This window comes from Choloepus didactylus, chromosome 19 (genome assembly GCF_015220235.1).
Source record: "Choloepus didactylus isolate mChoDid1 chromosome 19, mChoDid1.pri, whole genome shotgun sequence".
NCBI lineage: Eukaryota > Metazoa > Chordata > Mammalia > Pilosa > Megalonychidae > Choloepus > Choloepus didactylus.
In genome coordinates, this window is record NC_051325.1 from 23,698,721 (window position 1) to 23,770,809 (window position 72,089).

Genomic DNA, 72,089 nt, shown 5'->3' on the forward strand with positions numbered 1-72,089 from the left:
AGACGAAACACCTCAGTGATCCTGGGCACCCCGGGTCCAAGAGGGCTCCTGCACTGGCCCTGGGAAAGGACAGCTGATGTTTTTTCAGCTTGGGGCGTGGCGGGGAGGGTGGGGGTAGGTGAGGCAAGGAGGGCGGGGCAGAGGGACGGAGGGCGGGGCGCGCAGACTGCAGCCCGCCTCACCGCCCAGCCTCAGCCATCCAAGCTTTAATTATGCTACTCTCATCTTGCGGAATGCCTTTGAAGACAGCAGAGGGGAGAGACGCTTTCAACTTCCAAAGAGCAAAACCGTTTTAATGCAGAGCCAGGGCTTGCTCACCAATATAAAATTGTAGCGCCTTCTTTTCCTGAAGAATTGTCAAGGTCTCTCTTTCAAAGAAATGTCAGGCTGAGGCGTAAGTCTGGATGTTCACTCTTTTATTGCAGTGCAGTCTGGCTATTTTAGATAAAATTATTTTCTAAATACTTGCCTGAAATACTAATTTATAACCAATTAGAGGTCTCTGTGTTAGGCCGTTATCACTTTAAAAAGCTCTTTGGATTCTTAGTTTCCATTCATTTGATTATATTTTGGATGTTTTCCTAACTTCTAGTTCTCCAATGGGACCAACTACTCTTTTCATCTAATGCTCTTTTTGAAGGGGTTAAATTTCTCTTTTCTATGCTTGCTTTGAAAAGAAAGGAAGGTTTGAAAGTTACCAGCCAATAATATCACCTACTCTAGAAATAGAAATACACATTTCATAAAACCTTGCACATACTTCAGGTAGAGGTAAACTATTGTACTTTAACTGGAACCCCAATTGACATATGGAGTTGATCATCAAAAAATTAAATGGGCACTAGCCAAAGCTTTCCATAAATTTGGCATGGAAATTAACACAGATGATTTGTTACTCCAGGATTTCTCCTTCCCAATAGTACTAAGTCACATATCAATTTCATGTGTTAGGAAGTGAGCCCTTCTAGCTTTTATCTACCACACAATAGGCAAACTGTGACACAGCTATCATGACTTGTTGACATAGCAATGGTAAGACAGCCTTCTTCTGAAATCTACTCTTTCCAATTGTAACCAAGAGTTTTGTGTTGTCATATACATGTGCTCACAACAGGCCCATAATTAAGGATGCTCTGGAAGAAATTTCTAAAAAAGAAATAAAAGAAAAAAATAGAAAACCAAAACACTGTTTTGAAGCAACTATGCAAAATAAAGCCATCAAAAAAAGGCAGCTAGGAACTTTGTTCAAAACATCAAGATGGAGAGACTGGTTTAGAAGTCATTCAGGTTATGAACATAAGATTAGAGACTTAGTCATCTCTTTTCACATATACAAGAAGAGAGGATAAATATTCAATAGATTTCACAGTAGCTCTCCTATCGGCCTTCATCCTGGGGACAAGAAAGCCCAAGCTTAAGGAAATTGCAGCTAATCTTTTACATGTGTTTATTTTATATCTGTCATCTTATTCAAAATACAAATTACAACCAGTGAAAAGTAAAAGCAACTGGAAAAAAAAAGTAACAGATTCTTCTCTCAAAGTTATGTCTTGATTTTTAAGACTGGAAAAGGCAATCTTTAGTAATTGATCCCAAACTTTAAGTTGCTCCAGACTTACCTGGAGGGTTTATTAAAACCCAGATTGCTTGGTACAGCTCTAGATTTTCTGATTTAGTAGGTTTGCATTTCTCACACATTCCCAAATGATGCTGGTGCTTCTTTCTGGTCCAGGGGCCACATTTCGAAAACCACTGTAGTAGCGATTAATGACACCTGTTTCCCTAACACTAATTCCTCCATCCCTACCTCTACCCTTACTCTTTTCCTATCAGAAATGGTAATTGCCCTTCTTTCTAAAAATTATCAGGCAATAACAGCCGGAAGTTTGAGACAGAAGAATGAACTACCTTGGCCTCTGGAGACAGGCTGTAGATCTGTGAAAAGGTAACCTGCCAATCTCTGCACCCTCAAATGATGTAAACCATGCAAAAGAGATTGAAAGTCCCGCCGCAGTGGAATTCTGAACGACGCTGAGAAAATTATGAAAGTGGATGGGAATCATCTGGGGAACACACAGATGAAATTCTGGGTGGCTCTGTGCCAGAAAAAATAACCCCTTACAATTAAAAACAAGTTAAATCAAACTGTCTGGGCTTAATTGAGCCCACTCTGAAGGTTTCTCTTCAACAAACATAGTGCTTTCAGCAGGTGAGAATGAAATTGTCCAGTCCCTTGAAACTAATTTAAACCCCCACCTCTTCGGCCCTTTAAGCAAAAGGGTCCAAGGCTTTCTCTGAGAGGCACTAGGCAGAAGGATGTTGCAACATGAAGAGGCCAATTCCAAGGGATGCCGAATGCCACCCAATTCAGACACAAGGAAATACCTACTTGTAACTGAGCAATATCAGATATTTTTTTTTTTTGGGGGGGCAGGTAATTGTAAGGGCTGGTTCCACAGAGATGCTGCAGAATCATCGACACAGGTGATGGCAAAAAACAGACAAAAATACAAAAAACCCAGTGCTGACATCCAACTAACACATGCACACAAAACTCTAGTGTTATATCTGAGGACATCAACTTGGGACTATTGGGAAGATGGTTTCCAAGAAAATATCTAAGGCGACCTGAAACATCTATGCAGATAATCAATACCTACCACCACCACTCCCAAGGCCCCTGTTTTCCCTCCATCATATCTCATTACTCTTTCATGCTTTCAAGTCCTCCTTCATTTTAATCCAATTCTACCTGTGCAAAGAAGGGGAGAGAGTCAGAAAGGGCGAAAGTGAGGTGGGAAGAAGGTAAAGCTCAGTGACCGGCTGGGATTAGTCCTGAGCCCAGTGTCCCTTAAGGCCACCACTCACAGCCATACTCCCTGGATTCTGAGCACATGCACAAACTGGCAGGTAAACATTCCAGGCCATAAATAAGCTAACACCATTTTTTGGAGGAAATGGAGGGGGATGAAAGAAAGCTACATGTCTTCAAGAGTCAGAGAAGCAAATAAACAGAACTGGTCCACCAATGCATGCTTTCCCATCAGCTGTCAGAGGTGTGCAGCCCAGGCCTGAACTTGCCTGGCCTTGGGTGGCTCTTGGTGGCTCAGCCAGTGTCCAGAGGATATGTCTATTAGTCACAAACTCAGTCTCCCCCTGTGTCTGAGAAAGAGACATGATTCATCTTGCCAACTGTCAGAACATTACCTCAAATGGGAACGGGGACAGATGAGCAACCTGGTGCCGGAAAAAGAACATTAAACAACCGACGCCACTTCCTGGAATGCGTTCAAGGTTTGGGGTAGGAGAGTCTGTGTGGCAAGAACCCCTGGCCTGGGAGCAGCCCAGCAGAAATTGTCACTGTCAGCACAGGCTTGAAGTCCAACTGTTCAGACGTATGACTTGGCATTGTTAGCTTAGAAGATGTGGAACTTGGTCTCATGAATAAGAATGATATGCTCCTTCACATTATTCTTTTTCCTCCAAAAAGCATCCCATGTTTCAAAAAATTAGTTTTTTGTTTCATAATTTAATCAATTCCACATACTCAATTCAAATATTATACCTAAAAAAAATGTCTATCTATGACCCAGCACATTCCTAAGCATATTCCCAAGAGAACTGCGGGCAGATGTTCACTAGAAGATACTATTAGAGTGTTTGTAGTGGTGTCAGTCATAATAGCCTCAAAGTGGAAATTGCCCAAATGCCCATCAACAGTAAAATGGATAGATTGTGCATAGTCATACAATGAAATATTATGCAGCAATGATAAGGAACTACCATCCAGGCAACAATATGGGAGACTCTCACAAACATACTGTGGAGCAAAAGAAACCAGACACAGAAATGTATATACTGCATGGTTCATTTTATATAGAGACAAAAATAAGCTAAACAAAACTATGTTGTTAGAAGTAAGGAGAGTGGTTGCACTTGGTCAGGGAGCACAATGGCTGGAAGAGAGCAAGCGGAAGAGCTTCTGGAAGGCTGGAAAACGGTTGGAAAAGAGCTCTTTCTTGATCTGGATATTGGTTATATGTGTGTTCAGTTTGTAAAATTCATCAAGTGGTCCACTTACAACATGTTCACTTTTCTTTAAGTTTATTATGCTTCAGTAGAAAGTAAACAGGTGCAAAACAATAAAAATAAAAAATATCCATTAACTTGTTTTTGTTGAGATTGGTAAACTTCAGAATAAGAATGTAGTGGGCAGTATAAACAAGAAATGCTATGAAGGGTTTGCCACATAAACCAGGCTGTTCTGATTGTCTTAACAGCACAAAAGAGCAAAACACTATGTAGCATAATGGATCCCTTCTCTCCATTAATGCCCTTATAAGTGTCTTACACCAGTGAAGATGCATCTGATAAAACAACCTTCACAATGTTATGTATCAGTTTGCCATTGGTAAAAGGAAGAAAGGATTATATGGTATAGAATGACTTTCTCTGAAGATTTCCCAGGGAAAAGAAGGTACATTTCTCATCAGCTCTCTTTCTGCCATCCATAAATCCCACTCCAAATATTAAGACTAATCAGGGGAGCCAGCCAATCAATAGAAAACTCATTTTGCCTAGATAAATCACAAGTGGATCAATCACTGCTTAAGTCTTAGCCAAAGTTGATCAGAAACTTCTCCCAGAGAAGAAAAGCTTTCCTCCCTTAAAAAGGCAGTATCTTCTGATAATAAAACTCCTTGGCTGAAGCTTTGCATTTTGATGTGTTTCTGTAAAGACAGCTCATGCAGTTGCTAAAAGGTCTGTTGGCTCCTCTGATAAGGAGTTCCAGAACCACTGAATTACGTACATTATTCCAAGTCTATATGGGTAAAATCTCCAAATAATTAGGGATACCCTTTTAAGCATCAACATTTTTGCTTTAATCATGTTAAATGGAAATATCTCCAAATCATTTCAATCAATGTACAACTGCTAATATGACCTAGAGATGGTTATTAAGGCATTAAGGACTGCTGAAGTTCAAAGCATACAGATGGTTATTAGAGCCGGGGTAGAAAGCAGGGCAGGTAGAAGAAAGCAACCATACAGTCCTTTAGTCTTCTATTTTAGTTCTCGAGACGAATCAAATAATAAATCTTATTTATGGTGGCCATGTTAGTCAGTACTGTCTTCCAACGTTGCCCAGTTACTCTCCTAACAAACAGAGAATTATAGAGCTACAAGGAACTTAGGAGATTCTTAATTCCTACTGCCTTGTTTTCTAGATAAAGAAATGGGAACAAAGAGGTGGCTGAATGATTTATCTAAGATCACTCAGCAAGAGTGTCAGGGCAAGAATTAGAGCTGAGTCTTGTAGCTCCAAATCAGCCTCAGTTCCACCATTGGACACAGTTTCTCCATAATCCTCTGCTCTAGACACATGGACAAACGGTCCATGGCAGGTGGTCCCCTCAGACTCTACTCTGGGGAAAATGGAGCACAATGCTAGTGGAAATGAACATAGAACCACCACATTGCCAGTCAGCAAACCAATGCACTTCTCAGAAACCCAGATTTCTTCATTTACCGAAAGCAGATGCTTTCAGGAACTCAGCAAATAACTGGTTTTAAAAAATCAAAACAGAGTTGTTGTGTTTTTTTTTTTTTTTTTTACTTCCATTTCCCAGATGAGATTCTGATGTTGCATAAAAATCCAAGTATCTTCAAAGATAGAAAACACATGCAGATAACATTAAAATGGTAGAACCCAGAATATACAGTCAGGGTGAGGGAACCCAGCTAACTATGGTGGCAAGACTTGTTGCTTGTGTTCTCTTGTCTTTCCCTGGTATAGACTTCAACAAGTGACTCAGCTTCCTTACTCATGGGGAATGGCCCATCAGCAAATGACACTGAGACATGGGGGCCTGAAGGAAGGTCCCACACTCGGGAAGATGTGTTGGAGATATTTCATGACAAGATTAAGTGGCTCACCCCTGGCTTTCTCCCCGCGAGTTTATCAAGACTGATGATAAAGCAAATGCAGTGACACAAACGCACAAGTTGTGGGGTGGGGAAGCAGAGAGTGATTTGCTCATGGGTTCTGTTTTATACACTTTAATTAAATTGCTTGTGACCTTAGATTGGGGCAGCTGGAATCTGTGGTTCATTTTTTTAATAGAACAAAAATCCATGTTGGGGACTCTTGCTAAAAATCACACTTGCTGATAAATTATATGTCACACGGTAACAAACACAACAGGTTCCTTTAATGTTCTCATTTCTACCAAGGCAGACAAATTATTGGTACTTAGAAACCTCCCTGTTTTGGGTTTGAACCAAGTTAATTTGATGATTATATTACAGTAAGGGCCCAGAGGCTAACGGCTACAATAAAGTAAAACGATTATTCATAAATTATATTTTTAGTTAGCATTGTTCTCACAAGGCTTATTGTTCAGGAGGAGTCTCCTGACTCATTTCATGTATCACATGAAATTCTTTTAAGTTTCCCAAAGCTTATTTTATCAGTTAGCTATTGCTATTTAACAAACCACCCCAAAGCTCGATGGCTTAAAACAATAACCATTTATTTAGCTTGCAAATCTGCAGGTCGGCAATTTAGGCTGGGTTCAACTGGATGTTTCTCCTTGTCTTGGCTGGGCTCCATCATGTGTCTGTGGTCACCTGCGGGGCATCCAGGTGACTCTGAGACTGGGAGTTGGCCGGCCGTTGGCTGAGGCAATGGGGATGACTGGGTCTTGGGATCACTCTCGTATTCCAGCAGGCTAGCTGAGAGAGAGGCAGAGCAATGTCATGCAAAACTTCTTGAAGCCTAGGAGTTGGAACTGGCATACCACCAATTCCTCCATATTCTACTGGTCAAAACAAATCCCAAGGCCAACCCAGAGTCAAGCGGTAGGAAATAGACTCCACCTTTTTATGGGAAAAACTGCAAAGTCCTATTGCAAAGAGGGTAGATACAAGGGGGCTATTTACTGGGGCCAAAAATGCCATAAATCTTTAACACTTGCATTCTCAGAGAATATATTTCCTTCAAGTAACTATATGCAATTTCTTAAATGGCCTTGGAAAGAAGATGTTGAGCAGAACCACACAGTTCTTGTGACTTTTAATCACTTCCTATCTAGGCTGATTCATAACCATAATCATATTACAGATTAAATTGAAATAAAAAGATGTTTCCTAGAAGCATTACCTGTTTTTTTTTGTTGTTGCTGTTATTATTATTTTTTTTAAGATCGGCCCATCAGACCCTGAAACTACTGGGCATGGGAATGCTGTGTAAATTCAGGTTTGTATTTAAAGCAGTAGAGATTACTTAGTAGCTGCTCAATAAATGTTTGTTGACTTTTTTATGTAAACTGAGCAGCAGACTCCTCTAGCTGAACTCAGCTACCTCTTCATATTCTAGTTTCCACTTTATACTCCTAACATGATAGTCTCCTATTCTAAATGTATATGTAAGTAGCTTAAAATTAGAAGCTAATAGGTTTTATTTATCATTGTATTAAACACCTATGAGCACATTATGCATAAGTAACACGCATTTTTAGTGTGTTTTGCTCTACCAAAGCCTCTTTGTTTTGACGCTAACTTCACGCTCCCCATCCTTCCATCAGGCCTAAATAAGTCTCATCATGGACTGCATATTAGAATCACCTGAGAAGCTTTAAAAAGTATTGCACCCTGGGCCCCACCCCTGACTTTCTGATTGGATTGGTCTGGGGTATGGCTTGGGGATTGGAATTTGTAAGGCTCTCAGGTGAATCCAACGTGCAGTCACAGCCCGGAACCACTGGTTTGGCAGATGCTCACAGCATGGCTTACTTAGGAAAGGCTTTCATGACATCACCACCATCTTCCACCCTCAAACCCACGCCTTGTCCTATTCTAGTATCACTGTTCCCCTTTCCTTCCTGGAAATTCTCAGAGCTGACAGCTGGGAACTTGTATGTATTTGTATCTTTACTTGACTGCCTGTTTCTGAGGGAACACCTGTTTTTGCTCTACGTAACAACACTGGCAAGTACAAAGGTAGCTAACACCTAGTAGGCCTTAAAAATTACTTACCATAAGCATTACTCTAATATACTATAAATACCCAGTTTATCCAATTACAGGGTAAAGGGTAATGATAAAGGGCAGGGGTTCTCAAGCTTTGGCCCAAATCAGAAACACTTGGCAGGCCTGTTAACACACAGCTTGCCAGGCCCTACCCATGAAGTTTCCTATTCCCAGTTCTGGGGTTGGACCCCAAAATTTGCATTTCTAACACATTCCCAATTGATGCTGAAGCTGCTGGCCTGGGGACCATGTCTATAAGCTTTGTCAAGGGGCAGCATAACGGTGACAAAAAGTAATGCCTCTAACACTAGACTGCCTGGTTCAAACACAGGCTCCACTACTTATTAACTGTGTGACAATGGGAAAGGTGCTTCATCTCATAAATGACTCTGTTTCTCCATCTGTAAAATAGACATAATGCCCAAACTTACCTCATGAACTTATTATACAATTTTAATGAGTATTATACAATTTTAAATGTTTAGAAGAGTGCTTGACAGGAAAGAGGTATGACCTAACTTAAATATATTATTATGCTTTTACTTGAGGCATCTTGATAATACCACTGCAACCTGACTTTAAAATTTTAATTCTACATTTGAATAATTAAAGACAAACCACACTTACATACCAAGAATCACCATGGCACCCAGATCTCAAAGAGTGATACATCAGATTGAGAATCATATAATAAACAGCATTACTTGACCATCTAGTCTATACTGGTGCCTTACAAGTGTATGTAATTTAATCTTTCCACTTAAGATGTGAAGAAACCGAGGCTCAGAGGGGTAAAGTGACATTTGAGTGACTGAGCCAGAAAATTCTAGAATTGAGTTATAAAGAATGTCTCTAGAAATAAGCAACCAACCAGAGAGTTAGATGATGTATAATTCAGGACCCTTTTAGTCGCAAGTAATGGGAAACCCAAATAAAATTGGCAAAAGCAAAGAAAAGAATTACGGGGCTCATGTGTCTACCAGTTCTAGGTTATCAAGCTTCAAGTACAGCTAGATCCATAGGCTGAAGCGCTATATTCATTCCAGATTGCATTCTCTCTCGTTCTCTCTCCCTCCCTCTCTTCCTCTGTTTCTGCTCTCTTGGGTTCTCCTCAGTTTGTGTTAGCCTCACTCTCAACCAAGTCCCTCCACTTGGTGACCCCCAGAAGATCTTGGCTAACACCATCTTCCTGGCTAACAATTCCACAGTCATCCTCTCCTCAGCTCAAGCAAAATTTCTGAAATTGAGTCTCACTGAGCCAAGTTGAACCACATGCCTGTCACAAACCAATCGCTAGAGCCAAGGGGACAGAACATGCTGTTCTGTCTGGCCTGGGTCACATGTCCACTAGACCAAAAGGACTGTATATTGATACAGTATCACTCCCCAAAGGGAAACAAAAGAATTGTTAGCAAAGACAGGAAATGGATGCTGATTCAGCAAAAACAGCAGATACCCCAGCTCTGAGTCTACTGTTCCTAACCAATTCTACTCTACTGGAAAGTCACTGGGGCTGGCAGTCAGTCAACCTGGATTTTTCTTTCTCTGTTTTACCAAGTTTTGTTGACCTTGTCAAGCCTCTCAATCTCTTTGGCTTCGTTTTCCTCATCTATTAAATGAAGGAGTTGGCTTGGAATTCTAGACTTTCTCTTAATAGCAAAGTTCAAAGATGTCTATGTGTACATGTCTTGTGGGCCCAACTTGAGTGTAACTATCTGGAAAGAACGAAACTAAAATGGGCCTGGGAATCCTGCAGAAAAGGAAGAAGAAAGACATAAAAGTGCCTTCATCAGGCCAATGATGGCAGCACCAGTGGCACCCTATGCCTATCCAGGACGCGAGTGCAAAGCCTAAAGGAGGGGCACTGAGGTTGCGGAATAAATAAAGGAGAGGAGACCAGGGGAGGGATGGGTCAGTTCCAAAAAAGCTTCCGAGAGTAGGTGATGTTTGAGCTGAGCCTTAAAGGAAGTGTGGGGATTACCACGTGAATGGAGATGGAGAGGCTGTTCTGGCCAAAGGAACAGCACAAGCCCTGAGGCATGGCAGGGTAGAACATAGTCATGGCTTAGATGCCTGTGGGGTAGAGGGGTTGGGGACAGACTTACCTGGGACAGGAGGTTAAGGGCAGACTGTGGATGGCCTATCATGCCATGTTAGGAAGGTGGATGGAGGATGAGAAGGCAGGAGGGAACATGACAGGAAAGCAGGCAAGCAAGGAGGCCATATCAAGTACTGGGCAGAGAGTATCCAATAAAATCCTCGCCACTGTCCTGTTACGGTACTTATTATCCCCATTTCACAAATGAAGAAACTGAGGCTTGAATATTATTGAATAGTACGCCCGACCACTGGTGCAGGGGAAGTGTGTTGATGGAGCCAGAGCTCTTACTCAGATCATCTGATGAATTCAAAGCTAGTATTTCTTCCACTTTGCCTTTGAAATCTCATCTTCCATCCCAGAAGAATCCTGCAAGGACTGAATTTAGCTCTCAAGAAGTAGGAATTTGGATGCAATTGGCTGAAAACATCAGCTCTTTTTTTAGTATCACCCATAGCACTCCCAGTGCTTTTTTACCAGTCAACTAAGGCATTCTTCTCCAATCAGCCCAATAGTAATTATTATCAACTCATAATAATGTGGTGTTTGTGAAATCTGGTTAGAAACTAAGAGAGGAGCCCTTGGCAATTTTGCAAAGTGTCTAGCTGCTTACTGCTGCAAACAAATCACTGAGTGAGGTTTCTGGAAAGAAGAGCAGACAGTCTCAAAGAACAATTATAGTTCCAAATATAGAAATATATTTAAATCAAATAACTTTTGTAATTGGACCAATGAACATAGGCCACCATGTAAGCTTGCCACAAAGCATTATTAGGGGGAATATCATTCCAACTCTTTGTCAGGTTCACAAATGCTCAGATTGCCTAAGAATTAGGAGATTTAAATTCAGACTTAGGAAGTAAGGATGAAAATCCTGTCCTAGCCACAGGCATGTCCCAATTGACTTTCCATTTTGAAAAGCCTAACAGACTCATTACATCTTTTTCCTTTGATTAGAAACCAAAACAAGGAAAAAAAAAAAAAGATAATTTCATTCTCCTTGCATAATTGTTATCTGGTCACCTTCATTTGCACTGCCAGGTTGTGGAAATACACAGGTACAGTTTACCAACACTTTCCATCTTTCCCATTTTAAAAGACACTGTGAAGCCATTCTCTAAATAGAGTGCCCTCCACTTAAATGTTAATTCTGTATGTCTTAAAAGAATTGTATTTTATCACCACAATAAAATTTCATGTCCTAGTTCCAAAGATGTTATTTAGAAATTGCTCTCCAAATCAAAATATTTTATGAAACTGCTGCAAAGTTTGCAATCCAGTAAAAGTATAAGAATCTATAAAGGATTATGTAATCACTATGTCCTGTATACGAAGTGTTGGTTTTGAATTGCTAACAAATATTCAAACTCCCTTGGAAAAAAAAGCAAAAAGAAAAAAAGAAAAACAACAAATTGTGGGGCCAGGAGGATGAGTGGATTGAGTGTCAGCATTTATGTTTAAGCAGCATGGATTGGCTCCAGCCGGTTGTTAACTTAGAATTAAAATGGAACTGGTGGTCTCGCCTTGGCAGACAGAAGGTTATAACAAATCTGTGACCACATACGTACAGACACCACGGTCGCCAGCTAAACCACACACATGTGGCACGCTCAGAGAGCTGGTGAGGCGGTTACCAACCAAACTGGGATCCTTTTGCTTCTCTTTCTAGGAGGCAGGGCAATGCACAACAGTTAAAGGAACACACATCATAGTGAACAGATGAGATCGTCCTCCACACAGAATTTGAAATAACATTAAGAGCTGGAGAAAGGTCATCCCTGGTAGAAAGTGAGCTTTCCCCCTCTCCACCTGTCACTCATCTACCTACTGAAGTGATAGTGAGTTTCCAATAGATAAATAAATAAATAAATAAAGCACTATCTTCCTGGATGTTTACATGAAGACCTCTGCTTCTCTTGAGTGTAATAAGTGAGTCTTTTTCTCACCCTCTGGGTATCTGTTTTTGGAAGTCATGCTCACTGACCACCCCTAAATCAATCAAGATTCAAGACACCACGAATTAAAGCTTCAGAGATGCAAACCACAAATAGACACCAGTGGGTTACTGAGCATCCCCTAGAAGATAGCAGCAGAGGCAAGACGCCCCACTCTGATTAGAAGGCCAAGGTGAGGGGATGGAGACACAATGACCATGGCGGGCTGTCCACTAGGTTATGGCGGGTCCTGACAACTAGTTCTTATATCCACTGATACCTGCAAGCATGAGAAGAAGGTAGTCTCCCAAGTTCTGGAAAAACTTGAATGGGCTATCACATGATACAAAGATGAGGATGAGGGATTTAAGTGGGAAGAGACCTCTTTGTGTTCTTCTGTCATCGGAATTCTGTAGGATTTAAACGGCTTCCTCTGGATCATGCAATGTATCAATTATCTTTTGCTGCATAACAAACCACCCCAAACTTACCACCCCAAAACAACAACCAATTATTACTCACAAGTCAGTGGGTCATCTGGGCAGTCTTCCAGATCGTGGCTGGGCTCCTTCGTGGCGAGTCAGTCGGGGACTGGCTGGTTTAGAATGGCTTCACTCTGTGTCTGACGTTTGGACAGTACTTTGTACACTGCGGCAATGGAAGTGACCAGGCCATGTGTCTCTCATCCTCCAGGAAGTTGGTCTTGATCAGTTCTCAGGTGGTAGTGGTGTTCCAAGAGACAGAGCAGAAACATGCAAATCCCCTTGAAGCCCAAGCTCAGAAATAACACCCTCCATTTTTGCCACATTCTATCAGCTAAAGCAAGTCAAGGCAGCCCAGGTTTCAGGGGCAGGGAAATAGGCTCCAACTCTCATGGGAATTGCTGCAAAGAGATAGAGAAAGGCTCGGGGCCATTTTTACAATTAATCTACCACATCCATCTCATCCGTGGCAATGTTAGCACCAACTATTCCTATCTTGAATTCCCAGACTCTTTCTACTACCCCACGCTAGTGGTGGCTTTAGAGTTATACTCTCTGGCTTAGTTACAAGTTTTGAGCATTTCACTGTTGTATGACTGGGCAAATTACTCAACTGATCTGTTTCCTCACCTGTAAAATGACGTTAATAATAGAGAAGAGCTCACAGGATTATTGTGAGGACTAAAAAATATACATGACACTTTGAAAAAAGTGACTGGCACTTAAAGTGCCCAAATATTGCATCATGATCATCAATATTGGAAAAATTAACTTCTGGTCCAATTCTTTTTCCCTATTCACACACTGTTACAAGGCCCTTTGTGGATATATCAGGCCTGAGCACAGGTCTTTCTCAGCTAGCATCTCTTTCCCTGCACCTTCCCATACCAGTGGAAAACAGGCCAGTCTTCTCCTACCATGACAATTTTCTAGGCAGAAATTTTTGTGCACTTACGTTACCAAGTCAATCTTTAGGGCTCAGGGCTGCCTGCCAGGGGCTTCCCGCCACTTCTCCTAGCCCGAATTCTAAGAGCCTGGGGTTTGCCTTATTAAAATGTGGTACAGACTGGGATTCCTCAGGCCTGGGAGCAATGCTGATCCCAAGACACTGTGGCTTCCACTGGCTCAGGGATCTATCCTGCTTTGCTGCATGAAGGAACTCTGTGAGTGTGTTTATGTCTATGCACACTCTTAAGGGTGAGTGGGTCTTACACACGCACAAACTCACAAAAGGTCATCATTTGGGGGAAAGTATTCTCCATGCATTCTTTTATGCGGAGCAATGATAATCAAGAAGTCAATCCCTATATAGATTTTTCTGGAATAGTTTTACCTTAAAACAAACAAACAAACAAAAATCCTTTAATAGAGTTGGAAGCAGAAGCAATGTTTTATTTGTATTTTGCTCATCTCTACAACAATACAACCATGGCTATGAAAAACCACCTTACTAAGCTATTGTCTGTGTGAATGTGTTTACTGATACAGATCTATATTTATTCTTTTTCTCTTTTCTCTTTAATCAATATTCTTCCTATTTTATTATTTGAGTTCAAAGGGAGCTTAGAAATCATTCTAGACCCTTGCTACTCTATAAGTCTGGTCTGCCGATCAGCAGTATCAGCCTCACCTGAGAGCTCGTTAGACCAACCCCAGATACTACCAATCGGGATCTACAAGCCCTCTGGTTCTGATGCACATTCAAGTTTGAAAAGCACTGGAGTAGGACAGAATGCTACAGAATCACCTGGAGGGCTTTTTAAAACAAACTGCTAGGCCCTACCCTCGGATTCTGGTTCAGTGAGTCTGGGGGGGAGCCCAAGATACTGCATTTCTAACAAGCTCCCAGATAATGCAGATGCTGCTGCCCAGGGACCACGGTTTAAGTAGCAAGGACCAATGCCTTCTTTTCACAGTGGGGTGGGGCAGGGGGCAGAGAGGCCTGGGAGGGTCTGGGTGCTGACTAAATTTCCCAGGATCTTGCCATTATTTAGAAACCAAGACCAGACACACAGGTCTCTGAGTTTCCTTTCCAGAGCACTTTCCAACGTGCAGTACAGCTTCCAACTGGATTCCAAGACTTTTTTCTCCTCTTTCATGACTTTCATATTTTCCTCTTTCCCATATGAACTGCAGCGTTCTTTTCAATATCTAACTGGCAATTCTGTCCCTTTAACCAATTAAAATTAAGTTTCACTTTGCCCACTGATTTTTTAGAAGCTCGGCAGAGGGCTGAAACATGTTGTTCAAATGTTTATTGAATTAAATCCTCTTCTAGATCCAGTCTCTTTTGTAAGCTCCCCTATTTTAGCCTCCCTTAGTCCCTTCTTATTCTGGGCAATCATCGTCTTCCTCAGAATCAGCTCTACTCTCTCTAATTCTATCATCCATCCTCCAGTTTCTTCCTATCTTTTCCTCCTAATATATTTTTGTCTTTTTGCATCAGCCACAGTAACAGCTGTTTTTCCTATATTTTACCTCCAAGCTAATCACCCCCTCTGTGAAAACGAAGTGGTAAGTAGAAAGGGAGGGAAAAAAATAACCTGACTGAGAAAAGTAGTTAAGTCAAGGAAAAGTAAACAATGGTGAGAGCTGAGGGATTAAATCCATTTGGACCTGTACTAACACTGGCACCTGAACCTGAATATGAGGTTCAGAATCAGAGGGACAAAGCCAAACTTGGACAGAGGCACACCTGTGAAGGTGGGTCATGTGTTCAATAATAACTGTTGGGGATTAGTTTAATTGGAAGACACAAAGTATATAAGTTAAAAAAAAGAAAAAAAAAAGAAAAAAAGCATGATTTTCACAACCTTTGATATATGTTGGATGGACTCCAAAACTGACCAGCAAGCTCTAATGGGTTAAGCCAGTGGCCCCGTCCTCCCATAGGGATGTGTGTTGCCACTTGTGAAAATGTGTGAGCTCCCCCAGGAAAATCCTAAATCTAGGGTTGCCATGTTTAGCAAATAAGAATATAGGACGTCCTGTTAAATTTGAATTTCAGATAAAATGAGTATTTTATACTGTAAGAATGTTCCATGCAGTATCTAGGGTACACTTATGCTAAAAAAAAAAATTTATTGTTTATCTGAAATTCAAATTTAACTGGCAGTCTTGTATTTTTTCTGGCACTTCTCCAGAGAATTAAAAGCCATGCAAAATTTTACCCAGGATGTAAAATAGTCAAGTTATAGAGTAAGTGCTTTGAAATAAATATATCTTAATTAACTAGGGTTATATATTAATTAACGAGGGTTGCTGTTCTAGTTTGCTAATGCTGCCAGAATGCAAAACACCAGAATTGGATTGGCTTTTTTAAAAGGGGGTTTATTTGGTTACACAGTTACAGTCTTAAGGCCATAAAGTGTCCATCAACAAAGGGTACCTTCACTGGAGAAAGGCCACTGGCATCCAGAAAACCCCTGTTAGCTGGGAAGGCACGTGGCTGTCGTCTGTTCCTGGTTGCGTTTCAAAATGGCATTCTCCAAAATGTCTGCATCAGCTTCCAACGGCCATCTTCAAAATGTCTTTCTCAGTTCCAGCTCCCTATGAGCGCCTTCTGTCTGAGTTTATATAGTGCTCCAGTAAACTAAACAGGGCCCACGCTGAATGGGCAGGGCCACGCCTCCATGGAAATTATCCAATCAGAGTTATCACCTACAGTTGGGTGGGTCACATCTCCATGGACACTGAACCAATAGGTTCCACCCCTAATACATACACCCCCACAAGAATGCATTAAAGAATATGGCTTTTTCTAGGGGACATAAATATACAAACCAGCACAGTTGCCATAACAAATTAGCACAAACATAGTGGCTTAAAACAGCAGAAATTTATTCTCTTCAACTTCTGGAAGCCAGGGTCCAAAATCAAGGTATCAGCCCTTACTTTAATTATATCTACAAAGACACATTCCAAATAAGGTCACATGTTGAGGTTCCGGGTGGACTTGAATTTTAGGGGCCACAATTCAACCCCCTACAGATTCATATCCAGAATAAATAAAGAATGCCTTCAAATCCATAAGAAAAAGATAATACATTTTGCTGGTTTGTTTGTTTTTAAATGGGAAAAGACAGGAACATGCATTTCTAAAAAAAAAAAAAAAAAAAGGGACCTAAATGTCCTGGTCAAAAGATTCTCAACCTCACTGTTCATCAGGGAAATGCAAATTAAAACCCCAGGAAGAATCTATACACATCACTAGAGCATAAAGACAATACCAAGTTTTCTGGTTTGCTAATGTTGCCATTAAGCAAAATACCAGAAATGGATTGGCTTTTATAAAGGGTGTTTATTTGGTTTCACAGTTATAGTCTTAAGGCCATAAAGTCTCCAAGGTAAGGCATCAACAATCAGGTACCTTTAGTGAAGGAAGGCCAATGGCATCCAGGAAAACCTCTCTAAGCTGGGAAAGCACGTGGCTGGCGTCTGCTGATCCTGGGTTGTGTTCTAGCTCCTCTCTCAGTTCCTGTGGGTTCTTCAAAATGTTGCTCTTGGGGCATGTGTCCTCTCTTAGCTTCCCCAGAACAAAAATCTGCTTTCAAGGGCCATCTTCAAAATGTCTCTCTCAGTTGCTCTCCAAAATGTCACTCACAGCTGCTCTGAGGTCCTTCGTGTCTGTGAACTTTATACGACTCCAGTGATCCAATTAACACCCACCCTGAATGGGTGGGGTAATACCTCCATGGAAATTATCTAATCAAATGTTTCACTCACAAATGATTGAGTCACATCTCCATGGAAACACTCAATCAAAGAATTCCAATCTAATCAACACTAATACATCCGTCCCCACAAGATTGCATCAAAGAACATGGCGTTTTGGGGGACACGATAAGTCCAAACCAGCACACCAAGTGTTGGCGAGAAATTGGCACAAGCAGAACCCTCATACTCTGTTGGTTGGAGTGTAAATCTGGGCCACCATGTTGGAAAACTGTTTGGTAGTATTTATGAATATTGAACACATGCATACCCTATGACCAGCAATTCCACTCCTAAGTATATTTCCACCAGAAGTATGTATATTTGTTCACCAAAGACCTGCTCAAAAAATTCCAGTGAGCACTAATCATAGCAGTCAAAATCAGAAACAGCCCATATATCTACAGGAACAGAATAGTGATATATTCAGACCATAAGATACTATCTAACAATGAGAATGAGCAATCTACATAACTGCTACAACATAGACGCGTCTCACAAACAAAATCTTGAGCAAAAGACAGACACGAATGAGCACATACACTATGATTCATTTATATAAAGTTTCAAAAACAGGAAAAACTAGTCTTAGGGTCAGAAGTCAATATAGTGGTTAGCCTTGGGGAGATGTTCACTGGAAGAGGGACTTGGGGTGGTGGTGCTCAGGGGTTGGTCATGTTGTTTCTTGAGTTGAGTGCTTTGTGCTTACTTTCTGAAAGACATGGTGGATCCTCTGCTGAATGTATGATATACTTCAGTGATGTTGACATTAAAACCTCTAAATAAAAGTGACTAAAGACAAGACTGATCTCGATCAGGTTTGTGTAACAGAATCAATATACTATCATCATAGTCATTATCACCATAATCATGGTGCTCTATGAAGTGAGAATTTACCACGGGCTCAGCTAGTTTCTAGATATTTTGTTTATACCATCTCATTTGTCCTTATTAATCCTCAAAAGAACTCTATGACGTAGCTATTATTCTGGTACTTTTACAGAAGTAGTAACAAAAGTTGAAAGAAGACAGCAGGCTAGACCAAGGAAACACAGCTTTTAAGTCCCAGTTAGCTCCAGAACTGTTTTACTTTGCCAAGCTGTGTGGTCTGACAAAGACCACGCAATGGATTGGCTTAAACGACAGGAACTTATGGGCTCACAGGTTGAAGCTAGGAGAAGTCCAAAATCGCAGCATCAGCAAATCAACGCTCTCTCCCCGAAGTCTGTAACATTCTGGTATTGGCTGCCAGCAATTTCTGGAGTTCCTCAGCTTGCATCTCTTGTCACATGGCGGTAGGCTCTCCTTTCTCATTTGGCTTCTGTTGACTTCCAGCTTCCGGCTCCTCCCTGTGGCTCTCTCTGACTATGCCTGAATTTCTTCTGCTTGTAAGGGATCCCAGTAATCCACAATTAGGCCCACCTTCATTCAGTTGGGCCATACCTTAACTAAAGTTAACATCTTCAAAAGGGCCTATTTACAATGCGTTCACACTCACAGGGATGTGGATTAAAACTAAGAAGGTTTTTGCTGAGGTACTCAATCTATCACCATAACCAGGTATCTAAGGAAAATAACAGACTTGGACACCCAAGCAGCAAGTCCTCTATATAGCCCTAACAAACACGAGGTTTGTGTTCACAATACAAATTCTTCTTACCAGTGCTCCTCAAACTTCAGAAGAAGTAGAAATCACCCAGAGAACCTGTTCAAAAGATTTCTGGGCTGCATCCCCAAGAGATTCTAAAAGAGTAGGTCTGAAGTGAGCTCTGATAATTTGCATTTCTAAAAAGGTCCAGGTGATACTGATGCTGACCCTCTTTGGCCCACACTTGGGGTAGTACTGCTTCATGCCAAAATAAGCAACATGGAAGAGATGCCCACAATATCTTTCTTTGGGGAATGAGTCTACTGTCCTTGCCACTAATATTTAATCTGTGATCTCAGGCTAAATCCATGTGACAGTGTGAGAGGCCAACTGGCCTCCACAGCTTTGCCCCGTGCCCTGTTTTGATCACCAGGGCCCTCTGTTTATCATCGTTAGTGTCACTATCACCCATTTTGCCTGACACGATGAGATTATTGATGCACTGCTTCCCCAGGGCCTGAGTACTGCCTGCCCTTTGCCCTGTTCTGAATTCCAAAGCCTTAGGATCTAATTTTCTCCACAAAATGAGCATGCTTGTTGCATTTGGGTTTGCTTTGTACCCCAGGTTTAAAAATTCAGATCTGTGGGAATTAAAGGCATGTCTTAGAATTGCTTGGTGGTTTATTAATTTTGCTTTGCTTTTTTTCCTAACCTGGGTATCTTGAGAAGAGAACAAACTCACTAGGCTACATTGTGGGTGAAGGGCCCCGTGATGTCCTGAAGCAATCCCTGGCTCCTTCCTTGTTTTCCTCTCCTCTCTGGGAAGCCCAAAGCAGTTTTTCTCCACTGATGACCAGCACTAACACAGCATAGGTCTTTCCCCAAGAGTTTCAGGGTGTTCTTGGAAGGATACCAGCTCTGTTGAGTTCAGATTCCTTGTGTTAAGAAGTTGTCAATTACATCATAGCCTAGGAAGCATTGGTCTACAGGAAGCAAGGCCCTGCCTTTGACTTCATTCCCTATAGCCAGTTAAAAATCCACATATTCAATATGGAGATCACTAGACCCTTGACCTTGCTCCTAGCTTGCTGGATCACTCTTGTAGAGGTCACGTACCTCCCTTCTTCTTCAACTATGAAGGAGGGACTCGTTTTAAATCATCCCCAAGGTTCTTCCATTTCCAAGAGTCTGCAGAACACATGAACCTACAGACAGGAACCAAAGAAAACACCCTTCTTTCCAACTTACTCTTGGCACAAGTGGTGGTTTTGCTCTAGGGAAATAGACTTTCATGATGCCTGAGTCACAGAGAGATGCTGAGTAAATAACAGGGCAGGGGAAAAAAGATTAAAAGGCCGAAAAGGTAGAGCCACTGCACCATCAGAAGAAAAGTGTTTGGGTATCTTTTCCTCCCTTGGAAGTCCATAGAGAAAATAGCAATGAAATCCACCATCGTGTTATTCAACATATCAACAAGGAATCACTGAGTCCATTTTCGTATTTTGTTGCAACAGTAGCAAAAAATAGTAGCCAGTGTCTTCCCAGGGGTTCATGGATAGGGAGCATCCATCAAATCACAGAGACACACCCGCTATTCAAACTCAATTTGGCTAAAATGATTTTTTTATGAGAACCCATGAGAAAATTGTTGACTTCCAGCCCTTATGTTATCAGAGTTGTTTGACATTGAATTACATGGGCCTGGACCATAAATCTTGACTTCAGCCTCAAATGCAAGGCATTTGATGTGTCTGGGAACCTGCTGTAAGAAAGAAATTAGCTGTAAAACAAAGTAAAATGCCTGTTCCCATGGGAAGACTCAGCAGGACTGCTAATAGATCATGTGTTCATTTGGAAGACACTTGTTCCTTTGGTCAAACAACAACTTATATTTTTGCTTTCCACTGTCTGAACAGGAAATACGGTGCTAAGGGCCGATAGACAGGGCAAAGCATCATATTAATTACACGGTCAGTAAACATTTGCTCGCCCGTGTTTCCTAACGGTCTGAATGCTTCCTAGTTGGAGATCAGAGGTGGCGCTGGTCTCTGTTAACTTGTTTTACTCTGGTATAAATGTCTGGGAAGATGAAGTGCATTTTCAAGGGGCTCCAGATTGGGAGGAGGATGTGGTGGACGGGAAGGCAGGCCCCATTTCACCTAGGAATGTTGAAAGCAGTTCCTGATTGTGACCCTCGCTGTGGCTGCCACAGCCCACTGCCCCCACAAGGACGGGGCATCTGGGAACTTAGAAGGAGTGACTTGATAAGGTGATCTGATGGCATGTGGAAATTCTCTTGACTGGTATTGGGCACTTTGGAGGGATGGATGTTAACATTCAGGTTCATTCTAAAGAAGAGAAAAGCAAAGCATAGTGGGAAAGATAGATAAGCCATCAGCATTTCAAAACACCTAACATCTAAACTGCTCACTTGGAAATTTCTTCTCTGCGCTAACTTGCCAAGGATGGACAAGGACCACACACGTGCCTGGAGATGCTCTTTACAGCAGTGGTTCTCAGGGCTTCCTTCCTGAACCAGCAGCATGGACATCAGCTGGGAACTTGATAGAAATGCAGAATCTCAGGCTCCACCCCAGACCTGCTGAATCAGAAACCCTTGGAGTGGCCCCAGCAATCTGAGTTGTAACAAATCTTTCAGGTGATTCTGCTGTCCACAAAAGTCTGAGATCCCCTGCTGTAAAGGCCCTCACACCTGCTGTTTAAATGCCATTGAGGCACGAAGCCCAAACTCTGCCCTCGTCTACAAGGCCTTGGTGATCTGGCCCCAGTCCACAAGCTCCAGTCACAAAGACCACCTTTGTGTATGCTGGCGTGGATTAGTCCCTCCTTGAGGACTTTGCCCTCTGTGTTCCCTCTGCCTGGAACCTTCTCATGTCTGGCTCTTTAGCTCATGCAGCTTCCTGTTCAAATGTCACACCTTATGCAAAGTACCCGTCCCCGCCCCATACGTTCCTTTAAGTACCTGCCCACAGAAACGGTGATATTGTCCTTGTAGCAACTTTCCAAGATTTGAGATTACTTTGTCTGTGTATTTGTTTGTCAGTTTATGGTTATCTCTCCCTCCCCTAGGCCTCCATAGAATGTAAAGCTCCTTTAGATTGCACATCTGATTTTTTATGCCCATCCTCCCAATATTTTTCTCTTTCACCTAAAAAAGTCCCATCCATGCCCTCTCCTCCCACCCCTTCTCAAAACCTCTTCTCATTCACTATAACATAAATCAGTGTGAAAGGGCAGGAGACAAAACATTTACATTAAGAAAAATAATGAAAAACAATTCAAATTTCAGACATCATTCAAATGATGACTATCATCTTTTAGGTGCTGTGGTATGGAATCAATTAAGGCACCTAAAAAATACCTTTGGGCCTTTAAGGAAGGTTTCTAATGCTTTCTCACAGAGGAGCTCAGATTTAGATGTAGTTATGCTAGTTTCTTATGGAAAAAATTAAGCTTTTACCTTAAGAAGAAGACAGTCTTTTCTCTAAGAAATTTTATCAGTTATAAGCCGGATAGGCGAGCCGTAATCAAAGCTCGGCACCTATACAAACTACGTATCTCTAACTGTGATACACAGCTTTATATTTCCTATCTCTCTCTATTTTATCTTCATATATCAAAGCTCAACTTAGAGACAGAAACTTGAATTTGAAGAGGTGTGCATCTAAACAAGCCTGGGATGTCTCCGAGGACACAGAGGCTCGCCCACAGTGTAGCAGGTTCTTTTATTGGTCTTTTAACAAAATAGGCTTGAACGGCATTATTTTCGCCTCCATAATGGCTTAAATGCTTTCAAGAGGCATTAGAGTCACAGAGTCACTCCCTCCCTGCAGAGATGGAGAATAACACAGATGACAGTGCCTTTAGAGAGAGGCAGACAACGTCCGCGTTTGCTCCATTACTCTGTCATCAGAGATATCAGCTCTAGGTTGGCCGCTGAGCATTAGCCCATGTAGCCTGATATGAGTTCATGGGGCTGGAATTCAAAACACTAACCAGCTGTGGGAACCCAGTGAGAAGCCTGTCACACTGAATGCTGTCCAGATTAGAGCTGTGAGAATTTGGGAAAACCCTTCTTGTTAAGTAAGTTTACTCCTTCTTTCTTTTCTTTATATAGATATTTTTTAAGTTTGCAATATTTGCTAGGATCCTAAACTTATAGCCATACATATTAGGAAATAATGGATAGAGGCTGCTCTAAAAATAATTCTTGAGTCAAGCAGGGAAATTGTAACACTGACTGGATATTTCACCTTACGATATAATTTTTAGATGTGATAATAGCACTAGGTTTGTGTAGCAAAATATCCATAACTCTTTAGATATGGGTACCGAGGAGTTAGGGGTACCTGACATGTCTAGAATCTGCTTTAAAATAATTCAGAGTAAAACAGAAGAAAAAGACAAGGTGAAAGAAGTGTGGCAAAGCCTCGGTAATTGTTGAATCTTGGTGGGGTCAGTAGAATATTCTCTCTCCTTTTAAAAGTATGCTTGAAAATAAACATAATAAAATTTTAATATAATAAAGGAAAAAAGAAATAATGCTTGACTAAAGGAAAAAGTTTCTTCAGTAATAGGAAAATGTCTTCTTGGCTAAGGGTTTTCTCAAAGCCAGTCACTGTCAAATAAATAATCTACACATTCAGAAAATGAGAAAATCATGTGCTCAAGTGCTTGAGTCTTAAAAGCAGCCTTCTGTGATTTGTGCATTGGTGGGAGTAGGCAGAAAAGTTTAAGTAAATAGACCAGACCCTGGAAGTGGCACATTGCTTTATTTCATATTTGGTTGTTAATTACTAATCATAGCAGTGGCCATATGGGAACAGAATGAGATGTTTGAGGGTCCCATGTTCTACTACTGGATTTTTTTCCCACATGTCCCTGTGTAACTTTAGATTGCCATCTCTAGGCTTTAGTTTCATCATCTGTAAAATCACAAGGTTGCACTGTTTCAGGCCTGAAAGTACAAATTCCAGTTTACACTAGCAAATCTGCTACAGTAACATGCAAGATAAAAAGGGTCACATTCTAGACATGAATTGGCAAACCAGGAAAGAGCAAATTTATTAAGCCCCTATTGGATTCCCAACACAGGAAACCCAAGTGTAGCAACTTCTGTTCTTAAAATCTAATTGGCAAATGGAGCAATGAGGAAAAAAACGTCCCCAAAGAGGTCTTATCTATGGGCATAATTCTATTAAGAACCTATTTTTTTTAATCGACTCAAATATTCTGGGCATTTCTTTTCCTACTTCAGATAAAAAATAGATGTAAATAATGCTTATTTGTCAAGAAAGTTCTTTAAAAAAAGCTTTTACTTTTTCCACAATGATTTAAAAACACAACATTGTGAACATTATTAACAGCACTAAATTATGTATTGGAATGTAGTGAAAAGGGGATTTGTTCCGGTTTGCTAATGCTGCCACTTTTATGCAAAATACCAAAAATGGATTGGCTTTTATAAAGGGGGTTTTATTTGGTTACAAAGTTACAGTCCTAAGGCCATAAAAGTGTCCAAACTAAGGCATCAACAATAGGGTACTGTATTAGTTAGGGTTCTCTAGGGAAACAGAATCAACAAGAGATGTCTATAAATATAAAGTGTCTCACATAACTGTGGGATGCATGAGTCCAAATTCCATAGGGCAGGCAGCAGACTGGCAACTCCAATGAAGATGTTCGATGAATTCTTCAGGCAGTGAACTGGCAACTTCAATGAATGTGTTCAATGAACATCTCAGGAAATGAACTAGCAACCTCAATGAACTCCTCAGGAAACGCATTGCTGGTTAGCCGAAGAAGAAGTCAAGGTCCTCTATATGTCTTACTTAAAAGTCTTGAACTGATTGGATTAAATCCAGCTGATTGCATTATCTCATTGTGAAAGACACCCTTCATTGTTGTAATCAGTCACAGCTACAGCCAATTGACTGATGATTTAATAAACCAGCCTTCTGGTTTGTTAACCAGCCACATATGTCCTTGCAGTAACAGTTAGGCCAGTGCTTCCTTGACCAGACACCTGAGTACCATCACCTGGCCAAGTTGACACATGAACCCAACCATCACAGGTACCTTCACTGGAGAATGGCCAATGGTGTCTGGAACACCTCTATCAGCTGGGAAGGCATGTGGCTGGTGTCTGCTGTTTCCAGGTTGTGTTTCAGCTCCTCTCTCAGCTCCTGTGCATTCTTGGTTCTTTCTCCCAGCACATTTCTCTCTTAGTGACTGGGGGTCCTGTCTTAGCATATTCTGGGGCAAACTCTGGGCTTCATCTCATAGCTAAATGTCCTTCTGTCTGCATCTCCAAGTATCTCTAAGTGTCAGTGTCAGCAAGTATCTGGGCCTGTGTGTCTCTTTTTAAAGGACTCCAGTAAACTAACCAAGACCCACGCTGAATAGGCAGAGCCACACCTCCATGGAAATAATTCAGAGTTATCACCTACAGTTGGGTGAGTCACCTCTCCATGGAAATGCTCAATCAAAAGGTTTCAACCTAATCAACACTAATATGTCTGCCCCCACAAGATTACATTAAAGAACATGGCTTTTTCTGGGGGACATAATAGATCCAAACCAGCACAGGATTTAAAAAAATTTTTTAACTCTGTAGAAGCATTTACTTCTAATGAAATTAAACTTTTTAAAGTGGGAGGATTGGGAGAGGAGAGTTGGAGTTATAAAACCACCCAAACTACTCATTTTCTCATATTCTCCTCCAGAAAGGTTAGCAACTGTTGGTACTACAATTACACGACCAATTTCAGAGGGATGCCCCATTTGCTGTACAAAGCTATAGTGCATTTTATTATGGGGCCTGCTTTCTTCAACTTCTTGTCTTCCAGATTTCTTCCACTTCTTAATGCTTCATTTTAAATTAGAAGTTAGTGAGCCACACACTACCATCAAACATGCAGGACCTCTGTAACTTCCACTGGGACAGGAACAGGTATATCTAATTATGCAAATAGTTTAAAAAAACAAAAACTAGTTGATTATGTCAACAAATCTTGTTTTTTTTTTTTTAATTCAGTTCAACCTATTCACTTCTAAGAGCTAGCCACAAATTATTGAGGACTGGTGCCTGCGAAAGAGAAAAAAAAGATCATGCTATTCCTTGGAGAAACCTTGAAAAAGAGCAAAGAGAAGTTTACTCATTCCAATGTGCTCTATTATCTTGGTGTCATTTATTACCAATGAAATGAATTGCATCTATATTTGACTTCTATCAAGAGTTTTGCAAGGCTGTTGCCAGAAAAATAATTTTTCCTTTTAGATTGATTTTTAAAGATTTTTTCTGAATTCTAAATTGTAACTTTCTGATATCCTGTGATCAGTCCTTTTCCCCAGTGAGAAATAGTTCTCCAATTTTATAATGAACATTTGTGAGGGGGATATGATCCAACATACATTTATTTTAAGGTAATTTTTCCAGAATAGGTATAATTTCATGAGGTTGACAATACATTTTTTTAATTCTGTCTAATATATATATTAGGGGCATCTCGTAGAAGTTGGGAGCTTCAGAAAAATTATTTCTGTCACCTGATCAAAGGATCTCAGTAGTTTTACCGTCAAGTCAAAAATAAGGAAATAGAGTTGGCTTTCTGAATTATCTGAATTAGAGATTTTCAATCTGGAACCTGCATCAGAATCACCTGGAGGACTTGTTAAACCCCAGGTCCCTAGTCTCCAGCCCCAGGGTTTTTGGTTCAAAAGTTCTGAATTGGAGTCCCTGAAAGGGCATTTCTAACAAGTTCCTGGATGATGCAGATTCTACTGGTCTGGGGACCACACTTTGGGAACCACTGACCTAAATATATATTAGCATAGAAGCTTGAGTGACAGAAAATTATAATTTCTCCATTCTGACTATGTAGCCTCAAGCCAGCTAAACATTTTGACAGGCAGGCAAAATAAGAAGGGAGCCTCCACCTACCCATTCTGGAAACAAAAACTGAATGTAGATATCCTTGGTGTGAACAGAATTGCCCTAGTTTTGAGTTCAGCCATAGCAGAGCGCATATCAGTTCAAAATTAGAGAACATATTGTCCAAATTTCACGCTAAGGAAGCTCATTTGGTCACTCCATAATCCTGGTCACATAGGTGCACAAAGCATCAAGATTTGGGGGGAAGGGAATGCAGGAGGGAATGATTTGGTTTGCCCTCCCCTGCCCTCTCCCTGCCCCATGATTGCCATTAGCAACATGACAAAGTATCTATAAGACCTCTAGTTTCAGGGTGTGAACCAAAGTCCCACCAGTGTGACCCAAGGAAATGAATTTCATCACTTCGGCTGGACCACTGATCTCTGTGAATGGTGAGTTCTGTCTCTATCACTTCTGGTCCTGCAGACATCCTTGCTGGGCCAGACCTCTGCTTTTGTCACTGGATCCTTTGATTGTCCCCTATACCATGGTGATGATGACATCAAGCATAAAGAGGTCTTTCAATAGTGGTTGCCTGTATACAGCTTACCCAGTTCAGAAAATTCTTCCCATTCAAATGAACCGGTGCCACACATGGGGTGGAAGAAGGGAAGGATAGAGGAAGGGGGTGTCAGGCAAGGGGAGGGGAATCCCATTGAAAAGCTCTCCCTGTGAGATGAGACAGGAGCAGGAAGCAGAGGAGTCCGTGTCTGGCTATTTTTAAACTGCCACGCAGGAGTCCTTTGGTCCTCCTCTCCTTTTTGTCTCCAGTCCTGGAACAACTTGCCAAAGGTGCAGACTGCTTGGGCAATCCATTCTGTGGCCATTCATCTGCTCTCATGTTGCCAAGCAAGAGAAGCCAAAGCGTCTGTGAGGGTGGGGGTGGGATTGCGGGGTGGGGGCAATCAGGGCCTTTTCCTCAAAATCTGCAAGCTCCTTTCCCAAAGTTGGTCTTCCTTCTGGGTCAACACATCACCTACCAAATTATGTTGCTCAGGGAGGGATCCAAACAGGAAGAGGAAGGAAAACTCAGCACGGTGTGGGTGGAAGTTGAGTCTTGGCACACAAGGGGCCAACACTGCCCCTGATCCAGCGAAGGGAATGACTCCTGTCTCCTGGGAAAGGGGCAGAGCCACTTCTGTAAGTCCCGTGATGAAGTGACGAGTTCACTAAGGACTCAGCAGCCTTTAGCTCCTGTTCTGGCTCCCACACCTGGTGGGAGGGCTGTGGGGATGTGTGTGTGACTGATTGTTTCCAGACAATTGAAGGAAAGAGAAAATTAGCCCTGGTGTTGATACAGAAAAGGCTAGTAGAGGACAAAGGCAACTCTCAATTTACCCTTCTGTCCTACTTACTCTTGCGTTAAAAGGAGCATTATCTGTACCAGGTAAGAGAACGGTTGCCTGCTTTAACACTTGTTGCCTCTGTTTTATTTCCAGGCTCTTCCATCACAGAAAGGAGAGCAGGCCAGTTACACTTTAGGCCTCAGATCGCACTAGGTTTTCTCAGATTTCCCTGCCCACAAAGGCCCCAAACAATTTTCCACAGAGGCCTAGCCAGGCGGTTCAACCAGACCTTGCAGGGCTGCTGAGTGTGGCTATGTGAGCTGGGTCACCCCGTCCCGGTGGGATTGCTATCAGCGCCCCTTTCAATTTTCCCATCCAGTTAGTGGTTTCCTCCTGCTGAGGGAGTATTTAGGCATAAGAAAAAGAAAAAAAGAAAAAAAAAAAAGGATACAATCAGGATGATGTGGCCAGTCTAAGACAACAAATGGTGAAAATGTCAGTGCATTGACAAGGTATTACTGTGTGAGGCAGCACGGGGGACTTCCTGAGACATGTCCGCCTGCGTTTTCTTCATTTGTGTGGGGGAAATAGAGCCGTAAGTCCGACCGGCTCCGTGAAGAGGGCTCCAAGCATGCTGGGCACGGGGACATCAGCCAGACCCCATGGAGTCCTGGAGCTGACTGTGCAGCCAGCACGGGCACAGTGGTTCCCAAACTCCCCGGCCGTCCCCATTCCACCTTCACATTCTGCCATATCTGTATTATTCTACTTCTCTTCAAGTCCATTTTTTGCTTAAAAAAAAAAAAGTCACTTAAAAGGAAACTATAAATCCTTGTGAAACAAAGTGGAAGTAGAAAAGTGGAAACAGAATATGTGAGAAGCTCTCGTCGAACATAACAGCAAATCAGCAGCATTTGCCATAAACAGAAACCCTTCCTGCCATAGGCTGTGAGTCCAAAGCTATTCTCTGCCTTCAAAGGGGAGGCTCAGGAAAGTTAGAGGGGAGGCAGCAATGCCTTAGCACCAAATGGAGATTCTCTACCTAAGCAGAGGACCCGAAGAGATAGATAAGGGATTGGAAAGGAATCTCACCATAGGATTCAAAGTTATTTAGCTCTATGTCAGTATCCCAAGTAAATCTCAAGAAATACCTAGAGCAGTTTTTCCAAACTTTTTTTGGCCATGACCTACTGAAGAAATGGGTTTATGTTGCAATCTATATCTGTGTTTATGCCTACAGCTATATCTAAATCTTATATCTATATCTACACACACATGTGTATATATGTATAGTCTCTATATATGTATGTACATACACACACCAATATATATAAATACTCTTACCACATGTGATGAATCTATTTTCTTTTATAAATATATATATATATATATTTAATCATTGATTGTAAACTACAGGGGCATCATCAGCCACAGTTTTAAAAAAAACACTGCCTTCACTTTGGGAAGCATCAGTTATATTCATGCTCTTAAACCCTGTCAAACATAGAAATCTCAGCACCATCCACAGTTATCCAATCACTGTTCATTCACTGCACTTGGTCAGCTATATTAAAATATCCTCCTTCAGCTTCATTTCTTTCCCATTCATACACGTAATCTTTTCTTCTGAGCCAGCTGTCAGTTCTTTTAGCTCACAGAGCAAATCTGTGTTTTATGTTTTATTATGAAAGATGCTCTGTAAGTGCACAACAATTCTAGTTTAATGTTGACATTGCTGGATATCTGGGAATTTAAATATTTGTTCCTACTGATTCTATCTTCACAGTTAAAAAGATAATCAGAGCAAATCTGTTCACTTATGTCGGTGACGGACACAGATGAAGAAGAGATTTCCCCTCCGCCTGCTTGACTACCACAAGTGGTCACAAGTGAAAGTTGGTCTTTAACAGTAAGTGCATGACTCAAAAGCATGGTACACAGCAGACATGTTAGGCTGGAAGGTGCCATTTTTGCACACCACGACTCTGACCACATAACCACACTTGGTGAAATTACACCATTCAGTGCATCATTGGCCTTGCCAACAGAAGGACTGAAAATAAAACATTTCCTGGAAAACAACGACTTTTTTCTGACAATGAAACCCTGGGATAAAATCATATCGGTCACAGTTTTATCACTTAGAAAAAAATCTTGGGGAGTTTCATCCAGGGATTCTGGTTTTCAGCTTTGTGAAACAACAAATGTAGTGGAATCTTATTTTTAGATTCTTTTGATTATACACCATTGTTCTCAACTCAAAACTCCAGGCATGAGATTATATTATATAAATGGTGAGACAATGAAATTGATTATGACCCTGTGTCTTATTCCCAAAATAACTTCAATAGCAATAGCTGGCATTTTGAAATCTAACTGTGTGCCATGGGTTGTACTAATCGCTTTCTCTGCATTTACCTAACATTAAGCCTACAAAGTAGATATTACTATTATTGTCAAGTTACCAAAGGGGAAACTGAGACTTAGAGACATCAAGTGAATTTCCCGAGGTCACATAACTCAGTGACAGAATCACAGCTAGAATTTTAAACCAGATCCAAACTCCAGACCCCATACTCTTAATCCCCTTCTATAACATCTAATTCTCCCACAAATATCTCAACAAAGATCATAGAATCAGAATAGAGGAATAACGGTAGGTCTGTCATTTGAGGACTCAAATAGATGGCAAGCTGACTTAATAAACATAAAAGCGTCATGTATTAAGCGGATAAAATAGCTTTTCAAAGATCTCTGTTCTCTCTATCTCACAATGGGGCTCCTACAACAGCTTCTGCCCTTCGCTCTCCTCTGCCCACTTACAGACATAAACATGGCACCTCTCAAATGTTTTATGACAGCAGTTCTCAGAGTGTGGTCCCAAGACAAACAGCATCAGTGTCATCCGGGAACATGTTAGAAATGCAAATTCTTATATCTCACTCTAGATCCACTGATTCAGAAATGCTGAGGGTTGGGCCAGGAATCTCTATTTCAAATTACAATTTAAGAACCATACTTTCAGGATTTATTCTCTGGCATTCCACAGAGCACAAGGAGCAAAAAGTATGTAGCATATACATATATTTTTCATTTCCTCAAGACTTAGGAATTTTAAGTATGGTTATTAAATGTACATCCATAGATCATTTGAAGAATCTAGCTAAGAAAACATTCAATAAACATAAAGACTTTAAATACCAACTATGTCTTTCCTTATGGCCCAAAAACATCTGTGTGTCTAGCTTAGAATAGAAACAACCAAATTTCCCATACTAAATAGCACATGGAGGCACACCAGTGTACCCTTTAAATTATCTGAAAGTCAGCTGTGTGGCCAAAGGACCTTAGGCAGTCTCTTTGGAGATTCACTCTCGAAAACTCTATTTAATTGATTCTTCTAGAATTTTCCATGAACTTCGAAAGGACTGTCTTCTAAGTGTGGTCAGCAACAGAAAGTGTGGACAGTTTTTTTATTATGTTACTCCCATGTTTTGAATATACGTTGATATAGAAGAGGGGAAAAGACAGAAAAGTTGGGGCCCAGTCCTTGCTTTGCTCTAATTAGTTGTATGATCATAGGCCAGTGAATAAATCTCTCTGGGCTTTTGTCTTTCTCATCAGTGGTCCCAGGGTGCTAGATGAGAGGATATTTCAAAGCATACTTGGCCCCGTCTGTACCTAGGGCAGAGTAAAACTTCTCAATGAAAAATCCTTTTAAGGCGATCATGCTTTTAACCATATTCAAACAGTAATAAACTTTTCTATCCATTCTATGCTCCAGAATCTTAAGTGCAGGTGTCACTTGGGACACCCAGGTCAACATGTCCATCTATAATAGCAGCTTTCAGTTTTGACTAAGCATCAGAATTGTCTGTGGCACTTAAAAAATGCCAATGTCTGGAACCAACTCCCAAAGATAGTTCTTGGGTGTATCTTCAGCATCAGAATTTCTAAAGCTCTCCAGCTGACTTTAATGTGCAGCCAACACTGAGGAGCACTGACCTGTAAAAAATCCTGGAGCATTCCTTAAATCAGGAGAGAACATAGATGTGGTTAGTTCTATAGCTGTCTGAAAATGTAGTGGGGTGAGTGGGGAGGACACTGTGAATTTGGCCCACCCCTGACAAGGGAGGGGCTGTGGGCAGAAGCTGATTTTGTCTACGATTCGATAACATAAGGATAGGACATTCAGTGTGCAAGAACAATATTCTCACCCCCTTCTGGTAGGACGTAGAAAGGTTATTTAGTTTTTGGAGCTCTGGAGACAGCACATGGCTCAGGTATTTATGTCCTCATGAAGGGTGATGGCAAGAAGTCCAAGTAAGGTCCCATCTGCTTGAGAGTTTGCAGGCAACAGATAGCTTAGAGGAGGTGCCAGAGAAGGGGGTGCAGCCAGGACTGTGAACAGTTGTAAGACACCAACTAGGACCCTTGCTTTTTACAGAAATGTTGGCCAGAGGAAGAGGGAGCTGAGCTTTGGGTATGGGCTGAATTCTTGAATTACGCAGCTAAGGGTAAGTATGGTGTTCATGGGCCCAATTCGTCACCCCGCCTCTGTCCACTGCCTTCCCCATGTAACCTCATAGCACCCTCTTACTCTGACTCTGGATGGCCATGTGAGTTTGTTCCGCCAATGGGAGTTTAGCCAATAGGATGCAACCAAAGGGCTGACAAATCACTTATGCATTTTCATTCCCAATCTTATGTCTCTGCCTTTGCCATGTCAGCATGCCACAGTTAGCCATCTAGAGAGAGAGATGTGGAGAGGAGCCAAGTTGCCTAGTTATCCCAGCCTAAACTAGCTTAGATCTGCTGACAGTCAACTGATCTCAGGACATATGAGTCCAGCTGATGCAGGCAGACCCTAAAGTGACCCCAATGCTTCCCACTTCCTGGTGTTCATAGCTGAGTGTAATTACTTCTCCATGAGTGTGGGAAGAAAATCTGACTTTCTTCTAGCCAACAGAATATGGCAAAGGTGATGGCATGTCACTTTGATTATGCTACGTTACATAAGACTCCATCTCACTGGAGTTGTTCTTGTCTTCTTGCCAGCTGTGAAGAAGCAAGCAGCCATGTTGCAAAAGGTGGCCTATGGAGAGCTCTATGTTGCAAACACAAAACAAAACAAAAGAAAAACACCGAAAGACCATGGGATGGCTGTAAGAACCGAGGACTCAGTTCTACAGCTGCAAGGAACTGAATTCTGCCAACAGCCTGAGTGAACCAGAAGTGGATCCTTCCCCACGCAAACCTCCAGATGAAAGAGCAGCCCAGTGAAGACTATGATTAGTGGCGAGACTCTGCTGTAGAGACCCAGCTAAGCCGAACCCAGATTCCTGAACCACAAAGACTGTGAGATAATAAATGTATATTGTTTTTTGCTGTTAAGTTTGTGTCATTTGCTATGCAGTAACATACCAACCAAGAGCAGAAAAACCACCTAGCTAATCCACAGCTTTGTGAATTAAATAAATGCTTATTGTTGTAGGCTACTGAGTTTTGAGGAGGAGCCAGTTTGCTCTAATTATCTCAGCCAGGACCATCCTAAATGAACCAATACCCAGACATGTGGGCAAGCCCAGCCAAGATCAGCCCAGTAACCTGTGCCAACCCAAACATGACCACAGACACATGGACAAGCCCAGTCCAAATCAACTGAACCCTGCAAACTCAAGCTAACTAAATGTTTATTTTTATATGTGGCTGGGATTCTGTGATTGTTAAACAGCATTATTGTGGCAATAGGTACCTCACACAATTAGAGTGAAATTTAGTCGCTATTGCATTTGTATCCACAGACAAAGTGAGGCTTGAGGAAATTGGAAACTAATTTTAATATAAAGTGGTAAAATAACATTCATCACAATTTGAATGTTACTATTCAATACCTCAATAGAGAATTCCTGAAATCTTTAGTCAGTTATACCTAAGACAAATGTCTGCTCTGGGACAGTTCGGACACTCTTCTCCTTATTATCCTTTGATTCATTTACTCTATTTATCCCACATCTCTCTCACTAGAATGATCAATTTCTTGTATCCAGTTTTTAAACTACTGATTACAGGGAAATATCTGTCTACAACTTTCATATTTCATGCTTTATACACACACACACACATACACAGACTCATTAACTGAATATCCATAGCTCTTGTTACTGCTATTTAATATGCAACCAATGCTACAATTTAAGGTTCTCATTTTTGCAATATCTGCAGCAAATTGCCAACCACTAGCATGAAGTGTCAGGGACTGTCATCAGCAATAATACTCTGTTCTATGGCCCCTGTGGGTTTTGGTCTCCCTCTCTCTCTCTAAAATGCATGTCCACATTCTCCATTTGGCAGTGGAAGAGATTTATACCCTCTTATCCTAATAGGAAAAGAAGAAGTTTCAGGTTGAATCTTCCCTGAAAAAGAACTGTATGGTATGGAGCAATTATAATCCTAGAGTATTTCCTGTCTGGCAATATTACATCTTCATCCTGATAAAATGGCCCTGGGAGTTACTCTGTGTTCTTTCATGTTCTCGTTATATAGGGTAAACTGACCATCATGTGAAGATTACCCCCCACCTGGGGGTTTGTTAAAATTGCAAGCTGTCAGTCCTAACCCACAGACCTAATGAATGGGAAACTCCAGAAGCAGGGCTCATCTAGCTGTGGTTACCACGCCCTCCCGATGATCTTAATGCAGCTAAAGTTAGAAAATCACTGTGTTAATATAAAGCACTAGGTAAAATATTAGAATTGTTTAAAGGTGTACAACATGTCAATTCAAGTGAGAATAAAAGAAAGGTTACCATTATTACCCTCAGAAGAAAAAAACACGATAAAACCAAGAAAGCAAAAATATGACCAATAATTTATAAGGAAGAGGAAATAAATCCTAAAACAAAAGAAGCATTTTCCCCCTGAAAACAGATTTTTTTTTGCTCATACTTATATTATTCTATGTTGCGAACACTCCAGAAAGTGTTTCAGAGGAATGGAATAATTTGGCAGGGAGGTGCTTTGAGCGGTAGCTGCAACAGATATTTGTAGCTGTGCATGACTTTTCTTTGCATTTCAGTCCAGTCTTTTTCATTTTCCTTTCTTTTCATCCTCTTCCTCTTACTTCCTCTTTCTTCTTCCTCCCTTCAGTGGTGACTCAGTCCTGCCAATAGCAGCCCAGACATTGTTTACTCCCCTCTGGAGGTCCTCAACTTGAAAAAGTTGATATTCTGGATCAGTTGGTCAGCTCCCGTGAGCACACTGTTTTAGATAGCATGGCAAATAACTTTCAACTCAATAGTGAATTGCAACATGCAGACTGCTTTCATATGCAGATTGCAGGTTTTCTTTTTAGAAGCTGCAATAACTTCAAAGGCAGGAATGCTGTCTGTGTTTTTAACATGATACCTAGTACATGGGAGGCTCTCAAATAAATACAGGCGGTGATTCTTCCCACTACTCTATGAGGGAAGCCCAGTAGTTCTCCCCATTTTAATGATGGAAAGCAGGATCAGAGACAATACAGGTCTTAGCTCATGCTCCAAGGGAATGCTTAGCCCAAGCATCTGTGTCTCAAGCCTGGGTGAATTACCCATGCAGCAACACACCACCAGTCCAAGCTACGAAAACCACACCATTTACAGCCACATTGCGGTAAATACAAAGCAATTAGCTTCAAATGTCTGAAAAAGCTTTCTGAGGCCAGCGAGCAGCGTGCGCTGCAATCCAGCTGGAGAGTCTATCTTACTGACCTCTTACACCAAGGAATTCCTCTGGATTCTATTTCTAACTTTTTCAATTATGCAACCCTGTTCCTGGGATGGGAGATTTGTTAACATGCTTGAGAATTTGTTGCCCTTCTCTTGAGTTAAACCATCAATCTTTGGACAAGAGACATTTCTCATCAGTGGCCTAAGTCCTGGGCAGTACCTCAGGGTAGACATTGAACAGGACAGTGTGGCTCATCATCTAGGAAGGAAAAAAAAAGTGAAGTGAAGCTTGCTCAGGGAGTGATTGTCCCCATCTTAAATTCAAAAGTCTTTATAAACACAAACCTCAGTAACAATGCAGAGTGAATTAGGTGAATGAGTGGGCCTTGCTGTAAGGGAAATGGATTCAGTAGGCCTGGGCTAGATCCAGGAATTAGCATGTTGAACTGCTTCTACAGTTGTTTCTAATGCAAAGAATCCACAGACTATCCTCTGAGAAAACCTGAGAGGTATAATATAGCATGCATTTAAGCCCAGACCTCAAAACCAAACTAAAATCCCTTATATGCATAACAAACATAGGGAACACTATTGACAGCTTAAATTCCACAGTCACTTTCTTTTTTGACCATAGGAAAGAGGGTTTCCTTTTTCCTTTTAGTCCTGGGCCCATCATTTCAGTCTTCTCTGATCACTCTTAACCTTATCTCCTGATCTGCTCTGTGTAACATGGAGGTGAGCCCTGCAGGTTCTGTTTCCCAGGCTCCTGGGCCAGCTGGATTCTAGTTAGGTTCATCCAATGAGAGACCCCAGAAGGAGGTTAGAGGGCGGCAAGAAGGGAGAGGTGAGAGTATTTCCCCCTCTCCAACTCTGTCACAGGCAATGTCTCTGGCAGCAACTGTGCCTCCTCTTGGCTCCACTCTGGTTCCAGCTTTTGCTAAGGCCTTAGCTCTCAGTCTCAGGGACACTGCATCTTCCCTTGTGCTTCTAGCCCCAGGAAGTAGAAATGACTTCCTGCTGTTGATAATCTTGCATTTCTTCACCTGCCTCTGTTTGGCATCTCAGTTCTGCCCTCCACTATGTGTCCAGTTCCCTGTATAAAATTCCTTCTGTTTCAAATTAGATCAGGTTCTGTTCCCCTACCTGATACCCAGAATATCCCACATGGCTTTATGCCCTCCAGCTGGTACATCAGCCTCAGAGCCCCCACTACAGCATCCCAAAGGGGTGACAGATCCCTAGCCTTGACATCCGACACCTGCTGTTCATCAGGTCGTTCTGGTGGCCTGGTTGGCCAGGTGGGGTCCTCCTCTTCCTTTAACATCCCTTACTCTTCTTTCCCAAAGCTCTGACATCAGAGAGAGAAGCCCTGAGAGGCCCCAGCCTTTGATTTTGCACAGACTCATTCTGTGCCTCATTCTCCTATCTTCCACCCCCTAATCTGATCTCTGCTAGGATTTGGGAAATAAATTCAAAGTGTGTAAGTACTGAAGCTGTTACTTCCCAACAGGGGTCTTCAATGTTAAACCCAGGATGAGGTTATAGGGGAAATTTCAGGAAAGGCAAAGGGATAAATATTTTAGTACAAGGGACAGCTTTCTCAGGCAACTCAACTCACACTTTGTAAGGAGTTGCCTATCCTAGTAAGCAAAGATCACCAGTCTAGCCTGAGGGGCGGGGAGGAGAAACTGTCAAGCTGTGAAACATCTGCCATTAATTGAGCACTTACTGCATGCCAGGCACTGTCCTAAATACTTTGTGTATTATCTTATTTAATTCTGACAACACCATGAGCTATGTACAATATTTTTTTAACAGATAAGGAAACAGAGCATAGGAAATTTAAGTAACTTGTCCAAAATCATAGATAGAGGAGCCAGGATTGAACTCCAGGTAGTCTTAATTTAGAGTCCCATGCTATCTCATTTCCTGAAAGTGAGTCAGACCCAAAAGACAAAAAGTAAAAATAATAAAAGCTACCACATCATAAATAATACAACATAAAAGAAAACCTCTTTTTTTCTCTTCCTTTTTTTTTTTAATGAGGTTGTCCGATCATCTGCATTTATAGCACACACTGTGTGTGTTTGTTCCAGGAAAAGCCAATCGCTCATGTAACCTAGTGATGGAGGATGCTGCAGAGGTGAGTGGCTTCAGGGGTGGTGGTGGCAGCATAATTAGCAACATGGGAGGGATCCATTCTGTTACCATAGCCTGGTGGTGATTTTTTCAAGCATGATGACTTTGCAAGACTGGAGACACGCTTCCTCAGGAAGAGGGAGAGTGACGGAAACATTTCCTCTCCCTGGAGACAGGATTCAGCAACGTGGAGTCAGGAGGGAGGGACTTCACTGACACATAATTTAACCCGCAGCCCCAACAATTGCTCTCTGATAGCCTAAAGTATAACTGACATGCTCTTCTAGGCTCAGAATGCAGACAAGAATGCACCGAGAGATTGTGAGGCATACTTCGCAGGAAAGTACCAAGGAAATTAGTAGTGTTAGTAGGAGCAAAGAAAGCTATGCTGGGAAACACTGCTGTGATTCCAGGTTATAACCTTCTCTCAACTAAAGATGCTGGGAGAGTTACAGGGGGAGATGTGTTAGTCCAAACACAATTCAACCGGTGTAAGAAAAGAAAAAGGAACTTTATTGACCCAATGGCCAATTACTGGTTTCAGAAACTATTAAATCTAGGAACTTAAATGATGTCCTCAGAACATCTTGGAATCATGGACTTTCTAGGTTGACTCCTTTCAAGAACAACCCCCACCACCATAGCTCAAGAAACCAAGATGGCTCTGAACAGTTCTGGACCTGTTTCTTACCCTCTTAGCCATGCTGACTGACAGATAATGCCTCCCATACCTCCTTCCAGGCTGTGTCAGAAAAAGCACTGGGATTTGCTATGATTGGACAGATGTGGATCACACGCTTATCCATGATAAGCCTGGATCATGGGAACACCCTGGCATGTGGGCGTGGAGTGAGCTCTACTCACACCCCATAACCTGATTGTGGAGAAAGAGAAGACTTCAAGGAACATAGGAATGCTTTTACCAGAAGAAGAGATTCTGGACAGGAAAACAGCAGCCAATGTCCACCACATGGGAGAAGGTACTTAGACATAAAATATTTTTTTTTAAATGAATAGGGAAGCAGTGTGTAGTAGCAGAGAATTTTTTTTAATGAAGGCAGGAAAAGAGACTTGATGGAAAAGAAACCAAGAAGGATGGATTTATTTATTTATTCATTCATCCATCCATTCATTGATTCATTCATCCATTCATTCATTCATTTATGGTATGATCATTTGTTTTAGTTTCTAGCAAGAGCTGACTCCTTCCCTGTGCATGGAAATGCTTTACCCACTCAACTAATTCTGGGGGAAGCATCCAGCCCAAAGTGTATATGAAATAAAATTTTAGATTCCAAGTTAAAAGTGTGCATAAGAAATATTAAAAAGGAGTGTTCTGATGCTAATTAACTAATTTCAGTCTCCTTAACTGCCCTCCTCATAGGAATGCTCATACTTCCCAATACTTCTCCTTAGTCTTAGATTTAACAATGATATTCAATAATATTTTCATTTGAAGAATGCTTCTCAAAATTAAGTTGAATTATTTTTCTGTCAAGAACCAGAGTTTCTCAATCTTTGGGATAGTTTTGAACATTTTTTAACAAGAGTATCAGAATTTCTAAATATCTTCACTGTTTATCAAACAATTATTCAGAAATGGAGATGCATTATTTCAAGTGTGATTTTTTTCATTGAGTCAAAAAGAGTGGAGCAGATGGCATAGGAAACGGGGCAAAGGAGAAATATACGTTCTCCACTTATTCTGAATTTTTCTTTTGCACGGTATCATTTGGGTCTCCAAAGAAGCACTGGCAGCTAACCTAGTTAGTAGTTGAGAGGTTGCACCCTAGCTGGTGTGGACAGTCCTGGAGAAATGCCTGTTGCCCTGGTGTCATAATTGACAACACCCCTTTCACTCTCAAAAACATCTCTGTGGACAATAAACTACATGATCACTTTAGGTATGAGTCACTATAAGTATGACTCTTCTCTTTTCTAGCTATGAGATTTATATGAATCTAAATTCTTTAAAATGAGACATCAAGAATCATAAGGAGTTTCCCACAATCCTTTTCAGTCTGCTATGATGCCTCACCCCTCCCTTCAATAAGTTTCTCTAACAACGTTCTCAGTCTGTATTCTCAGACTTCATTCCAAAATCACACTGCATCTCCTAGCATTTCCTGAGAAGCCTTAGTTGGGCTGCAACTGCCAAACTCAAGGACACAGTATATGCTACATTCATTCATTCTTTCTTTTCATAAATACTTATTGAGTAGCCACTAAATGCCAAGATTTATGCTAGAGGCTAAGGGTACAGTAGAGAACAAGACACAAGAGATGATTTCACTTAAGGAGCTTACAGCTGGATGGAATCCATTAGACAATGAGTAAATAAATGAATACATAAAGGAAATTTACCATAAGTAGTAGGAAGACATTGAAGAGAATGATAAAATAGAGAGAAACTAGAGAAAGGCCCTCTAGCTAGAACATCCTGGGAGGGTCTCTCTGAGGAGGTCACATTTAGCTGAGTCTTAAAGTTGAGTAGAAGGTTGGTGAGGGCATGCAATACTTGACATGTTATGAGGCATCCAAAGGGTGGGATCAAGTAGGCATTTGTCTATGTACATGATTCTGGAGCCAACAGAGTGGGTTGGGAGCCATTGGCTCATGTATGGTGGTTAAAGACATGAAATTAGATGAGATGGTCTAGACTGATGGTTCTCAATCTTAGCTGCATATTGGATTCACCAGATGAACTTTAAATAGAAATCCTGATGCCCAGGCCATGTCTCAGACCAACACCATCAGAAACTCTAGGGTTTAACCAAGCATCAATATTTCTTAAAGCTCCCCAGGTAATTCTAATGTGCCACTCAATTTGGGAACCATTGCCATAAATATTTATCCAGAACAGTGATTTTTAACTGGAGGTGATTTTCCCCCAAGGAACATGTGGCAATGCTTGGAGACATTTTTGATGGTCACGACTCGGGGTTTGTTACTGGCATCCAGTGGGTGGAGGCCAGGGATACTGCTACACATCCTACAATGCACAGAACAGCCATCCACACACACAAAAAATCATCTTTTCCAAAATGTCAAGAGTGCCAAGGCTGAGAAACCTTGAACTATATAGATATAGACCAGTGGTCCTTAAACTTGAGTGTGCATCAAAATCACCTGGAAGGCTTGCTAAACTATAGACTGCCAGACCTCACCCCTAGAGTTTCTGATTCAACACATCTGGAGTGGGACATGAGGATATGCATTTTCAACAAGTTGCCAGTGAAGATGGTTTTGCTGATCGAGGGACCACATTTTGAGAACTACTGATCTAGAATATTGGTTCTCAAACTTGGCTACACATTGAAATCACTGGATGAGTGTAAAAAAATGCTGATGCCTGGGTCCCCTCTCTAGAGTGGTGATTTACTTGGTCTAGGATATAGGCTAGATGATTTAATGTTTTCTCATGTGGTCCTAGTGGGCAGCCAAGGTTGAAAACCACTTATCTAGGAAAAGAGCATAGACAGAAAAAGATGTAAAAAGCTAGAACTAGACCCTAATATTAGATATAGGAGGAAGAGATATAGATGATCTGGCCAGAGAAGTAGGAGGAAATCCAGGAAAAGGTGCCATGGGAAGCCAAAACAGGACAACTCTTTAAGAAGGAGAGGATGGTCCACCTTGTCCAATATTCTATGTTTCCATGAATGCCAGCCCACGGTTTGTACTAGCTAGAACCCTATGGCTTGAGTTAAAATTCTTTTTAAAGATATTTTTCTCAGATCTCTTGCTTAACTCTATTCAAGGACTTACCTGAGATTATGATTCAACATACTCAGTTGGAAACCCAAGGCCATTGACATTCAACCCTCAAAGGGCCCAAGAGATTCATACAGCTCAGCTTCCTCGTTTTACAAATGATAAAAATGGAGGCCCTCACTGTATAATGGTTCAGCCACTCTGGAAGACAGTCTGGCAGTTCCTTAGAAAACTAGATATAGAGTTACCCTTCAATCCAGCAATTGCACTTCTCGGTATATACCTGGAAGATCTGAAAGCAGTGGCACGAACAGATATCTGCACGCCAATGTTCATAGCAGCATTATTCACAATTGCCAAGAGATGGAAACAACACAAATGTCCTTCAACAGATGAGTGGATAAACAAAATGCGGTATATACACACTATGGAATACTATGCCGCAGTAAGAAGGAACGATGTCGTGAATCATATGACAACATGGATGAACCTTGAAGGCATAAAGCTGAGCGAAACAAGCCAGGCACAAAAAGAGAGACACTGTATGATACCACTAATGTGAACACTGGGAAAAATGTAAAATAAATGCTTTATATTGTAGAATATGGGGGACATAGTGATAGACAGCAAGTAGTGAAGGGGGAACAATAATCTAATAAGAACAGATAGGTTATGGAGGGTAGACTTAATGTTCTGGGAATACTCAGGAACGACTATGGTTTGTTAATTTCTGGGGGTATGGTAGGAACAAGTTCACAGAAATGTAGTTATTTTGGGTTATTTGTTTTTCTTATTCTCTTGTTGGGTTATGGTCTGTTTATTTTCTTGGGGTAGGGTAGGAACATGTTGGAAGCAATGTAGTTACTTTAGATTATTTGTTTTTTCTTATTCCTTTGTTTTGGTTTTGTTCAAAATTTTTTTATTGTTTGTTTTTTAATTTTTGATAAAGTTAAAAAAACAATGAATGAGTGTGAAAACAAGTAAATGAACAATTGGGGGATAGGAATGTTTTGGATGTTCTTTTTTATTCTAATTTTTATTTTTTGGAGTAATGAAAATGTTCAGAGATTGATTGTGGTGATCAATGCACAACTATGAACAACTGATTGTGCACTTTGAAGGATTGTATGTTGTATGACTATATCTCAATATAATTGCATAAAAAAAAAAATGGAAGCCCTTAAAAGGCTACACATGCCTTGGCCACAGTCACACAGCTAATGTTCAGTAGAGCTCAATTAAAAGAACTCAAACTTTCTGATTCTCCTCTTTATGCACTTTACACTATACTACTTCTTTTCGTCAGCAAAGAAAATTTTAGAAGTGAAAGCCTGGAACCAGTAACTTGAGAATCAAAATATCACCTCTGATTGCAGGCTTAGCTCCATTGTTCAGCGATGGGTGTGTTTCAGGAATTCTTGTGGGCACAGCCAGGGGGTTGGGGTTCCCCTGCTGACTCTTCCAGGTGGAATGTGCTAGCTAACAAGTCAACACCAGCATCGGGCAGGTAAAGGCCCACATCCGGTGGATCATGACTTAGAATCACTCATTAAGTAAATTGTTTCCTTTGTAAAAGGCCCAAATCTCAGGCTAGAGCACTGTACTCCACACCTTCAGGCACTTGCTTTGCAGGACCCTTGCTGTCTGTGAACAGTAAGCCCAGCCTAATGTGAGCTCTGTGAACAGATGGCAATCAGCAGAATCACTTGCATGGCTTTTATTCCAAAAGTGAGTTGCAGAAAGTGCTGGCAAGGGAGGCTCTTTCTTCTCTACAATCTCTGTGGGTTAGAAAGAATGGATAGGAGCCTGGCTGAGCACAGAATGGTGCAAAGTGGATACTCTGTTCTGTCTCAGTAAGTCTCACCTCTAAACTTTCTATGTCCTAAGAAAAAAGTACCTGAAAATGAGAAACTCGACAGCCACCCATTTATTGCACCCTAAGATAAAAATCCATGCAAACCTTTCTAGAACCTTGAGGATAAATGAGTTTGTGAACAAAAGGACCTTAGAAATAACATGGACCAATGCCTTTTCAAAGCTGTATCAGTTTTCTTTAAACCAGCCCAAAACACACCAGCCTAAAACAGCAACCATTTATTTGGCTTGTTATTCTGTAGGCCGGCTGGGCAGTTCTGGTCAGGGCCAGCTTGACTGACACTGTTGGACTCCAATATATCCTGCCCTGTGGACCCCTGGTGGCCGGTTGATCTGGGATAGCATCACTCACATGTCTGGAGGTTGGTTGGAGTGATAGGGATGGCTGGGCCACGTAGCATTATTCACGAGCAGACAAGCCCAGGCTTCTTCACTTAGCTGTCTCTAGGTTCCAAAGAGCAGCAGGAGAAAGCCAGCCCCAATGCTCAAATGCTTTTAATTCTCTGCTTGCATCACACTTGCTACCATCCCACTGGCCGAAGCAAGTCACCCAGCCAAGCCCAGATATAAGGAGTCAAGAAATAGTCTCCATATCTGAAAGGGTTTACAAAGTCATATTACAGAGGGTTGTTTATAAAGAGATGGGAAGAATCTATATCAATATTCGCTGTCTACTATGGGGGCTTTGATTTTTAAACATAAGAAATTTTTCTCCAAAGAAGACTCACACGAAATTCCATTACATATAAAAAGATAAGAAGTGGAGCTGAGTTGGCAGAGCCTCAAAACCTGTCTCCTTGGCCCCCACTTTGCCCACCTCTACTCAGCTCACGCCACCCTGGCAACAGCCTGCAAGTCACATCACAAACCCCTAGGGATTTTCCAGATGTTGCAAACCACTGCTGATCTATGCCAACTTCTCATTTTACAGATTAACATGCAAAGAATCAGAGTGTTTTCCTGACTGAAGGTCACACAGTCTTTTTCCAGGAGCAGTTCTACAGGACTGCAAGCCCTGTGCAGCAGTGTCCCCTCTGTCTTTGTCGTCAAAGATACCCACCCAAGTGGCACAGGTTGTGCAGGCATTGCTAGCAAAGCAGTTACAACTTCTAATGGTAGGATGGAGTTCTGAGAAGGCAATGTGGAATTGCTGTAGACACAGAAAATGCCTTACTTAGGTCTTTGATTTTTTTTTAATGAATGTGGCTATCAAAAACCCCAAAAACCCACAACACAAACAAGAACAGAATTAATAATAGAGCACATAACAAAATCAAAAGCTTAAGGTAATTAAAAAAAAAAAACAGTTAAAAGACTGAAATAAGTAAATTAAGAAACCCACAGTGGAGGAACTAAAGTTAGAATGTTAAAGTAATTGCAGAGTAAAAGTTATATTGCTTTATCAAGTTATGCGGCTTCAGTTGTCCCCGTTGGCCTGTTTGTCAAGCATGCATGGGAGAAGTTTGTTACTACAGCTGAAAGATTTTCTAATATTTTTCTCCAGTCTTGCTCAAATCTCTCTCTTTTATTTTTTTTTTTTTTCCCCAGATGACCAGATCTTAAAAAGGTCTCTGGACATACAAAATAGTTCCAAGGAATAGAAAATTGGGTGCCCATTTTCCATGAATTTACTTCCAGAGCCTAAAACTCTGTTGTATAAATTTGGTGTTTTCCCCTTTAAAAGGGTCCATACACCCAGGGAAGTGAATTTCCCTGGCAACGTGGAATATGACTCCCGGGGAGGAATGTAGACCCGGCATCGTGGGATGGAGAACATCTTCTTGACCAAAAGGGGGATGTGAAAGGAAATGAAATAAGCTTCAGTGGCAGAGAGATTCCAAAACGAGCCGAGAGATCACTCTGGTGGGCACTCTTACGCACACTTTAGACAACCCTTTTTAGGTTCTAAAGAATTGGGGTAGCTGGTGGTGGATACCTGAAACTATTAAACTACAACCCAGAACCCATGAATCTCGAAGACAGTTGTATAAAAATGTAGCTTATGAGGGGTGACAGTGGGATTGGGAATGCCATAAGGACCAAACTCCACTTTGTCTAGTTTATGGATGGATGTGTAGAAAAGTAGGGGAAGCAAACAAACAGACAAAGGTACCTAGTGTTCTTTTTTACTTCAATTGCTCTTTTTCACTCTAATTATTATTCTTGTTATTTTTGTGTGTGTGCTAATGAAGGTGTCAGGGATTGATTTAGGTGATGAATGTACAACTATGTAATGGTACTGTAAACAATCGAAAGTACAATTTGTTTTGTATGACTGCGTGGTATGTGAATATATCTCAATAAAATGATGATTAAAAAAAAAAAAAAAAAAATATTCCCAAACATCTTTGCTTAAAAATAAAATAAGATGGGTGGAAGTTGATGGCAAATAGACAAAACAAGATTGGCTATGAGTTGATAATTGCTGAAGCTGGGTAATCTCCCATGGACATTCATTATATTATTCAGTCTACACTTGTATGTAATTGAAATTTTCCTTAATAAAAAGTTAAAAAAATAAAAAAATAAAAAAATAAAAAAAAAAAAAGGGTCCATAATTAGTTGATTGTTAGAAGTAGATACGAAATGTGGGAACAACTATATTCATTTCTACCCTAAGATGCAATGTACATATTTTACTAGTTTTGTCTGTCCACTCCCATGAGACTTGTCATATTCATTGGAAATGCTATGGCTAATTTGTCTTGGTCTGATATACAAATGTAGCAACAGCTGACAAATAAAAAGCTGTAATTAGGTACACAGTTTGTCAAAACTAAGGGACCACCTTTTTCCTTAAGGAATATAATTCGAAATCATGGCAAACTGGAGAAATAGGATCCCATTCACATTGGCCTTGTCTCATCATCACATACTAAGCATAGGTTCCTAGGAGCCCCCAAAGTGAAATTCTGAACCTCACACCAAAGCAGGAGGTGAAATAGATCCTAGCTATCTCCATCTTTAGCCCTCCATACCAAGTGTATGAAAAGTTACAGAAAGGATTGTTCCTCTCTTTCCATCTAATTCTAACAGTCAGTGAAGAAGTCTTTTCTATAGCCTGCCTCCAAAGGTTCAGGGAAAAGCACCCAACTCTCCACCCCAAAGGCAATCATTGCTTTCAAATCATTCCCCACATGAAGGTAAAGCAAAATCCTATGGATTACGTTCTGGGGCCAAATGCTGTCTCCAGGAATACAGTTTTTACCAAGTAAGAATTTGGCACTCCTGAAAAACCCCAAATCTGACATAAATCTTTTTAGTACTTGCAATTGGACTCAATCCAGCCATCTCTAAATAGACATAGTCATATTTGCAATCCATGTTTGTGATTCCTAGAAACATGCTTACTGAAGTGAATCTTAATGCTCCGAACTGAATATACGCATGTACACACACACGCACACATATATAATCACAATCACAGTGCTTGCAGTGGACACACTTGGTTGCCCACTCTAATTCCCTTTAACAGGCTGGGGTACCCATCCCCCAGCTGCTGAGAGTGGTTTACAACTGCCCCCCTTCTTTGAATAATTGTTCTTGGCCAAATGAGAGCCACCTTCCCTGGAAAGTTGTGCTCTCCCATCCTAAGTGGGCATGGGGGGTGGGGGGCAGCCAAGACTTACCGACAGGATGTTTTAAAAAATGACCAGTTTCCTTGCCTCAAGATGGAGCCAACTCTCTGGTTGCAGCTCCTGCCCCAGAGCTCCCCGTGGGATCAAGCCGAAGTGCAACTCCAGCTGAGACCACACACTTGCTCAACGCCTTCCCTGCCCCATCCTATTTCCTTACTCCCTTCTCCTGAGAGCACGTCTTCCATAAATCACGTGTGCTGATTCCCTGTTCCAGACTCTGTTTCTAGAGAACCCAACCTAAGACAACGCCACATTACTGATCCTGAAATTTTTCAACCACTAAGACCCTAAAGTGGGTGCTGTTCTTGGCCTAACTCCAAATTGTAACTTTCAAAGTAACTTCCCATTGAGTGTGTTCACTTTGAAAGTCATTGCCTGTGCACTTGATGAGGTTTCTTCTCCCCTCTCCACCTCAGACCCCTTTGCTTATACCACATATGCAGCAAAGTTTCAATTGGTTCTCTTTGTTTGAGTTGCCTGATTCCACTCTCCTATAGAAACCCAAGGCCCGTTTGCTCTCTTTACAGTGATGCTGGATTACCTACTCCCTGCCAGAAAAAGTTGTTAAGAATGATGCTTCTGGAGACAGTAATCTCTCTTGAACCTGAAACCCACAGACAACTATCGTGGGACCAGCTGGTCCCAGAAAATTCCCCTACAACAAGACCATTTTGTGAAACCAATGAAGCTGACCCGGTCTTTGATAAGCTATCTCTGAAGGGCATAAGACGGCAAGTATTTCCTTATCATCTTCACCTGCATGCTTTCTCAACACATTCGATACTCTTTTCCTTCCCCTACCTCATGCAATTTATTTTCTTTGTGCCCCTCTTAAACACACTGGTGATGGAAAGATTTTAAATCAAATAAAATTAAAACCCTGAGTAATGATGTCCAGTACTACATAACTATAGCTAAACTTCTGCTCAGGAGGAGATCTGTCTTTTGTAAGAATACTGTCTTAGAAAACACCAAGGCTCAATTTCACATTAACATTTTCCCTCTTTCCGGCATATGTAGAAATGAACAAATCAAATATTATTTTCTTACTATAATGATATTTGTCATAGCTAATGTTTCCTAAGTAACACGCACCAGGACTGGTCTAATTGCTTTGCATCTACTAATTCATGCAAACAGCACAACTAGCCTATGACAGAGGAACTATTTTTATACCCTTTTTACAGATTAGAAAAGCATTATACTCTAGTATTTCATATTGAATGCCATACTGAGCTTTCTTCTCATATAATATAATTTTTAAAATGGAAAACCTCCTTTTAAAAGTGCTTTCTGATTTCCTATGCTATTTCTGGAGTCAGGCTGTGCTTTAAAAACACATTATAGTGCTAAAATACCAACCCTTTAATAAAGGTTAACTGTGTGCCAGGCACTGTGCCTTTCATAGGCATGGACTTTAATTATAACGGCAATGATTTAAATGTTGTTATTCCCCTTATTGAGCTGAGAAAACAGGCTTGGAGAGGTTATCTAACTTGCCCACTGTTAGATACAGGCTGCTCCTGAGATTTGTGAGATCAGAGCAAGAAGACAAATGAGCTTGCCACCCTTCTCTTTATACCACCAGGGCCATCCAGCACCACATGCAATGTGTGGACAATCCAGGCACCTGCCCAAGTGTCATCCACACCTCCACCCTACGAAAAGCCACCCCTCGGCCATTCCTGAGGCCTAGAAGTATATGCTCTGGCAGTGTTGTTCACCCTCAGGAGTATAAACTGGCAGAGGAGGCCCACACAGGCCTTGTCAAGAGACTCAGGGCATTTTTAACAGGGGTTCTGGCCCAGTTACCCAGTGCATGGTTTACAAGTGGGCATGTGGGTTCCAGGTAGACTTCCAGCCCCGTGGTCTCTTTACCCCAAGAAGGATGCAGTCAGAGAAGAGCCAACAACTGCCTGCTAGGGCCCAGGGCCCAGGGCAGAGGCCCTGGCTGCCCAGCTCTAAGAACAGAACTTGCTTCATAGCTGGGTAGCAAGTTATATCACCATCTGGCAGGATGGTGATATCTTTCAGTATCATCATCCTGCTAGACCTTTGCTTTTTATGGTTTATAGCTTCCTTCAGTACAAAAGGAATCACAGAGCCATTACACTGTTATACATACTTTAGGTTTGAATATCTGTCATCCTTGGAGAATTACATGGGCAAATAAAGTTGGCCTTTTTAAACTTCTAAAGGGTAGACAATCAATATACAATTCGTAGCAGAATTCTTCCCATACTTAGAATGCTTCTCCCAAGGGTTCACGGCCCAGGTAAATGATTAATAAGAGTATACATACCTGCCCACCTCAACACAAAGAAAAGAGAAGGCAGGAAGCAGAGGTTCAAGGCCTTTAGCTTAAGGTAAATGAGGAGGGAAGGAATAGCTCTTGAAAGTTAACCTCTAGTGTGGTGCTTACTAGGTGTTCAATGGATATTCATAAAGAAATAAATAAATTGAGAAAACATGAATTTGTGGGTAGAATTTAAGTATTTGACTCTCATCTCTCTTGGACCAGAACTGGTCTTTTCTTGATAAGATAGACTTGATTTGTCTTTTCAATGGAACCAATGCCAACCTGTTACACTCTGTCCAACAGAACAAAAATTATGCATCTCTGTCTTGAAAGAGGCTTGGGTTGGGCTAAAGCCCCAGTATCCCCTGGAACTTTCAGCTAAAAAATTTTCTACCTCAAAGCTTCCTCAGATATTTTAAGGTTATGTACCTCCTAATGTTACCATGTGAGATACTACCATAAGTCCCCTTCACCCTCTTTTCTCCCAAAACTCTCTCACCAAAAAAGACCCAATTTCCTTTCTCGGTAATTGTTCAAAATGCTAAATATGTCATATGGTGAGTATTAAGATGATTATGTGGTCTTAATTTCTGTAAAAATGTTCTACGAATGTTCTCTGAAAATTTCTATAAAAATCTGTCTTCATATACAAGTATACACACACACCTTTATCAATGATGCGTGCATGTGTGTGCACAGAGACAGATTATGTAAACATACCAGTTAATGAAAATTATATAAATATCATTGATTTGCTGCCAAAATTTAGATAGAAAAACCAAGTTGTGGGTGTGAGTGTGGGTATTCATGCACATAAACATGTAACCAGTGATCCAAAAACTATATGCATAGTAAGTCTGGTCATTTATACCCAGATAATCATACACCATTAGAGACATAAATGGTTACAGAGATATAAATGTATAAGGTGAAAGCAGGAGCCAATTTATTTCCAAATATTCACATCAGAAAGCTGCTATTGATGTAAAAACAAACAACAACAAAAACAACATTTCAAAAATCTGTGCTTTATTCCAATACCTTGGGATTCAGAATACTTAAAATATGTTCAGTAGAAATAGCCATATAGAAATTAGAAGAAAACAGGAAACACAAATAAAAGAATTCATGACAATAACCCCCCCCCCAAAAAAATGACTAAACTGAGTAGTCTCAAATTGCTAAAGAATTAAAATGTAACAAACACTTAGGAATTTGATTTGTAAATTCTAAAACTGTGGTTCTTAACTCTTTTTGCCATCATAGACTCCTTTGTACATTGAATGAATGCCAAAGACTATAAAAATAAACATAGGTAAATATACAGCAACATTTGCATTCAGATATTTCATTGGCTACCATGAAGCTCAATTTTAGGTTTTGCATTATTTTATATTGCTGTTTGTACTTGATGTTGACCAACTCTGGATCAGAGACTGTGGGGACACACTTCCATGAGAATAACCTTGAGTGATTTGTTTGCCCTTGGATATCGGCAGGCCTGAATTCGTCTCAAAAGACTCGCTTGCTCATCCAATCCCCTTTCCTCCCATCTTCACCTACCATTGCACACACTGTAAAGGACTGTGTAGCAGATGTTGTCAATGCTATATTGCTATCCCACTGACACTATTTCAGTCACCAGCTCCTGGAATTCTTTGCCTGAGGATTCTCTCCAGCTGCTGTCTTTGGAGGCTGGAATCCCACTCTGCCCATGTATCAGGGATCTAACACCCCATTCTAATTGCACCCATCAATGACTGTCAGGAGTTAGTGAGTACATACCCCAGTACCTTTGTCCTTAGGCAGGATAACTCTGAGACGCATGTTCTACACTACCTCACTGGGTTCCCAGGGTGATGAAGCTCCAATTTCCCACAATTACTTGCTTGATGGCCCTTTACTGGCTTTCTTCCCTCCCTTGCTTCACTTCTTCACACTCTTACTAGTAACGATCTCTCCTCAAAAAACTTTTATTCAAATTCTTGTCTCAGGGTCTGCTTCTGAGGGATTCTGATTAAAGACAGACCCCTGAACCAGGGGCTGAAACGTTCCAGCCAGAAAGGCTTTTACCTTTAATTCCTACAGGACCAGGAAGTGGAAGCTTTTAGCTAAATGTGATTTGAGTAGAAAGTGGATGAGAAGGAATCAAAGAAAGGGGTGGGAGAAAAAGAAGAGGAAAAGAAGGATAGAGTAGATGTTGCTGGAAGAGGAGAAGGAGGAGGAAGAAGAAACGACAGGAGGTATTACAGAGGAAATGTTATTAGATCGAAGGTCAGAGGACTTGAGTAGTGTTTTTGACTCACCCAGTAACATCCTCGGTAGGTTTGTCCAAGTCATCTAATCTTCCCAGGTGTCAGTTTCTTTTTGAGTATATTAAGAAAAATAATGCATGTCTTGCTTACCTCAAAGGGATACAGACAGGAAGATAAAATACAGAGAAGTACCTGGAAAAGTGGAAAGACCCATTCAAGGCTAGAGGCAAAAGAAGCAGAAATGTGGTGGGGAACCAGAGGAGAGGAGGAACTATGGTGAACTTCCAATGGTGAACTAGAGAAACCACTTCCAATCTAGATGGGCAGCCTCTGCTTAGCTCCAGACAATTGTCACCAGACCTTCTGATATTTCAAAAGAAGCCAAACATCCATACTTCTGATTATTACATATTAATAACTGGTGCGATTATAGAAAGCATAACCAAGACCTGATTCCTCACTTCGGCTGTCAGATTGTGACCTCTAGCCCTTATAAATGAAAGTAGCAAAAGATCTGGGTTCTGCAAAGTCATAACCTACTAATTCAAATGCTCTCCAAACGAGACCCTGCACCAATAGGAAGTCATCCAGATCATCCTCATTTGGTTTGCTCAGAGACCAGAACATCCAAGCTATGGGACAGGCTGGCCCCTCCAAAGGCCCATCTGATGGTACAACTTGTACAAACAAGCCCTCCTAGGAAGGTCGAATAGTTTTCTCTTTAGCAGTGCCACACAGCCAAATGAAAGTTTGCATAGATTATCAATCCACCAGGCCCAGATGATCCATTTTGGGGTCATCTGTGTTTAACCCAAGGAAGTGTGAATGGCATCACCTATCCCAAACAGTGCAGACCATTGTGCCCCTGGGGAAAAGCAAACTTCCCTTCCATGAATATTTAACTAAGAGCAACAGTTTATCAGTAATTGGCACATCCAGGCAGATCCTATTTTCCTGCATTCTGGAGCATGTCCTAAAAGATGATCAGGATGTTTGCCCTCCTGATTTTCTTTGCCTTCTGAGCTCGAAACTTTTTATTAAGCAATTCTGAATTCAGGTGATTTTCCCCATGCATCCCCTGAAAACTAAATTCAAAGTTTCCCTCCCTATGAGGATGTGGACTTCAGAATTCATCTGATTGACCTTACAACAGGATCACTGGTGACAAATATTCCTAATAGGCATTGGTATAAGATGAAGACCCTCGTCTAGCCTAGTATGTTGAAAGTTCAATGTTCATTTTGGGAAGGATCCTTGGGAGTCAAAACGAAGGCCTAATGATGGTGAACACAGGCTATATTAAAAGAAAGATGGCATCCAATCTTACCTGTGAACCACCACCTAAGAAGGGGCTATGCATGCATTTGAAGAACATTCAAAGGCTTCCATGCCCATAATATTTCATTTTCCATCTTAAAAAAAAAAAAAGGTGCCTAGAATACCCATTTTAATCACTTGTCTGGGTTGATTCATTATAAAGACATACACAAGAACAGGGAGCTAACCTAATTAATGTTTGAGAGCCTGTCTCCCAGCTGGCATGGACAGTACTAGAGAAACACCTGTTGCCCAAGTGTCATAATTGATAACACCCCTTTCACTCTCAAAAATGTCTCAGCTTGGACAATAAACTGTATGATCACTCTAGGTATGAGTTATTCTAGGGGTGACCCTTCTCTTTTCTAGCTATGAAACTTCCTCCCTCTGAGTTTCAATTCATCAGTTCCTCATCTGTAAAATGGGAATGAAGATAGCAGCTACTTCTCAAGATTGCTGAGAAGATAAAGTGTGATAATAAATGTAAAATGCTTAACCTAGTACATAGTAAGTACTTGATACATTTCAACTATTCTTATTTTAAAAATATGTCATCTGCAAGGAAATTTGTCATCCAGGATTGTGCCATCATCACCATAAATCACTGCTCTGAAAGTCCATCCATCTTGGGATATTTCAGGCAAAATATTGTTGCCCTCCAGAAACAATTCCCTTGCAGTCTCACAATGTACATCAGAACATTCAGTGAGTCCTACCCTCCACATGCACGCTGCCTTCTGGAGGATTTGGAGGATTTCCCCAGCTCCACATGTTTGAAGTGAAACCCTCTATTTCTCCTCCAGAGGTGGAGGACAAGACCTGAATGTGATTTCAATTACGGCAATAACAAATTCATAAGGGCCCTGCCCTTGCCATGTGTCTGGGCAGGGTGTGAAGCCCTTTTTTGGTCATGATGAATACCATTTCCCCGACCATCTAAACAAATGAAAGCTAGCCAATGGGTTTTGTGCAAAAGACAGAAGGCCAAATTAAGAGTGGAACTGTCTTAATTCTGGCAGTGGTAAAATTTATCACTTTATATTTGCATAATTCAGTGAAATTCCCCATTTAAAATCGACAAGGACAAATGAGGTGGCAGATTTTTATATTTTAAATTATCTTTCAGTCTCTAAAGGCTAACACCACCTTCAAATCGTAGGGACTTTGAGATTAGTTGGTGACTATGTATTTTGTGTGTATGTTAAATATAATTGCTAACATTTATGAAAGGCTTCCTATGTGCCAGGAATTATGCCATACACTTTGTTGCATTTATTTCTCACAATCTCTTTATGAATTAGATACTATAATTATACCCATTTTATAGGTGCGGTTTTGTGGCTCAGAGTGAGGAAGTAACTTGCCCAAGATCACACAGCCAGAAAGTCCCAGTTAATGAATTTACCATCTGATGCCAGAATCCGTGGTCTAACCACTACCCTACTGCCTTCCATTTCCTGTACTGATGAGAGATGGCCTCTGGCAAATCACCTCCCAGAGAGATTATGGAAATTTTGGCTAGGCATAGGGAGAGAAGCCAGCAAAGTGTGGGGCTGAGGGAAATTTGGAACAAACCAGAGTCAAATGACAGATAATCCACCAAAGGGTCAGACCACTGGACTAGCCCCAGGAAGTAAGCTTCCTTACTTACGGGAAGTAATTGGGGCAGAAATGAGGCAGAAACGAAGAAACTAACCACATGGTAAATTTTACATATTTATAATAATGACTGCAAACATACATTGAGTGCTTAATGTGTGCCAGAAATGATTCTAGTTGTTTGGGGTGAATTTACTCATTTAATTCTCAACATTGTCTATTATACCCATTTTATGGATTGGGAAACTGAGATACAGGGACGTTAAGAAAGTGGTACAAATCCACAAAACTTAGAGGTGACAGAGTTGGTATTTGAACACTTTTAACCCTTCTACACAACGCTCTATGCTCTCATTTTCTTAGTTTTCTTGGGGGGGGGTATATATTTTTGGTTGAAATTTTACATGAAATCCAAAAAGAAAAGGAAAGCATCTTGGAATCCAGCCTATGAACTCTTTTGGTAAACAAGCACTGTCTTTCTCTTCAGGACACAAGGAGCCATCTACAAGATTGGGTAAAAATAAGCTTCATAGCCCACCATGGCCAAATCACTGTTACTGAGATTAAGCCACGCTGACTGTTGCCAACTTTCATGTCAATTAATCATATTCTCAGACTACTTCTTTCCAGTTGACATCTGGAGTGCAAGTGAAGTCAAGATGTGTGGTATCTCATCATTACATATTGATATAGCTCTTCTGCAAAACTGGGAACATTACCCGAAGCATTATAACCCTCATAAATAATCTACCAGTTTGAGGACATTAAATGTAAAGAAAGGGCAACCTCTGACCTCCCATTCCTTTTAATGGTGCTTCATTAGTCTCACAAATGGAAGCAAATTCATAAGGAGGGGAAATCAATTCTGCTACTTGGAAATAATTAAGACACATACATCAAACAACGGCTTTTTAAATTCTTTCTAATTAAGTGATCCATCCCAGAGGAGTGCTCAACTGGTCAGTGCAAATATAAATTACACTAAGCATGAGTGTTTTCAGATCAATGTGGAGGTTTTGTACTCCTTCTATGTTTTCCAGACATTAAGCTACTGTTCTGACTGTTCAAGGAACTAAAAGCCTGGATTCAGTTGGCAAGAAGACACTCAGAATCTCCCAGATGGCCAAACTGTCTGCCTGCCCTCTTGCAGGAGCCATCACAGTCATGAGACTGACATCCAAAGGCAAAAATCCTTAGTGTTCCAATTGTGATTCCACCCCCAATTTCTGTTTCTGAACATCAGCAAATTTTTTTATCTGGCTTGGGGCTTAGTGTCTCCAATTTTGAAGTACATGTCGTCATACCTTTTGGCAGGCTGCCTTACCCTTCCTGAGATATCATCCTTGAAGTGAAGGGCTTGTCAAGATGCCTGGGGATGGGATTTTGCCATGTTCTAAGACTTCAGCCATCAGTAGAATGGAACTTTTGGCTGCTATGAAGCCAAGCCCGGTTCCTCTAAAACCTTTGCCAGTCCTCTTATATTGTCTCAGAAGCGCATGCAATTTAAATGATCAGATACAACATGCTTCTCCCAGGAAACTGAAACAGGGCTGAAAAGCAAACTAAATTTGCACAAGTTCTTTCTATGCAGCTTTGCTTATGCAATATAAAGGCTACTGTTATTTTACTTTGATACAAATATAGAAGAGCTAGTCAACAAATGACCTATACCTATAACACTCCTCAGGGAAGTATACCAGAGCATCTTATACCCACAGTCACAGAACAGAGGAAAGAAACCTGGATTTAGAGGCAAAATACTCAACTCAAACCTCTGCTGTGTCACTTTCTAACTATGCGCCTCTATGTCCACAAAGGAGACTTATACCATCCATTTGCAACACATTACCTAAGACAGTGCCTTCCACATAAGTAGGTACTCAATAAATACATGAATATAAATAAGTGATTGAATAAATGACTCTTGTTCTGTGGAAAGCACCTCTCAGAAGAAGCTTTCAAGACTGCTATCTTAGGTTGAGTTCTCCAGAGCAGACCTGAAGTAAGGATATGTGTTTAAGTGATTTATTAAGAAAGTTCACCAAAGAGAAACTGACAAGTAAGTGGGAGAAACAAGCAAAGAAGAGGATGAGCCAAGCAAGAGCAGTGTCAGAATGCATCCCAACCTCAGCATGATCCTGTGGGGAGTTCCAGAGCCTAGACTGCACCTCAGGGTTTGTGCCTCCTCAAGGAAAGAGAACAGAACTGTCCTGCCACCTTACCATCGGTTATGGGCTATAGGCTACACTGGAGGGGATGACAGCTCCCTGCAATTTCCTGCTCTCTGTGGGGGCAAGTCTCCGGGGAAGATCAAAGTGTAAGAAAGAAAGCATTCAGAAGCTGGGCATTAGCACATAGAACCACTTAAAGTGATCCAAGGGGATCTGAGTAGAGCACTGGCAAAATCTTCTACAACTGGTTTGCACATTGCCATGTTTATCTGGACCAGCACCAAGCAATAAGACAGCTGGTGTCTGAACTTGGCACAGGGCTTTCTCTCATGTCTTAACATTTGATTCTCAAAGCACCACAGTGTGATGGATGAAACATGAAGAATTAATAACCATTTATGATAAATAAGGGATCTTGGGCCCAGGGGAGAAAAATTACTTGTTTCTGGTGAAACTAAATTAGCAAAAATATGCAGTATTATAAGACAGTAGCTAGTGAAGAACTGAATTGTTTGCTTGAGGTTATAGGCACTGGGAGAGGTTGGAGATTTGGGTGCTTGATAATTTTGGAGAATAGAGACTATGATATGAATTTGTTGCATATGTGGAAAAGGCATTCTAAATGAGGAAGACCAGAGAAGGAAAATTTATGTGGTATCCATTGTGGTAGCAAAGAGAGCAGACTGATGGGAATGGAGTGAGTAGGGGGTGAACCAGTTCTATGGGGGCCTTAAAAATACCGGTCAGAGTGATTTAGGTTAGATGAACTACTACCAGAGAAAAATCAAGCAGGAAAGGTGAATAAAATGGTGAAAATGGAACCCAAAGATGGAAATCTTCAGTAGGCAGATAGTCTGGAGGGTGCAAGGTGGACTGTAAATTTCCATGTGTGAGTTGATGAAGATGTGTCCGAAGGTGGTGGCAATGGGGAAGAGAGTACGGATAGGAGGGATAGAGGAAGAGAACACCAGAAGTGACCCAGTAGATAGATGTGAGAAATGAAGCGGAGGGACAAGTTACAGAACAATCCAGGATTTTGAACTGGGGGATGGAATTTCTAGATCCATAAGATGAATAGTGTCAGATTCTCTTCCAACAAGACCATGACATTTTCACCTCCTTTTCTGGCCCAATTGACCTCAGATTCAGAATGTTTTGTCTAAAACCTAGTGTTCCAGTTTGCTAATGCTGCCATTATGCAAAATACCAGAAATGGATTAGCTTTTATAAAGAGGGTTTATTTGGTTACAAATTCACAGTCTGAAGGCCATGAAGATGTCCAAATTAAGGCATCAACATGAGTATACCTTCACTGAAGGAAGGCCAATGGCATCCAGAAAACCTCTGTTAGCTGGGAAGGCACGTGGCTGGTGTCTGTTGATACGAGGTTGTATTCCAGCCCCTGTGCATTCTTCAAAATGTTGCTCTTGGGGTGTTTTGTCTTCCCTTAGCTTCTCTGGAGCAAAGTGTCAGCAAAAGTCTGCTTTCAATGGCCATCTCCAAGATGTCCCTCTTGGCTATAGCCAACATCAGGGGTTCACAACTCCAAGCATGTCTAAGTATCAGCATCAGCTTTCAATGGCTGTCTTTGAAATGTGTCTCTCAACTGCAGCAAGCATCTGGGACTGTGTGGCTCTTTTAAAAGCACTCCAGTAATTAAATCAAGACCCATGTTGAATGGGCGGGGCCACACCTTCATGGAAATAATCTAATCAAAGGTATTGTCCTCAGTTGAGTAGGTCACATCTCCATGGAAACAACCTAATCCAAAGATTCCAACCTAATCAAAACTAATACATCTGCCCCCACAAGATTGCATCAAAGAACATGGCATCTTAGGGGACATAATGCATCCAAACCGGCACCCCTAGCATGGCAGTTGTAACAGTACCTCAGGAGCAGGACCAGAGTGGAAAGCAAGGCATTCTGACACCTAGTCCTGCAGGTCATCCTCTCCCTCTACCACAGACCTCCACGGGAACTCAAATATCGCCATGGACCAAAAGCCTCTGCTGACAGCAGCTATTGAGGACATTCTGCAAATCTCTAAGGTTATGTGTCATTTCCCAGTAGCATGATCAGCACTTTACAGAGTTTCAATGAGAAAATTAAATGGGATAATTTGGTGAACCTGCTTTATAGTAGAAAATGGACTTGCTATTATTTTTTATGTTTTACTAGTAATATCTTACCCATGTCACTTACAAAACACTTAAAATAACTTATTCTTTAATATATTTATTTTTGCATCCTCCTTTTGATGGTTAATATTTCACCTTCAGCATTTCTCCATATCATTAAATGTTCTCTTCAAAATTGTGTTAAAGCACTGCAAAAACACCCATTACATGGGTACACATTAATTTAACCATCTCCCTTTTGTAGGACATTTAGGTCAATTCCAGTGAATTATTATGAGTAATACCACTATAAACAAAGTTTCTAGGGACAACTGTCTAAAAAGACATATTTATACACATTCTCATCTGGTCTTCACAACTAACCTAGTGAAGTGTGTACTATTGTTTATCTCATTTAGTAGAAGTGTCAGCTGAGGCTTAGAGAAGCTCAACAGCTTACCAAGGTCACAGGGTCCTCTGACTGCTGATTCAATGCCGCTGCTCTCACTATCTGTGGAGGAACCCCTTTGCTCCTACCCTCCTATGTCTGTGTCACCTCAGTCCAGCCTGCTCATCAGTTTGGCAGGACCATCCTATTGGCCACCAGGCCAGAACGTGCATTTCATAGAACCCAAGATGCCACCAAAGTGAGACAGACACACTAGTATATACGAAGAAAAGGAAACTGCTGCCTATTAAATTACAACCCAATGTTCTCTTTTCACTTAGGATCAATATTTCATACATATTGAATGAGCTCTTTTATACCTATTTAGATACAGAAGTGACAATATAAACCATGACAAATTGCAACACAATGATATGCAATGACAATCCAGTTACATTTTGCCATATGACTGATATTTTGAGATACCATCGATTATAAGACCCACCCCAATTTCAATGGTGTTAGCTTGTAAACTTATGTGCATTTTAGAATCAATGAAATATGTAGCAACAAACTGGGACCAAGGGCCAACAATCTGAGATCCAGAGAGATAACTGAAAGGGGAAAATTCTCTCACAATGTGATATTTACCAGGTTGTCCATGGATCTCCTACAACCATTTCCCACAGCATTAGTGGTTCATCACCGTATTTACTAAGTTCCTAGAATTAATAAATGAAAAATGGCCATTGTTCTTATTAGGAAGATAAACCCTTCAAAGCAAAGCTGTAGTTACAAGCCTAGACAGTTTCATATTTATATACAAAAGAGCTTATGATCATCTGTTCACACTATTTCACCTAACTGCAAACATAGAGAACAATTGTCATTGAATTTTCTGGTTGAAATGTCCCTGTTGACAGTCTCTAAGCCTACTCTGGCTAAAGAAAATTTGAGTCATCAAGAAACAGTGAACACTTACTTCATACTAAAGAATCATCAGAATGACACATGACCAGCTTAGTGTTTTAAAGAAATACCCACGTCTTTTTGTCTTCAAATTCAGGTTCATACTACCTAATCTTTTGTTGGAATATGATCATCGTTCAATTAAAAAAAAACCTTTCAATCCCTATCCTGTTTGAAATAGAAACCATTGAATTCTAAGACAACTGGCATCAAGCCTCATTTCTCTTTCCTTTATGAGGCACTCAGCATCCTGTCTCAGGCTTATATCCACTACTTTGATCCTTTTCACAGACAAAATTGAGAAGGTTCAATGGGCCTAAGTGTTGCATTTCAAGTCACATCGATAGACAGGCACCTTTATAATACTAAGGGGAAGGAATCATCACTGTGTTCTCAAGGACAGAAGCATTTCTGTCATTTTGAGATTAAATTAACAATAGAAATCAAACTTAACTATATGTCAGCAGAATAAATTTATTACTTATCCCTTCAGAATACAGTTTTTTCTAAAATGAAAAATCATAAGAAATTATCCTTTCCAAGTACCTTTTCAAGTACCAGGTCTGTGGTATGAAGAAAGCTCAGATTAGGTTACTGAATGTGGCCAACTCCTAAAAGTGTTGTGTTCATACCACTTCACAATCCAACATGGAAAAAAGAGGGTATTAGCAGGAGAGTATCTACTTTACTTATAAGTTTGGAGTATTCCAAAACATCTATTAGTTAAATCTACTGACAGTGTGTATCAGTGGATCCTAGCAGGGAAAAGATGGCACCCACAAACAGTGTAACCGAGGAAGGTTTAAGGAAGTAACTATTTACCATGGGTGGACAGGGTTTAGGAAACCAACAAGAAATGGCAAGAGAGGGAAGTTCTTTTTGATCCCTAAGCCAGAAGGGGTAAGGGTTGGGGTAGTCTCTGGGATGCTGACACAGTAGCCATAAGAAGGGCTTTCTGACAGCTGTGACCTTCCATGGGTGGGTCAGCCAACCCACAGTGAGGGGTAGCAGGGAGGCCAGGGGAATAAATACCCCATCATCATTCTCCTCCAGTCCCCCATCTCCTCCTTGTGCCTCCCATTGACGAACGCAACTGGAAGTCAGGGGAGACCCACAGGGCTCAGAGCTGGGTGGATAACAGTGGCAAATGGATTTAATGGAGTATCTCATGGAAGATACTCAGCACAAGGGGAATGCCAGGTCCGCCTTAGGCAAAGGTGAGGTAAATGGTTTGTCTAGGATGCCTCCTAAAACATTTTGATGATCCTTACCTGCCTAGTCCATCTCTGCCACTACCTGAAGTTCTTCCTCCTCCCAGGGCCCCATTTGGTGTCCCCACACAGGCTTGTTGTCTTCGAGACGCAGTCTATATTTCAAATGGGGCACAGTCCCTCCAATTACATTTCACCTCTATCCTACTCCTAATCCTTCAAGGAAGGCTACTCCTTGCTAGGTAGCTGGCCAGGAAATCTAATAAATAATTCTATGCAAATAACCTAATATCAGTAACTGGATGTAATCATAGATCCTGGAGCTAGAAGAGTTCTCAGAAATTATTTCTGGTCCTACCAGAAGATTTTATATATTAGCATGAATATTTTATACAGGAGGCAACAAAGGCCTAATGATGTAAGGTAACACATAGGCTTTTGTGCTATCCCATAAGGGGAAAGAGGAATTATTTTTAATAAAGTCCTTCAGGAAATATAGCGTATTCCAGAATGTGGAACTCTACTAGAAGGCATTCACAAAATCATCAAGATCTTTCAGTCACATGGTGGAAAATTATTCTTTTTACAATCCTCTCAACAACTGGTCATATCAGGGAGAAAGACTTGATTTGGAGGTAAGACATCTTAGGCCCTCTTTAAACACTTGCTACACTCCTTTTAAACAAAGAGAAGCAAGCATCAGGCACAGACTTCAAGTTCAGGTAATGGTTGCTAGATTTAATTTGAGGATTTTTTATTTTCCTTGAATTTATATTTTGTGTTACCTTCTATATCATGGCAAATGATTAGTGATTTCAGTTTATATTAATGACATCAAAGTTTCCTTTTTAGCACATTCTTAAGTTTCAGAAGTAGATGATTTAGAGAAAATATGTAAACAATGGTTTGGTCTTCACAAGTTTTCCTATAACTTAGTATGATGTTAAGTTAATCAATGTAGTTTGGGAAACACAGCTTTATTCCAAAGAGTTTAATCTATAATCCTCTAATTTACGTATACATTAATTATACATAGTTGATGTGTACTTATTTGTGTGTATGTATAATGACAGGTAGAATTCAAAGACCTGCCCAACGTACCCCCTGCTCACCCCCCAGTGTACATGTTCTGTATGACCCCTTTCCCTTGAGTACAGGCAAAACCTGTGACTACCACTTTCATGATTATGTTACATTATATAGGAACTGGGATTTTTCAGAAGTAATTAAGGTCTCTAGTCAGTTGACTTTGAGGCAATCAAAAGGGAGATTATCCTGGGTGGGCAAAGCAGCAGCAGATGCCTTCCTGCTGGCTTGGAGGAAGCAGGCATTCTTGTAAGAGGAAGGGGTCCCCAAAACCCGGGGGTGGTGTCTAGATGGGGAGAGCAGTCTAGACCTGACAGCCAGTAAGAAAACAGGGACCTCAGTCATATATCACAAGGAAATTAATTCTGTCAATAACCAGTGATCTTCCAAGAGGACCCAGAGTTTCAGGTGAGATTGCGGTCCCAGCCCACACTTTCATTTCAGTCTACACAGAACTACATTTCAGTCTACACAGTCTACATTTCATTTCACTTTACACAGAACTCCCCACTAACCCACACCCAGACTCCTGACCCATGGAAGTGGTGAGATGATAAATTTGTATTGTTTAAGATGCTAAATTTAAGGTAAATTGTTACATAGCATATATTACACATGCCCATATGTATATGTTTTTCAAGCCCTTTTAGTGTAAGAGAATTTGGGAGAATTAATAAGGGAAAAGCCTATGAGACTCTTCAGATTATACAGGACAGCAGGCTTGTTTACTCTACCTACAGAAATTATTTGTCAGTCACACGTCAAGTAGAAATCACTGACTTTTCAAAGAACTGTCAGGAGACTTCTAAGACTGTGCATACGAACCCCTGGAAGATCTTATGGAAACACAGACTCTGACTCAGTAGATGTGGTTTGGAGCCTGAGATTCTGCATTTCTTCCAAGTTCCTACATGATTCCGATGCTGCTACTGTGAGTAGCAGTTGTCCAGATTCTTCCCTTTTTTGCTTTTAGGGCTTTACCTAAGCTGCAGTAAAGGTTCCCTAACTGGCTTTGGAGGATTATCAAGGTGATACTGTCTCCTTCCCATTGTTCAACAAAGCCAAAAAGGTCACCTTTTATTCAATCTTTAAAAAAAGTGAAAAAGCACTGGGATTTGGCCATCTAGAATTTAGATAACCAAGACTGAATTTCGCAGGAACTCCCTGACACAGGGCGGGTCACCACGAGACAGGAAGGTTTGTTGAAATATACGTCCAAGACGTGCAACCTAGTCCAGCCTCTATTCAAACTTTGGAGACTATGAAATTAGCCTGGAAGTCTCTGAATTTATTACAAGATTCCTGGTATTTCCTGTTCCCAGTAGGGCTGGCAATATCGCAAGCATAGACGCTCTCGTGGTTTTTTTGGTACTTCCACTTACCATTGCAGCTAGAATCAAGATGAATAAAGAAGCAAACAAAAGATGCAAAGTTTGAAACAAACACTACAGGAGATTTCATTTATGTAATCTTTGAGGGGTTTCATTTGAGTTTCGTTGCAGGGGTGGAAGACACTCAGATAATTTCTTCAATTACATAAAATCAGGTTCCCAGTTTTCCTTGCCCACCCCTGTCCCTGGCCTACCCTCATTTCTAATCTATTAGATTTCATAATATTTGCTTGAATCCTAAATCATGAGGGTAGAAGGGAAGCCCTAGAAATTACCCATCTGGTCCATTTGTAGTTAGCCAACCTCCATTGTACATAAAAGTGCTCATGGGTTTGTCTGAAATTTGGGATAAACTCATAATATCTTCAAAAGAGATGAGATAGTTTTCTTGTGCATGCTGACTGAGGAGAAGCAGACAAGTGCCTCAGGAGGAGGCATCTGGGTAAAGTTGGGAACGAGGGAAATCACGGTTAATGAAGAGGCCAATGATGGAGATGGCAAAGACAACAGACTTCTTAGGCAGACAAACTCTTGAATCTTGGAGCTGATTCAAGTAGTAGAGATTCATCCAGACCAAAAGAGGGAAAATAGTCAAAGTTATCTTCAGAGAAGAAGGAAGCCACAGTCTATTCTAGAGATTACCAAGTATCTCATTGTCAAGGCCTCAATTACCCACAGTGCTTGTTGAAGCTGATGAAGTCTTCAGCTTTAATTTACAGAGACTTGTGGACATAGGTGTAGATTCTGTGCTGAAGAGGGAGCCAAGGGGTAGAAAGGAACTGCTTTGGGGGATTCGGTGGTAGATACGGGGTAGTCCCTTGTGTTCACCAATCTTGGATGGCAGCGGCCAAGGAACTGGATACCAGGATCCCCCATCAGATCTGCTCCCAACACATTTTGCAGATATGGGATCATGGTTTTGGTAACTTAGTGCCAAGATAGGGCAATTACCCGACCCTACCTTTTGAAGGGTCTCTCTTTGGGTACTGGAGCAACCTTGACACTGTACACCAAATCTACTCCTTATGCCCAGTTTCCAGGCATGGCTTAGGGGAGCAGACTCTAGAGGGTCCTCCACAACGAGAGACATGTGGCAGAGAGGGTTTGGGATGAATTCTCCCTTACAAAGCTACACTGTGTTTTGTAATAATCCCACTTCTAGTGCAGGAAGAGAAATAAATACACACAGATACACAATCTACAAAAGATCTAGAAAGGTGTGCATAACACTTCAAAAAATATACTATATATATTTATATTTATGAATATGTGTTGAGAACAGTAAACCACTTAAGAGAGACAGAACTGAAGGCCAAGGTATTTCTCAGAGGAAAAGCTCATAGTTTCAGAAAAAAAAACAGGTTTGGAGGAAGGAGACACAGAGGACAGAGAAGGAAGGTAAGTGGCTCCAGAGAGCAGTTGGGGGTGGCAGGACTCCCACTTGAAGTGGAAGATCTGACAGTAGGGACCAGTGGTCCAAACTTTGGGCTGTATATATTCCATGTTACAATCATACCTGTTTGAAGAAATCAAAGTTCCATTGACAGTATCTACCTCTCAATTTCCTGAGGAGGGTCTCTACTATCCACCAATGTGCCCCAAGTCCTATCCTGCTCTCCAGAGGGGACTTTCCCTCTGCCAACATCCTGTTGGCCAGCACTAATCAGATTCCCCCAATCTCCATCCCCACCTCTGCAACTACAACGCAGGTGGAAAAGGGAAGGGAAATAAAACCACTTAGAGATGCCACAAGGCCCTGTCTCTACTGACTTTTGTTTCTGTATCTCTGACCAAGATAATTTGATTAGCAATTTGAAATTCTATTTAAATGCCATACAAGATGGCAATACAGAGTCCATGCAATTAAAGGAGAAACTACCTACTTATAATTATGCCTAATTATGCCCTAGGGAACTTCTTTTTTTGCTCAGATGTAGCCTCTCTCTCTCAGCCAACTCTGCAAATAAACTCACCACTCTCCCCTCTACGTGGGACAGGACTGCCAAAGATGAGCCTGGCCCTGGTATTGTGTGATTGACAAAGCCTTCTTGACCAAAAAGGGGAAAAGAAATGAAACAAAATAAAGTTTCAGTAGCTAAGAGATTTCAAATAGAGTTGAGAGGCCTTTCAGGAGATAATTCTTATGAATTATATAGATATTCCTTTTTAGCTTCTAGTGTATTAGAATAGCTAGAAGGAAACACCTGAATCTGTTGAACTGTAATCCAGTAGACTTGATTCTTGATGATGATTATATAACTATATAGCTTTTATCATGTGACTATATGATTGTGAAAACCTTATGATTGACACTCTCTTTATCCAGTGTATGGGCTGATGAGTAATAAAATAAAGACAAAAAATATACACAAATAAAAGGGGTAGATAAGGGGTATGGGATGTTTTGGGTGTTCTTTTTATTTTTTTCTTTATTTTGGAGTAATGAAAATGTTCTAAAATTGATTGTGGTGATGAATGCACAACTATGTGATGATACTGTGAGCTGATTGGATACTCTGGATGGTTTATATGGTGTGTGAATACATCTCAATAAAATTGCGTTAAAAAAACAGAATCAACACAATTAAACAAAAATATGTGCCACTGTGAAATAATTGTGCTTGCCTCCAGGTCAGACAATGATAAACAGATTTCAGGACTGCAGGCTTCTCTGTGCCTTTCGTATGTGAGCCTGTTCACTTACCACTGACCCTTGGATCTATTCCTCATGCTTACCCTGCTCTGTTTTGTATCGTGGGGGCTGATCCACGCAGGGTACACGTCCCAGACTCCCTTGCCCACTGAGTTTCTGCTTAGCTTGGTTCAATGGGAAGCAGCGGCCTTGAGGCAAGGAGAAAAGAGGAAGCCAGGGTATTTCTCCCCCTCTTTCTGCTTCAGTGGCTTCTTGGGTAGAGGATGCACCACCTCTTGGCTCCAGGTTCTGCCAAGAAGCCCCTCCTTCTAGGATCCAGACCTCCGCAAGCAGCCCTGGGCTCTGTGGACACTATCTCCCTGCTCTGTTCTACCATCCCTAGCACGGTTGGCTTTCTGCATTGTTCATTCTTTAGATTGTTTCATATCCCCTATTTCCAGCTCTTCTGGTACCTTTCCAGTTTAGTCCCTGTATCAAATTCTATTTAAACTGCCTTGCGTGGGTTCAGTTTTCTTGACAGAACCATAATGGATACAACATTCTTACTTGTTTTATGACTCTCCAAGGGGAAGTATATCACACATCTAAGACTTATTTCACCATATTACCTTCATTTTTGTGACTGCCTATTAGCATCTTGTGGAGCAGTTGGTAAATCTTACTAAGATATATTTCTATATGCCTATTATCCTAGGGCTCTACCTCCTAAACCCAGAATATTTTCACATGAAATGTAGGACACCTTCTACAACATTGCAAACACTGTACAGCCTCCAAAGGCCAACGGTGACACTGATTTTCTATTATACTCAGATGTCCAACACTGAACCCATAATTAAGCTTCCAAGCAGAAAGAAGAGGGGAGGGCAGTCACCCCATGGCTGAAGGCCAATTTCTAGAGCCCAAATGATGACACAAAGAGATGAGTTCATCCACACAAGCCAATTGGTTTTGCTACTCTAAAGTCCGATAGAGAAGAGTGTAGTCTGCTGATCTCCAGCATCAGACCCTCAAGAGCTGATTCAGCTCTCAATTCTACCTCGAACTTCCATGTTACTTTGAATCTTCAAAGAGTTATGCAGACATTAGCCAATTATTCTGCTCTTGGCCCAATGCCGGGTTACACTATCAAGATGTGACAAACTCTTTGTACCCTCTGCAGTTCTGTAGGAATGAAGGTTTGTCTGTTTCAATCAAAACCAAAGCCACGTTGAGACCTTCAGCTGAAGGAAGCCTTGATGATTTAATATTTAATACAAACATCCTGTTCTCATAAACCGTTCCTCTTTAACAGAAAAAAAAAAAAAAAAACAAAAAAAAAACTTTGTCATTAGAACACAGCTGAGCAAAAAGGGAAGAGGTTATAAACTTTGAAAAGAAGAAAATAGTTAATGTTTGGAGTTTTTAAAGTGTTTTCAACAGAGAGTTGTGCAGCTGTGGCAACTTGGAGGGGGGTGGATTTTGCTCCTTTCATCTGCCTATGGGTGACAATTATTAAAGGTTTACGTTTTGTTTATGCTCTCCATGATATGTAGATATTTTCTTTCCCTTTTGAATTTCCTCCCTCTTGCTTCCCTCCTGAGACCCTCTTGTCTTTTAGGCAATGAGCTGATGAAGAACAAGACAGAGATTACTCCTAGAAAATAAATCTACTTAAAACCAAACCAGGTACTATTAGGAAGCCGCTGTCTGAACCTCTCCACCCTGCCCTTTCTCTAGCCTGACCTCTGACCTCTGACCTCAGAGGACCACCCTCTTTCTCTCACCCTTCTTTATTGTCCCTCCTATGAATCTTGCTTCAGAACTGGCTTCCACGATGGAAATCAAGGCTGGCTACAAAACCCCACAATTGCACTGTGGCAAAAATATCTCCACTTTTCATCAGACTTCTGAGCATTAAATGACTGGAGAATAACCAAGACCCACCAAATTCTGTTTGCCATCTGGTCTTGATTTAAAGGCCAACCACATGGCATTTGCACTTCTCCTTGACTGACAAGTTCAATCGCAAACCAACCTTGTTTTTCATATCTCACTTGTCCATGGGAATTTATATAAGTAATTTTGGCATTGAATATGCTCATAAATATCCTACCAGGGAATGAAGCTATATTATCATCCCTAAAATATAAGGAGTCAACCCTAATAAAATTATGTCACAATCAGAGATAAAGAAATGCAGACAAGTTGGGTTTCAAATAGCATTAGCAATCAACAAGTCATTTCATGGTGGCTATTAGGTGATTAAAGTTTCCACTGGATACTCAAGCACTGCTAATGGCTGACATTTAGCAAAGAAAAAAAAAAAAAAACCCAGAGGTTTAAGAATCCCAGAAAAATTCCCTCCCATGGATTTCATTGCCCAGGATTCCAATATCAATATATTGAAATGGTAGTCTCACTTAAAAGCTGGACTCGAGCTACCACCGTTTTCACTAATTCCTTGTTTCTAAGAACCTCTAGACTTTCTATTACCTGTTTATAACACATACATGTCTCTAATTCCATACTACCTTGTAGTATTATATCACTACATTATTTATTCAATTTGTGAGTATGTGTCATCTGAGTTTGGGGAAAGCAGAACCTGAGACAGGATGTGGGTGCAGGTGGCTTGTTTGGGAAGTGATTCTTAGAAGCAGCAGTAAGGGAACAGAGAGGATAAGACAAGGAAAGAAGAAAAGCTAATAAAGAGCTGCTGTAGGTAAAGAGACTCAGTTCTACATTACACTAAGAAGCAGGCAGAGAACTTCCCAGAATCGTCCAACAGGGAGCATTTCCCACCAGATCCTGATCCCCCCAGTTCAGTATCACCCCTATGGATATCGATTTCCCAGCTCTTCTGAGTGGTGCTTACAAGCCAAACAATCTCAAGCTCCATGGCTTGGCAGAAGGCCCTCGAGGACGCAGAGCACAGAAAGCCATGCAACACATCCTTGAAGTGAGCTGGAATTTAGTCTTTAGTTTATAGAACTGTCCACCATATGTGGGGCTGAAGAGAGAGGAGGTGGGCCATGCATCTATGACCCCAGTACCAGAGGCATTTTCTACGTGTTTTATGACACCAACCTAGACTGCAAGATTCTAGGGGCAGAGGCTGTCTCCCATGATTTGGTGCCATAAGATGTACCTAGCACAGCACCATATATTTGGAAGGAGGTGCAATAAATATTTTTGATAGAAACAAGTTCAGAATAAAACTATCATGTATCTTCCAATGTTGTTTTTTTCTTCTTTCATGTTTTTTATTCCTAGTTTTACTTGCTCACTCACTCTCTTTCTCTACTCCTTCCTTCCTTCCTTCCTTCCTTCTGTCCTTCCTTCCTTTCTCCCTTCCTTCCTATCACAGTCATGCTATGGTGGAAAGAACATTGGGACTTATAGGCTAAGTCTTGGGTTGGTCTTAAACCAGCTGAGTGATGTTGGACAGGTTGAAAATCTTCTCCAAGCTTTGATTTCCAAACCTATAAGATGCTTTCTTCATGAGGTTCATTAGAGTATTAGCACACACCTATGTCAAAAGCACTTGGAAACCTTGGAAGTACATGCAGATGTATGAGACATTCTTCTTTCTCATCCAGAAATGGCTGCCTCCTAAACATCCATCTTCCAGTTAAAAAGTTCTGATTAGTTCCAACTGCCAGGGAGTCACAAGGTAAGTGATGTAGTCTGATCAGGTTCCCTGATTACTATCACTGATAAACCCTGAGCCATTTCATTACTTCAGGTCAGTACACATCTGTCCAGAAGAGTAGTCCTCACCAGTGCCAATTAGTCTTCAAACTTTACCATGCGAAGATCCCAAACCAGCCACTTTTCTCAAAGCCCTCACTCACTTCCTTAACTAAGCTTTCCTTTTATATTATATCCATTGTTTCCTTTACCTATTACCACAAATAATACTTGAATAAAAAATCATCCCAATAACCTCTATGAAAAAAGGATATGGATTAATGGATGAATATAAGGATGGGCGGATGGATGGATATGTGATAAAAACCAATATAATAAACTACAAGGTGGTAGGTATATGGCTCTTCACTGAAAAATTCTTTGAATTTTTATGTATGCTTGGAATCTTTTGTTCAAAAGAATTAAAAGAAAAACCAAGCATTTATTTAGTCTACGAATCTATGGGTTCATCTGGATTAGGCTAAGCTAGGCTGATCTTGGCCTGTCCTATTGCATGGTGGATCCACTGGGGGCTGGCTGGTCTGTGACTGCCCTACCCGGAATGGCTCTCTTCTAGCAGGCTGGGTTTGTACACTTGATGGCCGCTAGAATCTCAACAAATGAGAAGAAGCAAGTGTGCCTTCCTAAGGCCTAGGTTTGGAAAATTCATACTATCATTTGCACTGCAGACTATTGGCCAAAGCAATAAGACCAGTCCAGATTCAATGAGTGGGGAAATGAACAGGAAGAGCAAAGAATCAGGGCCATTTTAGCAATCTACCACATCTATCTTGCTGGTTGCTAATCACTGTAATCTCAAATTAATAGGGCATCTACAGTCAGACTAACATACTTGCTCAATTTCAATCACTTACCTCTGTTTCTTTTCTTCCTTCTTTCCTTCCCTCCCTCCTTCCTTCCTTCTTTTCTATAACAATTCACAGTTGTGCTGTGGTGGAAGGAACACTGGCACTTACAATGCAAAGTCCTCTTTCAGAGTCTGTAAGTCCTTGGACATCAGAAGATAGGGGTGGTACTTTAAAATCTATGTATATTGATCAAGTGAGGCTTCAAACCCAGGTAAAGCTAGTCATTGCCCTTCTGAAGCAGTAATCAGGATGTGAAGGTAGTACTATTCGCACTCAGGTTTGGGACCCTGCTTCCCCATGCCATCTCTGTTAGTCAATCCTTTGGCTTGCCCCTAACTTATAAGTCTCCCTATGTACCCCCTTTTCTGGTGATTCTTGAAGAACATGCTTCTTCCCTGCTTCCTTCACCTAGAGCTTATGGGCTATCCTTTGTAAAGAAAGATGAGGTCATTGACTGCCTTTCCCAGAGCACACCCTCCTCTTTGCTCATAGTTTTTGGGATTCACTAGGCCACCCATCTGTTGTCTTCTGACCCTTCTCCCATTCACAGGAATCAGGCCTATGTGAGCAGAGCGGTCAGAATATAAACTATCTCTTTGTAATGAGCCCTACAGATGTGTCTGAAGTGAAGCCTTCAACATCAACAGCATCATACTAACAGACTAGTAGGTCAGATAGCTAAAACAGGGGTGATGGCAAACACAACACTGAAAATTAGGAAACCTGGTAAGCATTGCCCTCTCCAAATCCAAGCTATGCAGAGAGTCTTTCAACAACCTTGTGTTACAAGTCTCAGCAAAGAGACGCACGCATTGAAAATTACTCTCTAATATGGGCCATCATGTTATTTGACCAAAGACTATGGGCTTTATTAGTTTTAACTAGCATTTTCAATATGGACTTAGTACCTGGCTCCCACCCCACATGTT

General features: G+C 41.1%; 1 long non-coding RNA gene across 6 annotated transcripts; it reads left to right on the top strand.

The window, feature by feature from the left end:
- The first annotated feature begins 22,762 nt into the window (after positions 1-22,762).
- On the top strand, positions 22,763-41,915 carry LOC119516129. 6 transcript variants are annotated; one of them, XR_005213202.1, is made up of 9 exons: positions 22,763-22,950; positions 25,716-25,819; positions 25,904-27,192; positions 29,873-29,995; positions 32,534-32,603; positions 33,145-33,458; positions 37,841-37,937; positions 38,675-38,913; positions 41,695-41,915. It is a non-coding gene; the product is annotated as an uncharacterized LOC119516129 (long non-coding RNA). The 6 variants fall into 6 exon arrangements; XR_005213203.1 differs by lacking the exon at positions 22,763-22,950 and adding an exon at positions 25,290-25,322; XR_005213204.1 differs by lacking the exon at positions 25,716-25,819 and having other exon boundaries at positions 22,764-22,950.
- Positions 41,916-72,089: the final 30,174 nt, after the last annotated feature.